The sequence below is a fragment of the Leopardus geoffroyi genome, chromosome A3 (genome assembly GCF_018350155.1).
Source record: "Leopardus geoffroyi isolate Oge1 chromosome A3, O.geoffroyi_Oge1_pat1.0, whole genome shotgun sequence".
In the NCBI taxonomy this organism is placed as follows: domain Eukaryota; kingdom Metazoa; phylum Chordata; class Mammalia; order Carnivora; family Felidae; genus Leopardus; species Leopardus geoffroyi.
The window spans coordinates 128379299-128450521 of record NC_059336.1 but is presented as its reverse complement, the minus strand read 5'-3'; the positions used below and the strand labels follow the sequence as shown (position 1 = coordinate 128450521).

At 48.4% G+C, this 71223-nt stretch overlaps 1 protein-coding gene and 1 long non-coding RNA gene across 2 annotated transcripts; one reads left to right on the top strand and one right to left on the bottom strand.

Moving 5' to 3' along the window:
- Positions 1–20250: 20250 nt before the first annotated feature.
- Positions 20251–44136, bottom strand: LOC123581547. The gene is made up of 2 exons (XR_006703810.1): positions 43896–44136; positions 20251–20590 (listed from the first exon to the last, which is right to left on the bottom strand). It is a non-coding gene; the product is annotated as an uncharacterized LOC123581547 (long non-coding RNA).
- A 13492-nt stretch (positions 44137–57628) lies between these two features.
- Positions 57629–62290, top strand: MYCN (MYCN proto-oncogene, bHLH transcription factor). Its single transcript, XM_045447675.1, has 2 exons — positions 57629–58532; positions 60766–62290. Exons 1-2 carry the CDS (start codon positions 57740–57742, stop codon positions 61368–61370), a joined length of 1398 nt encoding a protein of 465 aa, XP_045303631.1. The 5' UTR covers positions 57629–57739; the 3' UTR covers positions 61371–62290.
- The last annotated feature ends 8933 nt before the right edge of the window (positions 62291–71223 follow it).

Sequence of the window (71223 nt, the reverse complement as noted above, 5' to 3'; positions counted from 1 at the left end):
AGACACACAGACAAACTGGGTGTCGCCCTGTCCTTAAAGAGCTCAAAGACAGGTAAACAGAAGATTACTGTAGAATGTGATAAGTGCCATGATAGAGGGATGGAAGGAGGTGGAAATCCATTCCGCCTAGAGCGGTCTAGAGACACTTCAGAGAGATGACCTTGCATTGGTTGGGTAATAGTTGGGGTGGGCTTGACAGGCATGGAGAGAGAAGTCGGAGGACTTTTAAGAAGGGGAAACAAACTGAGGAGGGCTGGAAAGCAAGAAAATGCTTGGAAAAAGCAGCACACTTGGAAAAAGTGCAAGTGGTTCAGTCCAAGACGTGCCAAGTGTATTTGTGCAGAGGCCAGGCTCAGAAGCTTGGGCTTAATTCTGAGTTCAATAGGGAACCACGAGAGGGTTTAAATAGCGCCATGAGGTGATTAGATTTGCATTCTAAAGAGATCACTTTGGCTGCCAACAATAGATTGGACTTAAGAGGAACAAAATCAAAAGTAGGAAGCAGGGTACGGGAGGTTGTTATAAAAGTCCAAGCCTCAGGGCGCCTGGGTGGCTCAGTCGGTTAAGAGTCTGACTTCAGTTCAGGTCATGATCTCATGGTTCGTGAGTTTGAACCCCGTGTCAGGTTCTGTGCTGACAGCTCGGAGCCCTGAGCCTGTTTGGATTTTGTTGTGTCTCCCTCTCTCTCTGACCCTCCGCCTCTCGTGCTCTGTCTCACTGTCTCTCAAAAATAAATAAATGTTAAAAAAACAAATTGAAAAAAAAAAGTCCAGGCATCAACTAAAGAAATGGGAATGGTGGGTTCAGCAGAGGGGTGTGGATGGAGAGAGAGAAGATGTGGGATTGGAACTTCTCTTAAACGTTGTTCCACCTGCAGGATTTCTAGCATTCAAGGACCCCTTGGATGTTACCCCAGGGTGGAGTCACTTTCCCCTCTTGCATCACTCAATCTGTCATGCTTGCCTGGAAGGTAAGATACGACGCGAGGCTCACCAAAGCTGTGTCTGGGATGCTTTAAAAATGGGACTAAACCAACATTTACCGAACCTTGGCCTAGGAACCTACATTTTCTTAACCTTTAAAACAATTCTGTAAAGCTTATAAACTTGTTGCCAATTTGCAGATAAAGAAAATTGATCTAGAGAGTCTAGAAAGATGCCCAAGTATATAGAAATATAACGCATCTTTATATATTGATCTTGTATCTTGCAACCTGCAAAACTCACTTCCTAATCCTAGGAGCTTTTCGTGTGTGTTTATTTCTTTGGCTTTTCTACATAGGTAATCATGTCATCTGCAAATACGTTTTTGCTTCTTTCTTTCCAATTGGATCCCTTTTTCTTTTCCTGTCTCATCACACAAGCTATAAACTACAATGTAGGGTGTTGAGTAGATGTGGTGAGAGGGGACATCCTTGTCTTATTTCTGAGGAAAAGCATCCAGTCTTCCACCAGTAAGTATGATATGAGCTGTGGGTGTCTTATAGATTCACTTTGTCAGGTTGGGGAAGTTGCCTTCTATTCCTGGTTTACAGTTAAAAAAGGGCAAATGTGGGGCGCCTGGGTGGCGCAGTCGGTTAAGCGTCCGACTTCAGCCAGGTCACGATCTCGCCGTCCGTGAGTTCGAGCCCCGCGTCGGGCTCTGGGCTGATGGCTCAGAGCCTGGAGCCTGTTTCCGATTCTGTGTCTCCCTCTCTCTCTGTCCCTCCCCCGTTCATGCTCTGTCTCTCTCTGTCCCAAAAATAAATAAACGAAAAAAAAATTTTTTTTAAATAAATAAATAAATAAAAAATAAAAAATAAAAAAGGGCAAATGTAGGATTTGAACCCAGTCTCTTAGACACTGGAGCCTCTGTGCTCAGCTCTTACAGCAGCAAGAATATTTTTTTTCCATGTGCTGCCAGTTCATTTTACAAAAAGCTATTCCCCCACCTCCTGAATTTTTTTTTTTTTTTTTACTAGGCAGTGGGGAGGAACAGATTTCTCAAAGGCTGTTTCATCAGAAACTTCATGAACGTTCTGTGTTGCTCTAATGTACAGGTTCTTATTTCTCATCAGCTAGACTCTTCATTAATTTCATCTAAGTGGTGTAATTAAAGAAACTGTTAATTGGTGTATTACTGAGGTGCCATTATGGTATGTGACAAGCCTTAATTAGCATGTGGTCTGGCACTCGATGTTCTCGACGAATCACTCGGAAACAGAGATCATTCTCTCGAGAGCAGCACTTAATATGAACAGAAAGGTAGTGCAATTTTAAAGCAATGGGGACAGAAGGGAGAAAAAAATAATTTCCAGTGTTTTTTTTCTCGTGAAAATGGACTCTTCCTCGCCCCGCTTAACAACACCCTCCGTGGTGAAATGCACAGAGCTAGAGACCGTGTGTTGAACTCCACTAGCTGCAGAATGTTGTACAATGAAATCACAGACGTCTCTTCAGCCAATGTGGCTGCTCTATAAAATGGGTGACCTCTAGAAGCACGGGGACCCCACTACTTCCTCTACCTAGAATGTCCTGGAAAATTTCTACCCACACTGGAATATAAGAGTCACCTAACTTATTCTTTATTTTATCAATTCAGCTATTCTCCATCCAGTAAATATTTCCTGAGGACCCACTGTGTGCCTAAGGCTCCAAAGAGATCAAAAGAGGAATGTGACAGGGCCCTGCCCTTGAGAAGATTCCGGATGCTGTCTGCACACAGCATTGGCAGCAACTTCCATGGGTACTTGTCACATGGCACAGTTATTGGCTTTCTACCATCAGCATACCTCAGGCATACTGTAGTGCTCCAGAGAGCTCTTCCTTTTTTGTATCCTTGGCCCTCAAACACCTAGTACAACACCTGAAATGTGAATTAACAAGCTGTTAATACGAATCATTCTGTTTTCCTTCATGGAGTTGAAATGAATGGTGGGATGCAGTGGAAAGAATATTGCTTTAGAATTTGAACCCTTGCCAGCTGGATTAATCTAGACCCATCACTTTATCTTTTTGAGCTTCAGTTTTGTTTTCAAAATGGAAATGAAAATAAGTCACATAATATCAAGACTGATGTGTGGCTCAGATGATATACTTTATACAATGACATACGTTAAACTGAAAAGCACCACTCAAGTCAATTATTATTAAATTGTTAGTTATCGATGAGAAATTTCACACTGATTATTTTAAGATAATGCCCCAATCAATTAAAAAAAAAAAAAAAGCTTCCTCTGTTCTGAAAAATTTCGAAAGTAGTTGATTTCCACAATTCAAGGAATTTTCCACCATCTAAGAGCCTTACAGATCAGAAAGAAAATCTTTGAGACAAGACTTCAGCCAATTTAGTAGAGATCTCTATTAAATACAAACTCATCGATTGTGTTCGTTTGTTTGTTTGTATTTTTATAAATCCCGTTCTCCATCATTTCGATTCAAAGTTCATCAGTCTATTATTTCTACTACACAACCAGTACAAATAACTCACAGCCAATTTAATTACCTCGTTACAAAATTTCAGTTTTAATTCAGATCAAACAATATTAACTGAGCTTGTGCCAAGCGCTGAGCCAGGCGCTAAGTGTATAACCGTAACAGAATCATGTCTGGGTTTATAAATTGGTTTGATTTCTAAATATACTCACCTATTAAATTGCTATCATAACTAAAAATGATAGCCAGTGACCAGAAGCCTCGCTTCCATAGTAAAATACTGAACAACCAGTAAGTAATGGTAACTAAAAACTTAAAAGATACCGTCCAGGTAGGATGCATTCTGGAAAATTCTTTTTCCCACTTGGAACCACAGGTAACCATATAACAGCTTGTGTGGTAGCAAGGATTGAAGGTTCAACTGGACTTTTATAGTCTTCGCAGATCTTGAGGTACTTACAATGTCCACAGCCAAAAGAATGGTGAAAAAAAGGAGTTGCTACAGTCCTGTGGGTAGAACACATCTGTTCTTTAAAGACTGATCTTTGAACGTTTGCAAATGGAGAGTCTGAGAGGACTCCGCAGGGAGCTTAAAAGTAGTGACACTGGAAAGCCTTTGGTTACAAAATGATGAAACAGTTGTGTCCAAAGAGAGAGAGAGAGATGAACCCCAGAGCTGCCAAGTCAGACAACTTGATTGAGCACCGTTCACATCACAGACCCCGGGGGTGTCATTCATGGAGAGGGCACCTTGCGCAGGCCATGACTGGGATTCTGAGTAAGAACTTTACCCAGGTCCTACTTTTTGGGATTAGTACTTAATTACCACTAGAACCGTTTCACAATTACACATATATGTTATTTTACTTAAACGTTAGCATCTTTGTGTGTGTGTGTGTGTGTGTGTGTGTGTAAATATACAGATGTATTAATAAAATTTGGTTCATCTGTACATAACTCCATCTGAAGACTAAATCAAGTTCTTGAGAACCAAGTCCTTGAGTGCCAAGTTAAACAGACCTACAGATATCATCAAGGACAGAAACCTGAACTGGGTAGACGTAAGTAGATTTCCTGGCTGGGTAGGTCAATTACCAAGGTATCAATGAGTTGGTAAAACCATCTCTGGGTCAGCCAAGGTCTACCCTGTAAAAGTGTTGGGGGGAAAAACTGCAATCTCGTGAAATGTAATTTATAGACACTGCTGAATTTATAAATTAAGAGCTTGTGTATTAGAATACTTGACACTTTGTCCAATAGCTTCAAAAAAGCATGTAATTACGATCAAAGGGTTAATGCCTAACAGTCTTATTCTGATATCAAATTATTCAAAGTCAAGACAAGAGAACTCTATAAATATATTTTGTTATGTCAGCCTCTCTCTGATTCTCAGAAACTTCTCTCGACGAATGCCATTATCCAAGGCTGCAATTGTCAGACTGTGCATGCACAGATAATGGCTATTTGTTCATTGTATAACTCCCGGTGAGGAAACAGTCTCGACTCCTCTTTTAAAAATCTCAACAGGCGAAAAAAAAAAAAAAAAAAGATTGAAAACAATAGCTTTTAAGGGCTTTCTAAAAGGGCATAATTTTCCAGAGGCATCTCCTTTAACCCTGTAAGAATCCAATGTTGCTTCCACGCAGGTAATCTTTTTGAATCCTTGTAAAGTAGGCAGCAGGCAGGTACTCCAACCTTTTATTTTGGATATCAATTGACAAAGTAAATGTCCATACACTCAAAATAAATGTTCAGTGGAGCCTCTGTTATTCCATTGAGAGAGGCAGCATTGGACCTTATCCATTCTTTTAAAGAAATAGTTAATCATGCTTATCAGGTGCCAGACAGTGTTCTAGGTGCTGAGGGTCCAGCACTGAGCCAGGAGACAAAGACCCTGCCCTCATGAAATTTACATTCTAGTAGGGAAGCCAGGACAAATAAATAAATATATAAACAAACAAACAAATATATTGTGACATGATCTCGTGGTCCGTGAGTTCGAGCCCCGCGTGGGGCTCTGTGCTGACAGCTCGGAGCCGGGAGCCTGCTTTGGATTCTGTGTCTCCCTCTCTCTTTGCCCCTCCCCCACTCGTGCTCTGTCTCTCTCTCTCTCTCTCTCTCTCTCTCTCTCTCTTTCTCTCTCTCTCTGTCAAAAATAAATAAACATTAAAAAAATAAAAATTAAAAAATTAGAAAAAGCATGGTAGTTGTTTTTCTTTTTTAAATGAAAGGCCACGGAGAAAGTATTTGCAGTAGGCACAGCTAACAAAGGGTCTACATCTAGAACCTGTCAAGAAATTTGGAACCTAGTAAGAAGGCAAACAGTCCAATTTAAAAACAAGCAAAAGACTCAATAGACATTGCAGAAAGAAGAGATACACATGGCCACCGAGCACATAAAAAGATGTGCAACCTCTTTCCGTCTTCAGGGAGATGTAAACCCAAGTTACAGTGAGATCCTACTACGATCCAAGTAACACGGGGAAACCTATCTGGAAGACTTACAGCACCAAGCGTTGGCAAGGGTGCGGAGCGACAACATTTCTGTATCGCCGGTGAGAGTGTGAATCGGGACAAACGCTTTGCAGACCAGTTTGACTTTTTCACGTAAAAAAATGAAACATAAACTTACCCTATGACCCAGCAATTCCACTTTTAGGTAATTACCCGAGAGGAATGAAAACATCTGTTCCCCGAAAAGACTTGTAGAGTGATGTTTATAATAGCTTTATTCGCTATAATAAAAAAACTGGAAAAAGAACCCACCAATGTCCTTGAATAGGTACATGGATAAATGAACTGTGGCATACTCATACAACGCTAAAGAACAACACAGATACTTGCAACAACATGGATGAATCTTAAAATCATTCTGCTGAGGAGGAAGGAAGCCTGTTGTCAGAGAATTCATATTGACACAGCTTCTATGAGATTCCAGAGGAGGCAGAAGTAACGTAGTGGTAGGAACGCGATCAGAGTGGTCTGGGAAGAGAGTGATGGGGCGTGGCGGCTGGGAGTGACTAAGGAAATAAAGGAACCTTCGGTGGGGGGTGAAGGATATAATCTATGTTTTCGTTGCGGTGATAGCTACCCGGGTGCCTACGTTTGTTAAAACTCACCAAACTGTCCACTTAAAACGCATGTGTTTTGCCATTTGCAAATCATACTTTAATAAAACAGAGGCATGTTTTTATAGGAAGGGAGGTCACACTGAAATGAGAAACTTACTAAATGGGTTTAAAAGGAGACCAGAACCAATAGGGAAAATTGGTAGATTGGAACATAGCACAGAGACAAAGAAAGAAAAGGCCAGAAGGACTAACACATTCAGATTGGTGTTCTCCTAGGAAGGCAGTGAGCAGCGAGTGCCCCAGCTGAGGCCACAAGGAGCAGAGAGGAGCCGCCCTCCCCTGGCTAGAGTCGTGGGCAAAAGAAGCCACTGTCGTTTTTAGCCGCCTAGAATGAGCTGGTTTCTCACGCAGCTGTGGAAACCTGGAAGGGATTTGATACCAGAAGTCTGGTGTTATAACAACACCTAAATGGTGTGCTGGCTTTGAGGCCCAATGGTGGCAGAAGCTGAAGGATCTGGAGGAGGCCGTTGGTGTAGACACGAAGGGATGCGAAAAAGGTGTTACCAGAAGCTGGAAGAAAGAAGACGCTTGCGTGCAGGAACATATTAAACAATATTATCACCTGTGGTAACATGTAAATTAGAAAACGTGCCTAATGAACCAAAAATCTAGCCAGAGGAATTTCCAGGCAGAATGGGGCTGCCTGGCATCTCCAAGTTGCTTATAATAAAATGAAGAGAGCAGAGAGGTAAAGCGATGGATGGCTCTGTAAATATAAAAATGACACCCACACGGGTGGAAAGCTTATGTCCCCACAGAAACCGACAGAAAATGTTGATAGCAGCTTGATTGACAGTTGCCGAAACTTGGGACAACTAAGAGGTCCTTCAATAGGTAAAGGGATAGGGGCCCCTGGGGGGCTCAGGTCATGGTCTCACTGTTTGTGAGTTCAAGCCCTGCATCAGGCTCGTTGCTAACAGTGAAGAACCCACTTCAGATCTTCTGTCCGTCTCTCTCTCTGCCCCTCCCCTACTCATGCTCTCCTGTGTGTGTGTGTGTGTGTGTGTGCGCGCGCGCGCACGCTCTCCCTCTCTCTCCCTCTCTCTCTCTCTCTCTCCCAAATGAATAAGCATTTTTAAAAAGTAGGTAAATGGGGGCACCTAGGTATCTCAGTCAGTTAAGCAGCCAGCTCTTGACTACAGCTCAGGTCATGATCTCACAGTTCATGAGTTTGAGCCCCACATCAGGCTCTCTGCTGACCTCGCCTGCTTTGGATGCTCTGTCTCCCTCTCTCTGCCCCTCCCCCATTTGCACTCTCTCTCAAAAATAGATAACCATTAAAAAAAAATAAGTAAATGGCAAAATAAACTGTGGTGCAAATATGCAATGGAATATTAGTGATAAAAAGTAAGTCCGTTATCAAGCCACAGAAAGACGTAAACTCAGATGCATATTTGGAAGTAAAATAAGCCAATCTGAAAAGGCTACATATTACGTGACTTCAGCTATATGACAGTCTGGAAAAGGTAAAGCTATGGAGACAGTAAAAAGACCGGTGGTTCCGAGGGTGTGGGAGCAGGGGGAGTAATGAGAGGAAGACAGGATGAATACATAAAGTACCAGAGGCTCTGTAAGAATGTTCGTAGCCGCACCGTTTGTCATAGAAAACTGGGAGCAATGAAAATCTCCGTGGACAGTAGGAAGGATAAATAACGTATAGAACGTCCATATAATGCACTACTCTGCACCGTGAAAGTTAATGAAACTGAGCTGAATGCAACAGCACGGATGAATCTTAAGAGCACATTGAGTGAAAGAAGAAAGCGCATCTGTAGTATGAGTCCATCAATATAACGCTTAAAACTGGCAAAACTAAACCCCGTTGTTTAGGGTTACATACATACGTGGCAAAACTAGGAACTGTTTACCATAAAATTTGGAATGGTGGTTACTTTTGAGAGACGGGGAAGGGAGTGTGCACAGGGAGGGAACACTCTGGGGTGTCCTGGGGTGATGCCAGTGGTCTGGTTCTCGACCCGGCCGACGGGTGCACAGGTGTTCGCTCTAAATGTATTTATTTTGCTAGACGTTGATAGGCTTTCTTTTTTCCTCCTTTCGCGTTTGTTGTCTTCCACAATTTAAACGAAATTGAGAAAGAGTTTAAGTAGTTTTCTCAGGTTCAAAGGGCTAGTTTCTCACAGGTTCACGTAGAGCAGTCTTTTATGAAAACCTCTTAACATCTATGCCACAGAGGTGTCTCTTTTAGTTAATACTAATTACTTAATTCAGAGAACGCTCAGTTAACGCTATGTTGTTTTGCCTGTTACTCTTTCTACCTGCCTGCCCCATGACTTTCATCCAGGTGTCAGGCTCTCCTTTGTTATCTTTCCAAATTTGTTTACAATAATAAAAGGGATTTCCCTCGTGATTTGCAAGAGCCTGGTTTGGAAGTAATAATGAATGGAATGGATATGGCTTCTTTCTCTTTGCATTATTGCTGGGACAAACCTAACTTCCCAAAGAGTTGGATGCCCGTGTCCTAGGAGGAGCCCGGGCAACGGAGGAGACTGCAAAAAAGAAAAACCCAGAGGCTACTATTTTAAGATTTTATCTCACCACATATATTTTTGCCCAGTGAAGGAATCTGTTTCAGTTTGAGTGCTAATCTGGAAGTAACCTATCCAGCCAATGGGAACTGGGTTTTAGCAACGCGACCCCTCTCATCAGAACAGGAGCTGTCCAGGGAGACAGTCAGGTGGATCCCTCCATCTTCAGACTGGACGGAGATAGGATTAAAGAGAGAACTCGTACAAAAAACTGAAAGACAAGCCATTCTCTGTTGATTCAAACAAACAAACAAACACTAGCTCCAGATACAGTAGAGACAGCAGAGCCTTCTCAGCAATAGGATGATGGAGTTGTAGATTTAAAGATACTTGTGAAAAAATACGTAAGAAGAGAGGTCCTTATGTCAAAAGACACATGCTACCTAGAACAAGAACAGCATGGAACTCTCAGGAGAGGAAGTGCAGGGGTTAGAAATCATATGGCCCTGTCACAGAGCCCAGAAGCGCCTTGAATCCAGAACCTTCAAAATCCCAAGCCGGCATTCTTCCTCCAGCCTGGCTGCCGCCGGGACTGGCTGGGGTACATGGGAGACTGCAACATCTCAATGGGTTCTGCCGACAAAGAGCAAAGGTGAGGCTGCTGCCCAAGCAGGGGCGACGGTCCAAATGCTGGGCAAGCACCTTGTGCTGAGTGAGATCAGCTGAGGGATCTCAGGCTGCTGGTAAAGCTTGGAAGCCCCTTAAAGAGAGCCGAGAGTTGGGGAGTGAAGGGATTCGCACACGCCAACCCACAATATGCTACTTTGGCATATGATTATCTGGACCTGAAAACACTCGCAAAACAGCCGAATTAAGGAAGGCTCTCTGACCTCCCCCTTCCCACCTAACTGCAGGTCCGAAGATTTCCCATGAGAAAAGTGCCCTCCCTGTACTAGGGAAAGAAGAACATTCTTATCACTGGAGACTGGCGTCAATGCCAAAATGGACATGTAAAACAAACCTACTGAAATGGCCCATATCTTCTATTAGTTTCCTGTATACATTTCCCAGTCACTGTCACAAAATTTACTGTCCCCAGCCCAAGCCCTTTTGTCTTGTTCCAGCTCCACAATTTATTGTCCTTTGTGGAAAAAGTATATGTCTTTGGGCTGAACGCCTCTTAAGGTCTTCATTTTCTTCTTGAAGACTCCCATGTAATCATACAAATATTAAATAACGTGTACATTTTCTCCCGTTAATCTGTCTTATCTGCATTTCATTCTTTGGTCCAGTCACGGAACCTAAGAAGGTGGAAGGAAGAGTTTTCCTCCCCTACAAGAGCAAAGTTAACTGTACCATGACAGCCAATTTTTTGACCCAAGTTTTCTTCCCTCGCAGCTTCATGTCCAGGAATAACCTCTGATGCCATTTCAGTGAGCTAAGTGTGTGTGCGCAATCAAAATTAAAAAAAGAAAAAAAGGAAAAGAAAACAAGTGCATGGAAAGGTCTTCAAGCAATAGAAAATGCTTCTTAGGGGCACCTGACTGGCTTACTTGGTAGAGCGTGCGACTCGTAATCTCAGGGTCGTGAGTTCAAGTCTGACTCCTGTAAAGAAAGAAAGAAGGAAGGAAGGAAAGGAAGAAAGGAGGGAAGGAAGAAAGAAAAAAAAGGAAAGAGAAAATGCTTCTTAAAGACAACAGGACTGTTCACTTTCTCTAAGTTTGCATAGTATTTGGTGAGCCCTTCAGGGTCAATTATCACTCATCTGAGGGCTGTGCAATCACATCAATGACCGCTCGATAATCCCCGTGGGATGAATACAAACTGTCATACGACTTGCAGTTTGCAGTGTTCCCACATCTCTTCCCTTGCTCCCATGACTCCGTGGTTTGCTGGGAAGAACGAGACCGTCATACCACACATGATGGAAGCAGACCCAGACGGCAAGAGCGGCCTCCTCAAGGCGACTCCGCAGCTGGTTCCCCAATCACTTACCAAGTACCTGTTCATTATGGTAGACACTTCACACATATCATTTGATTGAATCCTCAAACATCCTGAGAAGTAGAAACCACCCTCACTTTAGAATTATACTTCATGTTAATGTAGAGAGAAAAGCGTAGCCAAGAATATCCCAAACAGTTCTGAAGATGATGAACAAAGTGAGGGGGGTGGCAAATCTTATTGAATATCAAGGACTATTATACTGATAGAGACATATATCAGCCATGCTAACAGAGACGATGTAGTGTCAGTTCAAGGATAGCCAGGTTGACTGTCGAGCAGACAGGCAAGGGTAGACTGGTGAGCCAGGACCAGACCTGCACATACATGGATCTTCACGAATGACAGAGCAGGCATGGCAAACCAAGGAGAAAGGATGGAATTTTAATAAATGGTGTTGGGACGACTGGTTACCCATCTGACAAATAGGATATCAGACTCCTTACCTCACACCGTACATAAAAATCAATCCCAGGTGAATTAACGATGTAAATAGGAATGATAAAACTATAAAATATTTAGAAGGGAAGCACAAGAGAATATGTTTTTGATCTAAAAATAGGAAAGAATGGGGTGCCTGGCTGATTCAGTAGGTAGAGGGTGCGACTCTTGGTCTCGGGGGTATGAGTTTGAGTCCCACATTGTGGTAAAGATTACTTAAAAACAAAATATTTTTTTAAAAAAGTGAACAAATAAAAATTTAGAAAAGGAAAGAATTTCGTGAACATGCCAAAAGATATACCAATAACAAAATGTACAACTCACAAAGAAAAAGGTAAATAAATCTGACTACACAAAATGTAAAATTCCTGCTCGAAGGACACCACAAAGGGAAAACAACTTTCACAAACTGGGAAATGCCCACAAACTTGGAGAGTTCATTTCTAATACATGTAACAGACAAAATGTTAATTATTATCTACACCTTAAAATAAACCCCATAGAAAACTTGGCAGAAGGCTCGAAGAGGCACCTTACCTACCAAGAATCTTCTATAATCAATGGACATATCAAAAGGCGCTCAATGTAGTTACCAATTAGGAAAACACAATTTTAAATCGTAATGAAATACATTTCACACCTGCCAGAGCAGCAAAAATTCAACACTCTGAACGTATCAATTGTTGGCGAAGTTGAAACCGCCTGGATATTTATGTGCTGCTGGTGGAGGAATGAATTGGCATCATCACTTTGGAAAGTAATTTGGCTTGACATGATAAACGGCTGCATAGACCGCAATGGTTCGTCTCAGCGATCGCCCTGCAAAAAGTTTTCCACTTGTGCATGTGGGGATACTGAGGTGAGTGATCAGGGCAGCACTGTTTGTAACAGCAACACCGGAAGCCATCCAAAGTCTGTCGATAATGGCTAATTAAATGTATGATGTATTAGTATAACCCAGTAGCACCCAGAAAGGAAAATGAATGAATTGTAACTGCGTGGAACCCCGTGGCTAAATCCCAAGAACTGGATATTGAAGAAAAGGAGCAAATCACCGAGGAATACACAGCGTGTCTGTGTCTGTTTCTGTGAAGTGCCAGATCAGGCACATCTAAGCAAGGCATTGCGTAAGGATACAGACATACGAGGCAAAACACTAAGGAAAATCAAGAGAACACTGAAACCCAAATTCAGAGAGGAAGGAAACTCGGGGGGGGGGGCGGTGGGAAGAGATAGGACAAGGTTGTGGATCGGCACCCAGGGGACTTCAAAAATACCAATATAGGTGTGATGGGAGCAAGGCTGTATCCGGGGACGGGGTCCGTAAGGGCAAGAGACAAACGACCTAAGAGGAATGAATTAAATTAATTATAATAGATTCCTGCAATGAAATAACATGCAGTCATAAAAAAAAAGTATTAAGGGCCTTCTTTATGAACAAATATGGAGAAATCTCTGCCATGTTATCTGGTGGGGAAAAAAAAATTGAGGACGGTGCTTACGATATGCTGCCATTTGGGTCACAAAGGAGGAAAATACATCGAGCGTCCTGGGTGGGATGGACAAGAGCACATCTGACAAGAGTCAGACAACCCTGGCTTTGTCTGGGAAGGAACTAGGTAGGTGAAAAGTTTCCACGTTAGGCCAAGTGAATCAAATATCTAATTCTAAGATGTAAAAATGGTAAGGGCTACATGATTCATGTAGCATTATATGGTGTTCAGAACTTCCTTGAAAACACTCCAGCAAGTTTAAAAATAAATGTCTAAACAGATGAGAGAAGATGAGCATAATATTGATAATGCTGAAGTGCGGATATGATGAAGGGATGTCCGCCTTTGAAATCTTCTCTGACGGGAAGTTATATAAAGAAACCTGCAGAGTTCTGGGTCAGAACTCAGACTGAGCACGTGTGCTGAAATCCTCTCCATCTCCAGACCCCACCAAAATAACATAAAATGCATTTTGAAGCCATATTCACAGCACAGCTTGTCATTTAAAATTCTGAAATCCAAACCAGAATCAACCTATAGAGATGATCCCATAAATTATCGTGTAGCCACCTGAAGGGAAATTATGCATCAGGAGCCCAGAGTCCAAAGCTAAATAACCTGACTTAGGAGGAATTTGTTACATTTGGGGGACCAAGGGTGGAAAACACGTCCCTTTAGTCTCCTCCACTTGCAAATGGAGGTGGTGGGGGCGGGGAGGATGTGAGGGTCCCACCTGTCCTGGGATGAGAGCAGGGTCTCTTTCCTCAGGTGTGACTTGACTGAATTCTGAGGGCTGAGAGAGCATACATATTCTGGAAAAGACGCTGCGTATCCAAATTGAGACAGATCACATTTTTGACACCAGAAGACTTGAAATGATCTGCATTTCCATCAGGAGGGGACTAATTGAATAAGCTATGCTAGATCCATGCAGTGGAGTATTACGCATCCAGAAGATGAAGAACTAACTAACCACAGTGAAATGGAGACATCTCCAGAATATGCTGTTAAGTGAAAAGGACAATGGAGACAAGTGTATGATGCTATCACTTGTCAGGGGACACAGTGGTGTGGAGGGTTACACTCGTGCTCACCTGTGGTTCTTTTCAGTGGAAGGAATAATACAAAACAAATAAAAAGGATGACCTATAGGGGGAGGAGGAAACCGGGAGGGGACACGGAAGGATGGTGACACTGAGGGATGATAGACTTGTCTGGACAGACGCCGTTTTGCCCTCGTCTCCTGCAGCTTCTCCATGCCTGTCTTCACTGCCTTCCTCGGCCTGCTCTGCCCAGCGCCGGCCCCCAGATTCTGTTCCGGCTTCTTGGAGCTCTGCTTTTCTGAAAGGAATTTGGCTTTGCTGACGTTCTAGGTCCTGTGGACCTGATTACCTCCACGGTGCATCCTGGTCCCCTAAGCTGCTACCCTGGATCTCCGGGTGGATGCTGGTCTTGCGTCCCAACCCGTCTCCCATGTTGAGCCACAGATGAAGCAAACCCAGATCCTTGACCATCCCAACTCCTGTTACCTGGGCACAACGGATGGGCACATAACAATTTCATGGGTTAAAAACATGGGCCTGATCACCGGATGCTGTGACTCCAAGGTCCTCCCAAGACCCCTAGCCAGGCCTTTTACAAATGAATTTGTCCCTTGCTTCTAGAAAGAGTGTATCGGCAGGTTCATGGCCAGCTCTACTCATTAGGGAGCAAGGGGTAGGTGGTTCAGGCTCAGAGGGAGGAGGCCAGGAAGGTCAGAGTGCACTGGGTCACTGGGCCGGGGGTTAGACAATTAGAGCGCAGGAAGTGCGTGCATGCGTGTGAGTGCATGGGTGTGTGTGCGTGTATGTGTGAGACAGAGTCAGAGACAGAGAGAAATTATTCAAAGCCTTTCTTTTCCTCTTTCCCGTCATAAAGAGAAAGAGAGACACTTGGAATTGCAATTGTGGCAGAGACTGCGTTTCTCAGGCCCCTTGACTCCAGATGGGGTCACGTGACAGGGCTCACCAATGGAACTTGGGCCACCCCTGGGCCGAGGAGGCTACGAGCCGGTATCTATCTCTCGTCTTAACCTTCTGCGGGCTGGTGCACACAAGCATACCGGAAGCCATGTATTAAAGATGGCGGAGGATGAGCCTGGCTGTCGAATTGGCACTTGGAAGAAAGTCACCAGGGACGCTCATTTTAGACTTTACGTGACCGAGAAACAAAACAAAATGCTTCTCCTTGGTTGGACCCAGTGTACGTTTTCCGGCTGATTTGCTAAAGCAGCTGGCTCTACCCAAAGTAATACATGCAGATTTCCCAACAGAGACACTTTCAAAATTTGCACCGCAAAAGAAGAGTGTGGGTTTCCCCCCTATGGGTTCCTCTCTTGGCCAGCAGCAGACGATGGGCACGGGGCTTGGTGGTTCAGGCGTCACCCAGCCTTCCACCTGTGGATTTTACTGTCCCGAGAACATGGCGGGCAAGGCCATGTTCCTGTTTTTACGGAGCACAACACTGAAGCTCGCGTGGGTGAAGTGACTTGTCCTCCCTCTTTTCACTGGACCGGACGGCCCCGGCCACAGAGTTGTGCAAACTCCAAAGGGCTCACGAGAGCCCCTGATATCAGTGTGTGCTTTCTCGAAACCACACTTCGTGAGAAAGTGGAGCTGGCTCTCCGGACGGGACCGGACTTGGTGATTTGGCTTGGAGATTGAGCTGGTGTGGCCTCATTATCCACAGGCACAGGAGGAGCCACTTGGGGGACAGCAGGGTGTCTGCGGGAGGAAATCGCAGAAACCTCCCAGAGCCAAACGTCTGCTTTCACACCAGCTGCAAAGTGCAAAATGATATTAAACTGTCAACATCTTTCCCCCGGTCTAAAGAATCTGAAATCCTATCTGTGTCTGTCTGTCATCAGATCTGCGGTACGGCTGGGTGGCCGTAACACCGAATCTCGTGTGCCTGGGGCCGACTCCCATGTTTCCAGGCTTTGGGAATCGGGGCAGAGCCCCCTCACTTGTCCTGGACCTCAGCTGTCTCCTGGGTAACGCTGACACTTCAGGCCTAGGAGGTTTGTAACGAGGATTTTAAAATATGCGTAACAATGCTTAGTAAGCTGTGAAAGACAGAACTAACGTTATCTCATTGAGTGAGATACTGTGTGTGAGACATCTACCCGGGGCCCGCCGTGTAAGTAGATGGTCAGGTGAGCGCATTTTCATTTATTTCCAGTGTTATTCCTACCAGGATTTTTGTTTTGTCCCAAGACCACGCCCACAACGTGAAGTCTCAGAGGATATTAGTGCCTCTTTTCATCCTATATTATCGCTTATCGTCTCCTGTTGGCCAGTTGTTGCCAAAAATGGCCGCAGCGACATTTTCAATCCAACATAGGCTCCTAGAACCTTGCCACTTCCTGGCAGGAGGTAACATTCATTTGTCCTTGAACGCGGGTGGGGTGCCGTGACTGCTGTGTCGAGTAGAATGTGGCAGAAGCGATGCGGCCTGATTTTGGAGGCTCGTTCGTAACTACTAGGTACCTTTTGGGATGCCTGCCTTTGAAATCAGCCAACGTGCTGTGAGGAAGCGCAAACCAGCCCTCGCGAGAGTCCACGTGGAGAAGCCCACAGGAAGGGACTGGGACTCCCACCAATAGCCAGCATCAACCACCAGACAGGTAAGGAGCAGACCTTTAGGTGATCCCAGGGCCCAGACTTTGAGTCTCCCAGCTGAGACATCGTGGACCAGAGACGGGCCGTCCTTGTCTAAACTCCGAACCCACAGAATCGGTGAACGCTTTGTGCTGCTAAGTTTTGGAGCAATATTTGGGGGAGCCGTCGCACCTGGGACCTTCCCCCAGTGGACCAGAGACCTGTTGAGGAGGGAAACTGTCTCATCTACCTCTTCCTTAACAAGCTGAGCAGGGGACTCAGCAAATGGTGGCAGCCTGGTCCTTCCGGAAAGACGCTTGACACCCCTTCCAGTCCTTCTGGAAAGCCTCTGTGCTCAACGAGGCCAGGACTTCCAAGATGTGCAAAGGCGTTTGCTCATTCACCGACCATTCACTGAATGTGTAATGGACCAGGGGGCTGTGCCGGAGACAAGACAGCGAGCAAATCAGAGGCGTCCGAGGCCCACGCGAGTCTTCCAGTTTGGTTGGGGGTGGAGGGGGCAAGTTACAAGCAAAAATAGGACGCACAGTTATTCTCAGTTGTGATGAACGCTGCCGAAGGAGATACACGGGGAAGGCGGTGAAGGGCCGACGAGGAGGGACCTGCTCGGTGGGATGGCGAGCAAGGGCCTCTCTGAGGAGGTGATGCATGGGGGTTGGGGAGAGAACATTCTAGGTGGACAAAACAATTACACGCAAAGGCCCGGAAAGAGCCGGGGATGTTTGGGGAAATACAAAACCAGTGTGGTGGGGTGTGGTGAGCCAGTGCAGGGCTGGAAGACGTGGGACAGGCAGGCGTCGGGAGAGCTGCTTGGATTTTCCTCTGAAGGGTGTGGGTCCCGTCCCCAGGGAGGACACGAACTCCAACATCAGGCTGGGGGGCCTGTGTACGCATGTTTTCTGCCCTCAGTTTCTGGGGAGTGGCCAGTTTGTGACTCCTCTCTCTCTCTCTCTCTCTCTCTCTCACACACACACACACACACACACACACACAGCACACACACACAATATCAGCCTAAAGTAGGTAAATAAGAAATAAGGAGCTTCTGGGGTGCCTGGGTGGCGCAGTCGGTTAAGCGTCCGACTTCAGCCAGGTCACGATCTCGCGGTCTGTGAGTTCGAGCCCCGCGTCGGGCTCTGGGCTGATGGCTCAGAGCCTGGAGCCTGTTTCCGATTCTGTGTCTCCCTCTCTCTCTGCCCCTCCCCCGTTCATGCTCTGTCTCTCTCTGTCCCAAAAATAAATAAATGTCGAAAAAAAAAAAAAAAAAAAGAAATAAGGAGCTTCTGAACAACCGAGTCATGGCCACTGAGTAGACACCCAATTGCCCTACCCTGAACCTGGCACCGTTCCAAAAGCCTCCAGGCCTCACTGAGCACCGTCCACTCTTAGCACCCGGCTCTGACAATCCTTGTTATCTGCTTGCAGAGCTGTGAGAAGAAGCAAACTAGAAGGGATTCCTGGGGGAAGCCGCCGGCAGCTCGTTCCTTCTCCCGTGCGGCCCCATGCTCGGTGCCCTTCGAGGCCAGCCTCGCGCGCGAGGTCTCCTTGGGTTGACCCAGAAGATGGGGCCCCCCCTCCCTTCTCCCCCACGAACCGGAGCCCTGAGTCAGGGAGGAGGCTACCGGTAGAGGAAGAAGCCAAGAACTTCAGGGCAGGGCGGTGCGAGCGCGCGGGCCGACCCCTGTGTGCCCTGTCTCCTCCCCCAGCAGGACATGCTCTTCGTTGAACAGTCCCAGATTCAGAAAGCAAGGCCGTGTGTAGCATTTTAATGTTTTCTAACAAACGTTTTGTATTTAAGTGTGTATAACTGACATAGAATGTCTACAGGTCTTAGAATCATTTCTACTCAAAACGCTAGAATAGGGACGCCCGGGTGACTCAGTCAGTGGAGAGTCCGGCTCCTGATTTTGGCTCAGCTCACGTACCTCGCGGTTTCTGAGTTCGGGCCCCACGTCGGGCTCTGTGCTGACAGCATGTGGCCTGCTTGGGATTCTCTCTCTTCTACTCTCTCTGCCCCTCCCTCTCTCACACAGAAGTAAATAAACTTTAAAAGGAAAACACGCTGGAATAAAAGTTTAGTGTCTAAAACGACAGTAATAACGACGGCAATGACTGGCATTTGTGTTTTCTGCTTAGCTGCTGTTTACGGGGCACTCTCTATACCCATTTAATCTTCACAGTGGGCGTTAGCTTTCTAGAAATGTCACCTGTTTGGCACCACGCCCCCTTCCTCAGCACGTGCCCCTCAGAGCGTGCTCGCTCACACACGCACACACCCAGAATTTTCGAGTATGTGCCTCATGGGTAGACAGGGAGGGCCGCTTCTTACCCTCCCCACACCCAGCGAAGAAAATCCACATTCTGCTGGAGCAGGAGCAGGGAACAGCTGCATGAGACCCGAGAGGGAACAGCCCACTCTGAGCGGGGACTTCGGGGAGCGTCGGGAGAGGGAAAGACTGAGGATAGTCCTGGGGCCCGGCCGGCGGGAGCCGACGCCCGGGCCCTGCCCTGTGCACGCTGTGTGGCGGTCTGTCGGCTGTCTTCCTAGGGTGTCCCCTTCCCATCTGTTGCTGCCTGAATTGTGTTTTCCCACGCCCAGGCCTGCCCAAGCTGTCACCAGCTGTGACCAGCTGTCAGCCAGTTGTTAGCACTCTGCCCCTTTCCCTGCCACGTGACAGCCCCCCTCGTCAGCCAGAGCCCAGAAGAACTTTCCAACAGGCGGTCTAGGGGACAGACGGCGTTTAAGACCCGAGCACCCTGTAGTTAGGTTGGAGACCCAGGTGAGAGACACAGAGACCCGGCCAAACAGACGGACGCCCAGACAAACAGGAGTGGAGGCAGAGAGCGGGAATCAGAGAAAAAGAGAGAGCAACAGGAGAGAGGCACAGACACAGACGTTTAAAAAGCAGGGACGCACGTGCACACACGCACGCACGCACGCACGACGGGCAGGTAACAAAGAACCGTTTCCACCCACCCACCATGGGTCCCGGGGACCAGAAGCCCCGGGAGTGTTGCTAAGGGCCTCCTCAACCAGCTACTCCAAGTGTGGTCCACAAACCCACGCCAGCAGCCACGACCTCCCTGGGCGTGTTTAGACTCTCAGAGCCGGGCCTACAGAGGGCGGGTTACTAGTCCCAGGAGATTCGTGTGCACGCGAAGCATGAGGAGCGCCGCCCTCTCCGCAGCCGGAGGTTTGAGGCTGACGGGCTGAGTGTGCCCTTCCACTCCCGCTGTGACCCGAGCTTGGGAGGCAGGAGGGGCAGGGGGGGCAGCTGTCCGCTCGGCTCTGAGCACAGAGCCAGGAAGAGGGCCTGGGAGCCAGCACGCAGCCTGCTCTGCTGTCCACCCTTCCACCTGGCCCCTCTCTCTGCGCTGCCTTGGCCCTTGTGGGTCCCTTTACCTGGTAGGCCCTCGTTCCTTCTCCCGTGCGGCCCCGCGCTCGGTGCCCTTCGAGGCCAGCCTCGCGCGGGAGGTCTGCTGGGGTTAACGCAGAAGATGGGGCCCCCCTCCCTTCTCCCCCACGAACCGGAGCCGAAGTAGCGACCGCTGCCGACCCACTGGACATTCTGACATTGCCGGGCTGTTTTGCTGATGGCGCTCGCTCAGTACACACAGCAGGATTGCGTTGAGTGCTTTTATTATCCCCATTTCACAGATGGGAACAGTGAGGCTTAGAGGGCTACCTGTCTTTATCCAACATGTCTAGGGGATACCAAATACCCTATGTGCCAAGTTGGGTGGCCAGCTAGTCTGTGGACCCTCCCCCCCATCAGGCTTCTGGGCCCAGATGGTGGCCCCTGGACGACGGCGCAAGCCAAGCCCCGAGGGAGCAGGAGCCCACAGAATCTCAGCTGCCTCTCCAGAGATAAGGGTGCTTTGTTCTCCAGGCTATTTCCAAAACCAAGGAATTCCACCGAGGCTAGGTGGCCGGCTGCCTCCCCAGGCGCTGTACAATTGCCTCTGAAACATCAAGAATGACAGTTATTTTTTATTAATGAACTCAGGACCTGCTTGGTTCCATAAACAAGGTTCTTCCCCGGAACAACCCCTCTCTCCAGCTCTCAGCCTCCGGCCCCCTGAGGGGCCCCTCTGCCCACAGCCTGTCCCTGACTGAAGTTGGATAGCGGGTCCCCCACTGGAGGCTGCTAGGGTGGTCCTGGACCGGACAGGAAAGAGGGCCCACCCGAGGACACCCCCAGCTCTGGGGCCCACAGAGCTGGTGTGGAGAGAGAAGACACCACCTTATCCACCGATCGGCCCGGTCTCCTGGGGCAACTGACCTCACCTCTCTGGAAGTCGGTTTTCAGACTGTAAATGCGGACAGTGGTCCCTGGGCTGCCTATCTAGAGGGCCGAGGGAATCTGAAGAATGCGAAGTTTCCATAAAGTGCAAAAAGATGGCCTGACCTGTGTCCTTCCAACTGATTGAGGCAGGAACAGCCGCTGCTATAGAAAACCACTTCTAGCTTTTACCTTGAGATTATACATTAAGCCATTGCTCAGGGAACACAATTTGCATTAGACTGAATACCGTTTCCATCTTAAAAAAAAAATCTTGCTGCCTGTAGTAGTCTGTACTTTCTTGTTACAAAGAGCAGGTAACAAAGGCGGAAGGGGAAAAGCGGTAATAGGAAAACGAAGTCAGCTCGCCAGAGCTGATAGAACACAGGGGGTTGCTTGAGAGCCATCCATGGATGGTAGTGGAAGGCCTTTTTTCACAGACGTTTCTGCAGGAAAAAATAACTTCCCTTTTGCTGGTCTGACACCCTCACAAAAACAATTACTTTTAGCACACGGGTTCTGAGATTTCATATGAATATTGACTATAATGCTCATTCTGGAGCAGGACAGCCTGCTTGGACTCCCTACCTTGTGCCGAGCCCTTCTAGCCTATTTCCTCTTTGCAACTATTGCACGAGGTAGTGACCATCTCCATTTTCCAGGTAAGAAAACTGAGGCCCAGGAAGGAGAAGTAACTTAGTTAAGGTTGCATCGTTGGTCACAGGGAAGGACGATGAAGGCAGGGTTTTGGGTCTCCAAAGTCGTATTTTCTGCCGCAACAGTCAACCCAACTTCCTTGGTGTCAAAGATTCCCTCCGTGGCTCCCGCCCATAAACACCAGATGACTCAGACTAGCACAGGCGAGAGCCTCCTGTAAACTGTGAAGTCCCACACGGAGGTCAGAACTTCTCACATCAAAGCTCTAATTTATTACAAGTCATTTAGAGTTTGTTATTTCCTCCAACGAAGGCTTGCTTTTACAGAAGGAACCACCACAGGGTTCCTTGAATAATGAGCGTTTAAAATATTACTAAAGAAAACTTTCCAGGGGTGCAATCTGCTGAAGGGAAGTGAGGGCTGGGAGGTGGAAATCTCTGGAACTGTGGGATTTTGCGAGGGCAAGAGGAGCTCAGCTGAGGCCTCCTGACGAGGACAAGTGCTTTTTGGTCACCTCCACCTGTTCACAGCCCTGGAGCAACCAACTAATTTTTTTTTTAACCAACATGATTATTTACCATCATGACACATACAGTAGGTTACGTTCATGGGAGAGCCTGAGACAGTTATGATTTCCAACGAGGCTCAGAAAGGTTTAGTGACCTGTCCGAGGTCATAAAAAAAGCATGGCGTAATAGGAATACACACCCATAGGGACCAGCAACTCCACTCCCGGGTATATACACAAAAGAATTGAAAGCAGGGACTTGAACAGCTCCTTGCATATCCAGGTTCATAACCCAAATAAATACTCCTAAATACAGAGAACAATCGGAGGGTTGCTGGAGGGGTTGGAGGTGGAGGGATGGGCTAAACGGGGAAGGGGCATTAAGGAAAACACTCGTCAGGGGGAGCACTGGGTGTTACACATCGGGGATGAATCATGGGAATCTACTCCTGAAATCATCATTACACTATATGCTAACTAACTGGGAAAGAAAGAAAGAAAGAAAGAAAGAAAGAAAGAAAGAAAGAAAAGAAAAGAAAAAACCAAATATCATCGAGGGGCGAATAGATAAACATAATATGGTATGCACGTACAAGGGAATATCATTCAGCCTTAAAAAGTTAAGAAATTCTCACATCTCTACAACACGAACGAACCTTGAAGACATTATGCTAAGTGAAGTGAATCGGACACAAAGGAACAAGTGTTTGATTCTACTTAGATGAGGTCCCTAGAATGGTCAAATTCACAGCGACTGAAGGTAGAATGTTGGTTGCCGGTGGTGGGGGGGGGGGTTGCGGGGGGAGGGCTGGAAGGAGGGGCTGGAAATGTGGCGTGGATGTTGAATGGATATGGGGTTTTCATTTGCAATAATGAAAAGTTTGGGGGATGGATGGTGGCGATGGTCACCCAACAATGTAAATGTACTTAATGCCACTGAACTATACACACAAAAATAGTTAAAATGGCAAATGACATTCACATTTTATGTTTTATGTATTTTTTTTACCCCAATTAAAAATCAATGTCAGGGGCGCCTGGGTGACTCATTCGGTTGAGCGTCCCACTTCAGCTCAGGTCATGATCTCACTGCTCCTGAGTTAGAGCCCCACCTTGGGCTCTGTGTTGACAGCTTAGAGCCTGGAGCCTGTTTTGGATTCTCTCTCTCTCTCTCTCTCTCTGCCTCTCCCCCACTCATGTTCTGTTTCTCTCTCTCAAAAATAAATAAACATTAAAAAAACAAAGCAACGTCAATGTACAAACTGAGTAATAAAAATGGTTACCACTTATAGAGTACCCAATACGTAGCAATACAACCTTGTGAGGTCTCGTTACCCTTCCAGTTTTAAGATGAAGAAATGGAGGTTCAGAGTGGTTAGTGACTACCCCCAAAAGTCATAAAGCCAGAGAAATAAAGTTGGGATTTAAAGCCAGATCTTTCTTTCTCTTTCTTTCTTCTTTCTTTCTTTCTTTCTTTCTTTCTTTCTTTCTTTCTTTCTTTCTTTCTTTCTTTCTTTCTTTCTTTCTTTCTTTCTCTTTTTCTTTCTCTCTTTCTTTCTCTTTTTCTTTTTAATATTTATTTATACTTGAGAGAGAGAGAGAGAGAGAGCGCATGCACAAGCACAAGTGGGGGAGGGGCAGAGAGAGAGGAAACCAAGGATCCGAAGCAGGCTCCAGGCTCCCAGTTGTCGGCACAGAACCCGCTGTGGGGCTCGAACTGAGGAACAGCGAGATCGTGACCTGAGCTGAAGTAGGACCCTCAACCCACTGAGCCACCCAGGTGCCCCTAAAGCCAGGTCTTTCTGGCGATCTCTTTCTGGCTTCTCTGTGTTGCCTCCTCTCCTCTGAAAGCCTTAGCGCCCGTCTGCATGGCCTTTGGTAAAAGGATTTTGTTTCTTTCACAGAAAACTATGAACAAAAGGCATTCAGCCTTGGATTACTATTAGGGGCTGCCTCTGGCCCCATTTCAGGGTGGCCTGGAGTTAATTCCTCCCCACCCTGTGCCTCAGCTTCCCCATCAGGCAAACCGGTGGCTGTCCTCCCAGGGCATTCATTCCAGCACTCTCTCAACAGCGCGTCGCCTCTCAGAAATGTCTGTAAAAAGAAGGCAAATTCATAGGTCGACCATAAGTCCCATTTTGTTCCAGGCAGTTCTGATTTCTGACTGTTGCCTTTCAAGAGTATCCTGGTTTGTGTGATATGCTCACCCCACAAATTCACTAACTAGGTTTTGTTTGAGCAACATTTGGCTTCAGACCTCAGAGAGTTGCCTCTTGTAAATTCTTATTTCTCTTTGGTTTGAAACCTACGAGGTGAAACCAGCCAAAGTTTGTCAAGATTGATATTGCAGGCTTTGTTTCGAAGTCGCTCAATGCGGACAGTTGTATGTATCTTTGTTGAAAATTGCAGGCCAAGGGGCGCCTGGGTGGCTCATTTGGTTGAGCATCTGACTTCGGCTCAGGTCATGATCTCACGGTTCGTGAGTTCGAGCCCCACATCGGGCTCTGGGCTGACAACTCGCAGCCTGGATCCTGCTTCGGATTCTGCGTCTCCCTCTCTCTGCCCCTCCTCTACTCATGCTCTCTTTCTCTCAAAATAAGTAAACATTTTTTAAAAATTAAAATAAAATTGGAAGCCAAGATGTCTCATGATTTGCTTTTGTTTCAGAGCTTAAAACATTTTTCATCTAAGATAGGGATTATTCTGTGATTTTAAAAAACACAACAGTTCAGTACAATGATTTTTTAAAAAATCGAGTGTAGGGCCAGCACAAAATGGCTGATCTAGCAGGATTTGTAGGAAGAATTACTATTATGAGGGTGTTAATGAGTTGATACATAGAAGATCCACACTTCTATAGAAGTAGAGTGAGTCAAAATTTTTCCTGTTATATTCTTTGGCAGTTTATTGTCACTCTGAGAAGGATTTAAACTTTTTTATTTCATGGAAAGGCAACATACATTCCTTTTGATAATGTGAAAAATATAGAAAAATACAAAGAGACAACAATCCCATTACCCAAGACTCCTACTATAAACACTTTGGCATATACTTCTGGTTATTTTTGTATTCATGTATGTATCATTTATCCAAAAATAGCACACACATTGTATTCTCTTCTATAACATCCGTTCTTCATTTATATTTATATGTCAGACGCTTTTCTATTTTGTTAAACATGGTCTATAAAATCCCTTTAATAGTTATGGCGTTGTCAATTATATGGATATGTCAAAATTTACTCAACTCTGCCCCTAATGTTGGATGTTTCTTTCTAATTTTTTGGCTTTGAACAACCAAAAAGAACTGAGAATCATTCTTTTGGCGAGAGTTTTGGAGAACAAATTTTTGGAAGTGCATCTGCTAGGTTAAAGGATATGTTTCTCTAAGGTTCTTAATGCATACTCCTATCAGAGTCACTGTGGAAGTTCTAAAACTTCTGAAAGAAATGCGAAATGACACATCGAAGGCACAGATATTCTAGACCTCTTCCCCATAATTCATGTCCTCTGTGCCTCATCATAACAGGTTCCAAAGCCAAACGGGCCAGCTTGTTCTAATGCCCGTAGTGTCCCAGGATGGTTGAGTTGCAGAGGGAAGAATCCAGGACGAAGAGATTGGACACTTGGTTTCTAATCCTGGCTCAGTGGCCCAAGTGTGGGCCATAAACAAGATATCTGGCTTTCTGGACTTAAGTTCCTCCATTTGTGAAACAAGGGGTCCAACCAGAAAATGATGAAAGTTCCTTCCTGCTCTTTCTTACATTGGAAAGGAAAGGAAATTGATGGAAACGCAGTAAAATATTAACATGAACTTCTAAATGATCTTAGCTCCGCCTGCTTTCTCTCCCCCTCATTCCAACCTCCCCATGTCTCACGTCGTCCCCGTGCTTGGCTGCCTTTTACCTTTCCTTATTTCACCTTCTCTGATTTCACCCTAAAACTCACCCTTGGACAGGCTTCCGCTGGGTGGCCAACGGTGACCAAGCCCTTTTGAGTCCTCAGGAATTAGAAGTAATCTTTCTCCAATGTGCTTTTTTTGTTTTTTTTTGTTTTTTTTTTGGCTGTTGTTTAGAACCTTTGAAATGCAAATCACTCCAACCTGCAGCTAAGGAAACTGGCCTCTATAGGGCCTCCAACTGACCTCAACAGCCTGGTCTAAGCCCCAAGTAGGCAGGACTCTGCAGCCTGCTTCCGAAGATCAAAGGGGCATTGTTCAGCTAAAGTTCACCACCAGAAAACCTAGATTAGCGAGTAGTTCCTCCCCCCTCATCGGTTTTAATATCAAACCTCTGTTAACATAGGCAGGACGCAAGGGCTCTGGCCACTGGGCTCCGAGCTGCTCGAGGAGAGAAGCTAGTATGAGATCTCAAAAGAGGGACAAGGTAACAGCTAAAGTTGCTTCTCTGATCTCGCTTGATATAGAACAAATCAAAGTGGTCAGGAGTGGGGATTCTGGAGTCGGCTGGCCCGCCAATACCTAGACGTGGAATAAACTAAATGAATTCCTACAGCCGCGTCTAGGGGACAGAGGATTCAAGTATTTCGTGATTCATCGGCAGTCTCTGCCTCGCTCCTCCTCGAGCTAGTCCCGACTGGTCAGTGGAAGTCAGCAAGCTCTGGCCAGCGGGATGGATTCTGATCTGCCCGACCACTGCAGGTTCCCACACTTCCCAGACTGGTTGTCTGGACCCCTGCCTTCTCTTTCCTGTGCATGCCCCGTGGACACACGCATTATCTCCACTCCCTCCTGGAATCCCACTAAAATGATAGTAAAGGAATGTAAAAGGCACAGGCCACAAGGACAGAGAGAACAGAAGAAGAGACTTACAGCAAACAAGAGATACCCATGACATTTTAGAAGCTGGAAAATAGGGCTTAGTGGTAACAGGCTTAGGAGATAGAAGAAGAATCTAACTTTCTTCAGTAGGCTGAGTCTACTGGAGAAGAGACAATAGCAGCCAAGAGATGGCAACAAATCTTTAAAAGCACAAAGCAGATGGATTAATTGGATCTGACTGAGAGGAGAAACGTGAGTTCTAACTGACTTCAGTAGGCCAACTAGAAATAAGCTGATATGAACCCTACAACTATGGAAAAGCTCCAAATTGGAAACCCCAGATCTCCCAGGAGGTGAGGGGTCGGAATGAGGCTAAAAACTTGAGAATTGGTGAAAAGACTTCTTAAGGGGCAGTTAGACTCCCCCCCCCCGCCCCTTAGTTGCCCACCCAGCCCTCATGTGCCCATTTTGGCACGATGCTGAAAGTCTGCTCCCTAAAGAAGTTGAGTTGCAGAGGGCAGAGGACATGGCACAGCAGAGGGCAGTGGAGATGCCAGGCACGGCTGAAAACAGGATGCCGTTTGCTCTTGAAAGCAAGGGGACAACATGAAAAATTTATACAGCTGCAGGCTGATTCCACCGCCTACCCCTGGGCTCCCGTCTCTGCTTGACTCCACAAACAGTAGCACGTCGCTTACACCACGTCTCCGCCTGCACGTTTTGGCAAGAGAATGGAACAACCATCGTTGCAGAATGAACTGATGAAAACAAGACCAAAAAAAAATCTATAAATATTAACATCTGCACGTTTACCCAAAGACCCAGTCAGGTCCCTGCGTGATCATGTTATAATAAAGCCTACCAGTCAGCAAGGTTCATATATTTGCACAAAGCTGCTTAGGGCCTCAGACTTAAATAGGGATGTGCAGCCAAAGATCGGACCATTTGTGTGGAAAGTCTTTAATATGACACGGGAGCCAAAACAATTTGACAAAGGGAAAACCAGACCAATCAGAAGATGTTTGTTTGAAGTTTAGGAAGTCCAGAGTCCATTTTCGGAGACATCACAAAAGAAAATTTCTCAGAGCTAAAGGATTTGATGTTTTGTTCTGTTTTTTAAATAGAAAGGGTCCTTCAAGGGCCCAACACAATGTATGAAAAAAGAGGCATTGTTATAAAACTCAATAATAGTAAGAATAAAGAGGGGCGCCTGGGTGGCTCGATCGGTTAAGCGTCCGACTTCGGCTCAGGTCATGATCTCACGGTCCATGAGTTCGAGCCCCGCGTCGGGCTCTGTGCTGACAGCTCGGAGCCCGGAGCTTGTTTCGGATTCTGTGTCTCCCTCTCTCTCTGCCCCTCCCCTGTTCATGCTCTGTGTCTCTCTGTCTCAAAAATAAATAAATGTTAAAAAAAAAAAATAGTAAGAATAAAGAGAATACCAAGGAACAAAGATAACCAGAAAGCTAGAAACTAAAGCACATGAAAGCAGTGTGTTAAAAATTCTGAGGGACAATATTTTCCAAATAGACAGTGTAATACTCTTCTAAATTATCAATTAGATGTAAGTTTAGAAAAAAATTTAGACTTGAAGATCTCAAAAACTCATCTCTCACGAACCCTCCATTGGAAAGTTTCTGGGGAACGTCCTCGGCCAAAATGAGAGAGTTAAGGATGTGACAGACATGGACAATGGCGAAGATGGGGGAGTGGGGACCAGATATACGGTCCCATCTGAAACAAAGAATGAGACAAAATATAGGAAACAATGGCTCTCAGGATATTAGACATCCAGATAACGAAGGCCATTGATCCCCGGGAGATGGAAGATGGGGTGCTGTGCAGGGATGCTGAAGCAGGTGACACCCAGAGATGGAGCTGGAAGTCTGGGGAAACCAAGGCAGCTGGCATTCACAGGGTAGAACACTTGAGCAGAAAGCATTTTGCAGAAAGGGGAATCTTAGAGATCTGAAGAAGGTCTCCTCCAGCGTTGAGCTGAGCACCTTCTCATGAAAACCAGCCAGGGTCAGGGGAAGAGCCATTGTAGGGTTAGAGAGAAGAGGGCTGGCACCCTGTCTGTGCCCACCTGTCAGACTGCACAGTCCCATGGTTCCGGACGCATCCGCCAGCAGACTAAGCAGTGTTTTGTCCCAGTGTTGGGGAAAAATGAACCCTAGACTTAACTATTGCTCTGTTCCAGTCTAACAAAGATTAGAAGCAAAAACCAAAGGGATTGTTTCCATGTAATTTAACCTCAACCCAGAACAGAATTCAAGAATGCTTTTAAGAATGTAAAAATATCCAGTACCCAGCTAAATAAAATTTACAAATAAATATACAGACTTATTATTATGGAAATGTCTTTAAAAGATAAAACTACAGTAAAAATATTAAGAATGTATTATAAAGTTGATAACATATATAGAAGTAAAATGTGAGAATATCATCACCAAGTCCTAGAGGGAAGACATGGAAACATATTGTTGTAAAGTTCTTGCACACAAAGTAGTGTAATATCCCTTGAAGGTAGCTGTAGAAAGTTAAAGATGCATACTGGGGACTACAAGGCAACAACCAAAATAACAAAACAAAGAATTATAGCTAATAAACCAACAAAGGGATTGGAATGGAGTAACAAGAAATACACAGTGAAATTCAAAAGAGTTCGGAAAAAGGGGAAAGTGGAACGAAGAGCACGTGAGGGAAATAGAAAACAAATAGTTATATGATACGCTTGAACCCCAGCAGCTCAATAATCACATTAAATGTAAATGCCGGGAACGCTCTGTCACAGCCAGCCTCCAAGATGGCCGCCATCGAGACCTGCCTTCTGGTGTTCACACCACCATATAAGCCGCTCCCATTAAGCGTGGACTGGGCTTAGTGAGTTACTCAAGATGAGGCAGGTGTGATGGTGTGATCGCAGACTAGGTTGTAAAAGGCAGGGTGGCATTTCTTTCTTTCTCTCTGTCCCTGGGATCAACGGCTCTGGGGAAAACCACACTGTGAGCCATCCAAGGGAGAGGCCCTCATGGTGAGGCCCTCGTGGTGAAGGAACTGCAGCCTCTGGCAAACAGCTTTTTGGTGGGCTCAGAAGCGGATTCTCTAGTTTCAGTCAAAGCTTCCAAGACTGTAGCCCTAGCAGACAGCTGGGTTGCAACCTCATCAGAGATCCTGAGCCAGAACTGCCCAGCTAAGCTGCTTCAGCATTTCTGACCTTCAGAAACGGGTGATAAAAAGTCTCAGCAAACTAGGAATAGGGGGGAATTTCTCCAATCAGATTAGAGGCATCTACAAGACCCCCAAAATTACCCTCACACGGAGACTGAATGCTTTTCTCCTAAGATTAGGTTCAAGGTAATCATGTCCCCTCTCGGCATTTCTACGAAGCATTTATACTGGAGGTTTTAGCCCCTGCATGGAAAAGAATTAAAGGGCATCTAGATTGCAAAGAAAGAAAGAAAACTGTTTTTATTTATAGGTGACATAATCATTTATTCAGAACATTCTTTAAAAAAAAAAAAAGTCTTATTTATTTAAGTAATCTCTACACCCAATGTGGAGCTCAAACTCACGACCCTGAGATCAAGAGTCGGATAATCAACCAACTGAGCCAGCCAGGCACCCCCACAGAGCATCCTTTTGAATCTGTAATAAAGCCGCTAGAACTACTGAGTTTCACAGGCTTGCAGGATACAAGATCAACGTACAAAAATCAATGTATTGGTATAGACTAGCAATAAAGAATCAAATTAAAATTTAAAAATCAATATAATTTACAATGACATCAAAAATATTAACTGCCTAGGGATAAACCTGACAAAAGGTGTGCATGATCTATGCACTGAAAACTACAAAATATCACTAAAAGAAATCCAAGAAGACCAGAATACATGGAGAGAGATATGAGTTCTTGCATCCAATGACTCAATATTCTTAATAGTCTAGTTTGTACTGAGTCTCAGTTCGTACTGAGTCTCTACAGATTCAACATACTTTCAATCAAAATCCCAGCAAAGTTTTTTTTTTTTTTGTAGGAATTGACATGCCAGTTCTAGCATTCATACGGCAATGTAAAAGATGAAAACTCAGGTCTACATGAAAGAGCATCACATTGTAGAAGGAATAAGAGGGGATAAAATTAAAATGCTTATTTTTCTTGGGGCGCCTGGGTGACTTAGTCAGTTGAGCATCTGCCTTCGGCCCAGGTCATGATCTCAAGGTTCATGAGTTCGAGCCCTGCATCAGGCTCTGTGCTGATGGCTCAGAGCCTGGAGCCTGCTTCAGATTCTGTGTCTCCCTCTCTCTCTCTGCCCTTCCTCCACTTGCTCTCTCAAAAATAAATAAATAAATAAATAAACTTTAATATGTTTATTTTTCTTATTCTTGATTGATCTAACAGATAAGTTTATTCAAAATAATAATACCAGGAATATATTTGATTATGTATGCATATATATACATATATATATATACTTATATATAAATTAAATGCTTATATATAAATTATATATATATATAATGCTTATATATAAATTAAATGAGTGATAGCAATTATTCAAGAGATAGGAGGGAGACATTCCAATTATTTTGTTATTATAAGGTACACTACCTGGGAAGTGGTGTAGAGTTATTTGAAAGTAGACTTGGATTAGGTATAAATGTATATTGCAAATTCTAAAGGCATTGGCTAAAAGTAGTAAAAAAAAAAAAAAAAAGGGAGGGCACCTGGGTGGCTCAGTCGGTTAAGTGCCCGACTTCAGCTCACGTCATAATCTCACAGTTTGTGAGTTCGAGCCCTGTGTGGGGCTCTGTGCTAACAGCTCAGAGCCTGGAACCTGTTTCAGATTCTGTGTCTCCCTCTCTCTCTCTGCCCCTTTCCTGTCTCTCTCTCTGTCTCTCAAAAATAAATAAATAAGCATTAAGTAAAAAAGAAAGGAGGGAAAATGAATCACATAAACAGTTAAAACCACAAAAGGCAGAAAAATAGCGGAGTCGAAGAAAGAGAGAAACAAAGAACCAGGGTAACAAATAGAGAACAGTACCAAACATGGTAAATATTAATCCCCAACTCTATCAATGATCACTTTGAAAGTCATGGTTTAAATGCACCAATTAATGGGGTGCCTGGGTGGCTCAGTTGGTTAAGCGTCCAACTCTTGATTTCGGCTCAGGTCATGATCTCATGGTTCGTGGGATCGAGCCCTGTGTGGGGCTCTGTGTTGACAGCCTGGAGCCTCCTTGGGATTTTCTCTCCCTCTCTTTCTGCCCCCACCCTGCTCATGTGCACTTTCTCTCTCCCTCTCAAAATAAATAAACGTTTTTAAAATGCCCCAATTACAGACAGTAGATTAAAAAACAAGACCGCACCTATATGTTGTCTACAAGAAATTAAAACCACAGTGAGATACCACTAAACATCTGAGAGAATGTCTAAAATTAAAAATGACTGACTGTACCAAATAGTGGCAAGAATGTAGAACAATAGAGCCTTTATAACATTGCTAGTGGGAAGGTAATGTGCTACAAACCATTTGGAAAACAATTTGGCAGTTTCTTAAAAAAAAAAAAAAAAAAAAACAGCAAAAAACAAAACAAAGCAACAATTAAAAAAACCCTATAGGACCCAATCCTTCCCCTCCTGGCTATTTACCCGTGAGAAAGGAAAGCATATGTTCATACAATAATTTTCACATGAATGTTGCTAGAAGCTTTATTTTTTGATAATCAAAGACTAGAAACAACACAAATGTCCTCCATCTATATGATGGGATACTATTCCGCAAAAACAAACAGAACAAAAACAAAAACAAAAAAAACAAGCTGTTGATACAGACAACACCATGAATAAACCTCCAAATAATTATGCCGAGCAAATAAAATGAGTTACAAACAAATACACACTCTGTGACTCTGTTTATGATAAATCCTAGAAAATTCCAGGTACCCTTCAGTGACGGGACGCAGATCAGTGGTTGTGTAGGCATAGGAAAGAAGCAGAAGAAAGGGATTACAAAGAGACACAAGGAAATTTGAGGTGATGGATATATTCAGGACCTTGATCACGGCCATGTAAAACTTACGTATGTCAAAGTTTATCAAGTTGTACATTTTAATGCGCTAAATTTGTTGTTTGTTAATTACACCTCAATAAAGCTGTTAAAAAGAAAAGGGGCATAAAGCCCTGTTTTAAAAGACCTGGAATATAGGATTTGGGGGATCCAACACAAGAGATAGGAAATGGAGGTGCCAGGCAAGGGGTAGACCGAAGGCCTAGGACCCAGCCCTGCACCGTCAGCCAGATCAGAACAAGAGGGTGGAATGCTCCAGAAACAAATGAAAGACATACTTCCTTTGTGTATTTGAATGCACTAATTGAAACCCTAAGGAAATACAGTTCCATCGGAGAGTTTGGGCATGAATTAGATACATAGAGCAAGGTAGACAAAATTCACTGAGCTAAGTAAACAAAAGGAGGCAATTATTAATTGCAAGGGGGCCAAAAAGTTGCATCAGGTAGGTAATCTAATGGGAGTGTAAAAAGTGGCTGTATTCTAAACGTACTTGCATACACGTAAAGATATAACATGATTGGGGCGCCTGGGTGGCTCAGTCGGGTGAGCGTCCGACTTCGGCTCAGGCGGTGCTCTCGCGGTTCCTGAGTTCGAGCCCCGCGTCGGGCTCTGCACTGACAGCTCGGAGCCCGGAGCCTGCTTCAGATTCTGTGTCTCCCTCTCTCTCTGCCCCTAACCCAGTCGCATTCTGTCTCTGTCTCTCTCAGAACTAAATAAACATAAAAAAAAAAATTTTTTTAAAGAAAAAGATGTAACATTAGTTTGCCAAATTCAAATGCTGGGAGGAATGGAAAGAAAGAGGTGGGAACTGATGTGCCGTCTAGTAGCTGGGGAGAGAGCCCACGAGAGGCCCCAAATCTCGACTCCCAGACCAAGGAGTCAAAAGACAAAAATCTCAGAGTGATATATTAAGAGAGAGGATAGTTAGGTGAGGCCACAGGTGTGTTAACTAATCTTCCTGTGGTCCTGATTCCGCAGTGTATACGGGGGTCAAATCAGAATCTGTGCACCTCACACACACAGTGGTCGGTGTCAGTTACGTCTCAGTAAAGCTGGGGGAAACGGCGATGTGCGCATATCACGGAGGCAGATGCAGGGAGGCCGGCAGAGATGCGGCCCAGGGAAGGAAAAGCAGTCGCTTCTAGGAAGGAGGACCCGGGGCAGCGAAGAAACTGAGGCAGGAGACTGCCGGTTGTGGTCAGAGCCAATAATCTATGGCTTTTGAAACTACGTGTAAATATCCCTTCGACAAAACAAAATTAAATTTAAGGAAATGTATGGAAAGAATCCCGGGAGAACACCGGTACCGATGAAAATGGCAGGCTTGCCTACTTTCCCGTCCTTATTTGTACCCATCCAGAGCTTCCCCAAGTCTATTTATTACTTTCGTTTAAAAAAAAAAAAGAAAAGAAAAAGTGAGTCAATAAATGCAAGTGAACAAAACCCATCCTGTTTACAATTCTCAGGAAGGCAGAGGAAAAGACTTTGAAAAGAAAGTCGCAACCGGGATGGAAAATCCCTGAGTAGCAGGCAGCTGGCCGGGCTCCTGGTCTGCAGCGCCCAGGCCAGCCTTCCCTGGGGAACCGCCACGGCCGCTCCAGGGTGCGGCCGGCTGCCCGAGGGCCTGGGGCCGCTGCTGCGGTGAGGGTTCGAGCCCTATGGCACCACCCCATGTGCATGCGCGTGTGCACCCACACCCCACCGCCAACACACACACACGCACGCACACACACACACACACACACATATCAAAGGTGGGTATAAGATAGCCTGACCTCTCCCATTTGGAAACTTCAATTTTCTGGATATTTCTCCTTCAGAAGGAAGCGAGGGGTAAGAGGGGGACAAAGTGAGTGAGAAGGGAAAGAAGGAGTTGAGTGCTATTCTGAAGAGAACATTCCAGAAGTTTCTAGGGGAAAGGCTGGAAAATGGGTCCTTCCCACATATTACCTCACTGAATTCCAAAAATAATTCGTATCCCCTTTTGACAGAAAAGGAATCAAAAGCCAAGAGAGGTCAAGGAATCGTTTTAAGCTTACCAAAGTCAGAATTTGAACGCACAACTGTTTCATCTTTCCCTTCTCTTCTTTCTATCCTTCCCTCATTATTATCATTATTATTATTATTTTTTTTTATGTTTGAGAGAAGCACAAGCGGGGGAGAGATAGAGAATCCCAAGGAGGCTCTGCACTGACAGCAGCGAGCCCAAGGCGGGGCTCGAACCCACGAACCGAGATCATGACCTGAGTTGAAGTCAGATGCTCAACCGACTGAGTCACCCATTTCTTTTTTCCCTTTTGAACATACTTCCATGGCACCCAGACAGGACACTGAACCCTAGTTTGGGTCTCCGTAAACTTACACTTGAGAGAGAGAGATCTGAAAAATGAAATAAATGAGTGAGTAGTTTCAGGTGCTTGTTAGGGCTGTGTGCACCCAGGGAAACAGGGCGACGTGATGGACAACCGGGCATGGGCAGAGCAGAGGTGGTCAGGGAGGGCCTCTGAGGAGGCAATGTTTGAGCCGAACCCTGAATGACAAGCTGGGGAAAGACAGAGGAGCAGAGCGTCTGGCCTCGGGATGGCCGTGAGGGCCTGTCTGATGCGGGGCTCCCTGGGAAGGTGACCCTGAAAGTGTTAGAGGATGATGGGCGAGTGTTCTTGGGAACAGCACGTGTGAGGCACGATGGCCGCAGACCCTCAGGAGAGGGTACTTGAGCCATGCTGGCCCCCTGCACAAGGACCCTGACCTTGCCACAGCAGACTCCCTGGAGTTGAGAACTTAATCATCTCTGGAGCCCCCACTACCTTAGAATTAAGTCCTGAACCTGATACTCGGCCTTTTGTGCCTTCAGGTTACAGGAGATCATTGTCTCTTTATGTGCTACCAGGAGAACACTAGGGCTGTCACACTTGACCTTATTGATTAGTCACCTCCAGCCTTCCGCGGTCTTTCTCAAATGCATCAGTGGTTCTCAGCAACAGCCTGTCCTGCTCTGTGGCTCCTCCCCACTGCCAGCTTCTTAAAGGCCTGAGACACTGCACTCCCAGGGCATTCCTGTCCATGGGTATCCCATCCAAGTTCATCATGGGGCTTGGAGCTATGGCACAGCACCCTTGGGCAATCGGGGCTCCACCACAGTGCCGGGGTCCTCGTGGCCGCTGGCTGGCGAGTGAAAATCCCCAGCAGGGTGGGCTTCCTCAAAGCATGCGTAGGCAGTGAGTTTATTCGTGAACGTTCTCTCGATCAACCCCTGGGGGGGAGCGGGCAGTAAAGGAAGTTAGCCAGAGAAGTTGAACCCTAGTGTCTTTGCAACAAGGGCCCAGCTAATATCCCGGGGGAAATCTGGAGCTTCCCAGACCAAAGCAGGGGCCCTGGTCTTTGGTACCTATGCATCAGCCAAATATTGGGTTGAGCTGCCTCCTGGGAAGGGCCGTAACTTTGAACGTGGCAATGACCTTCAGCCAAGGGTGGTGTGTGTGAGGGGGCTGCTCAGCTGGAGACATTGCTGGTAGCTGGGGGAAGGAGCACTTTGGTCCCAAAGGGGTTTTGGGGGGTGCACGGGGACATCTACCATAGCCCCACTTTGGACCCTTGTAATGCAAAAAACAATTAGCTTCCTTTCCTCATGAGGCATCCATAGAATCAACATCTGGAGGCCGAGAGCCCGAGGCCCATTACAAGTAGCAAAAGAATTTGGACAGGATGCGTTTAATCTTGAGTTAATGGTACAGTCCTCCGCCAAGATAAACTTCTCAACCTCGACGTATTTTATTTTGAAAAGATGTCATTGTCAGGTACAAGGGAAATGTGTCCTCACTTAGGCTGCTGTGCCAGATGGCATAATCACTGGATGGGGCCACTTGTTCGGTCTGTTATCTTCTTCATCTGAGGAGCTCTCTCCCCCACAGACCCATCTCCCGAAAAGCTGGCCACAGTTACTAAGTACTTCCCGCCTCTGACAGCTGCAGGAAAGCGACGCAAGGCGACTTGAAAGCAGACATTTTTGGATGTGACGTTTCTAAACATCAGATACGTTGGATTCCCCCTCCCGTCCCCGGCGCTGGGTGGAAGTCAGATGGGACTGACAGGGAGCATTTTGCCCTTATTTTCCATTCCTTACGTTTTTATCGAGCACCTACTATGTGGCCCCTATGGTGGTAGTTATTATTTCATAATGACTGCCCTTCGCTGCCAGTCATGGGCCAGGCACTGTGCAGGTCTCATTGACAATACTTGTAAGGACTTCAGGAGGTAGACGGGTGCCCAAATTATCCCAGGTGTCTCTGGAAAGGGACATGGAGGTTCGACTAGATTAAGCAACCTGGTCAAGTCAGCGGTGGGACCCAGCCTATGATACGGGCCTTACTTGTAAAGCTCAAGGGCTTGCCATCCGTCAAGGAGTCCAGTACAGTGAACAGGAAATGAGTGCCTGCTTCCGCAGGGGGTACGGTCTACAGTGCCACGCGCAGACCTGCTTCCCCCCGGGGCGTCCTGGCACTCTCGGCCAATCCGAGAGTTCTAGAACTCTCAGGACTGCCACCGGCCATCCAGAACGTCTACCGCCAGGCCAGGCAGTTGATGACCAAGGATGGATTGCCTCTCGGCGCTGAGCTCCCAGCTCTGTGCCCCAGGAGAGCTCTGTGTGGCTGGTGTGCTTACCATCCGCACAGAAGCAGGAGGTTCTGGCGTCCCTTCTAGGGGCTTGGTCCTTCCCGCTCCACCCTCAGGACTTTCCTCTAGGGCTAGAGCAGAGCTGGGGGATAGGATAGGATGGGGGACAGAAGTCCTACAGTCCACCTCCATTCCAGAATTTCAGAGCACACAGTGAAGGGCCAGAAAGAAATACCCTCTTTTTGGGGCGTGGTTCCGTGTCAAATCCCGGAGGTACGGTCGCGTTGTCTACCAAACTTCTTCAGAGACATTCTTCTACCCAGTGAAACTGGTAGGACTGGAATCACCGGTCCCATTTTGAATAAAGAAGATGAGACTCGGGAAAGCTGCTACCTGACTTGCCCAGGAGCACCTTCAAACACCAGGGCAAAGACCTCTGAAGGACACAGCTCTTCTTGTCCCCCACCCCGCTAGAGTCCGAGCCAGAAATCTAGGAGGGGACAGTGTAATCCAGGAGAGAGAAGGCAGCCTTCGGAGTCAGAAGAGCTAAGTTTGAATCCTGGGTCACTACCTGGGTGACGGTGGGTAAGTTACTTAGGTCCTCCCCGCCTCAGTTTTCCCACCTGTGAAATGGAGTGAGTAGTCCTTGCATCAGGCTGTTCTGGGGTTCAACGGATGTCACAGCTGGAAAGAAGCTAGCCGAGGCTGTTTGAGAGAAGCCCTATATCTCTCTTCCCCTCCTCAGAGATGTACAATTATTCTTACCCAGACATGTGGTTAATATGAAAGTTATATTTACCTGTCGACTAATAATAATTTGAGGCAACTGACTTAATGATGAGCCCAATATGATAACCCTAGAATATAATGGGAAGGAGACACTTGTCCTTGTCCACTTTAGTCCTTGTCCACAGGTGTCAGTGGCATTGGACTGGCACTGGGTCAGGCTGAGAACACCCTGAGCTGAGCACCACACCCAGGACGCTGCTTCCTCTCCGGGGTCCTTTCTCACTCTGCCCTCTTTCCCCGCCCCCACCAACGCTGAACTTCTGTCCTGACCGTGCCCGTCTGACCTCTGAGCACCTTCAGTGCTCTTCCCTCTGCCAGGAACACACTTCCCTCTTCCCTCTGCCAGGAACACACTCCACCAAGCCGAAAAAGCTCAGCTCACTTTACTCCTTCACTCCTTGGTTCATTCATTTATTCATTCATTCACTCAGTGCTTACTGGGTACTCATTAGATTCTAAACAGTGTGCTGTTCCTTTCCAGAAATCCTTAGTGAAAATAAACTTGGAGTGTGTGCAGAAGGAAGGGAATAGGGTCCAGGTGCCCCCCACCCCTTCCTGGGCCTGGGTTGCCAATAAGGGGGTGAACTTGGTTACCTTTGTGAACTTGCTCAAGCGGTGACATTCTGGGAGTCAAAGAGCTCCCAACCCATGGCCAGCTGGACAGAGAAGGGGGTCTTAGGACACTGGCATTGCACTTGGCTTTGGTGAGCCTGTGCTCTGCTCCCTGGTGCAGGCCACCTGTCCAGAGCTAGATGGACACTCGGTGGGACTGTGCAGTGTATCAGGCAAACCCATCACTCCAGTCAGGCTCAGAGATGGATGAAAGTCCAGCCAATCCACTGTGACAGAGACCCCTGGGATTGTTACCCTCACCTACCCTCCCAAGGCATATTCTTTCTGAGTGTTTCAGGGCGGCCATCACAAAGTACCCAAAACGGAGTGGCTTAAAACAATGGTAACGTATGTTCCAGCTTCCGGTGGTTTGCTGGCAACATTTGGGATTTCTTGGGCTTACAGCTACGTGATTCCAATCTTTGCCTTTCTTGCCACACGGTTCTCCCCGTGCGTCTCTGTCTGGGCGCGGCTGTCTTCTTATAAGGACATCAGTCATATTGGATTAGGGCTTCGTCCTACTCCAGTATGGCCTCATCTTAACTACTTACACCTGCAACAGCCCTATCTCCAAAGAAAGTTGCATTTTGGGGTACTGGAGGTTAGGACCTCAACGTGTCTCTTTTTGGAAGGCAGCCCACAACGCCTCCCTACCACCTCCCGCGAGGAGCCTCTCAGCCTCTCCGGTGGGCATTGGCGTTGACCGCAGCACTTGGCCTTCAAATGTGTTGAGCTCAGTTGCTGGAGATTTTCCTCTCCTGCTTTCCTCCCCCAGATATTTATCAGAAGATTAATGTATTCCAGGAATGGTGCCAAGTCCTGGTACCCAAAACAGTAAACAAAACAGATGGCGGAAAGGCTGTCGTTACGTCATCCTGGCCCATGGGTCCTAGGTCCCCTCTGAGGCCACACAGAACACCCTGGCCACACCTTGCCTGTGACCCTGTAGATATCTGAAGATAGGCATGGGTTCCCCCCAAACTCCTTTGGTTTGAACAACTTTGATTCCTTTACTTCTCCCTCTTAATAGGGTGACTGTATATGTTATGGACCAAACTGAGACATTTTGGAGAGTGAGAGTGAGTGCTATTAATAATGATACCGAGACAACATGCGTAAACCAGCAACGTCCCGGGCCGACCACAACATATGGTCACCTCATGGGGCATGGGTTTCCAGGTCCTTCCTCACCCCTGGTTGCTCTCTTCTGGGTGTTTTGTAGTCTGTCGCCTTTTAAATCATTGCTCCCAGAAGTAACTGCCATATGCGTCTGGCATCGTGGAAAAAAACCAGATAGGCGGGGGGATCATTTTAATAAATGTGCCGAACACCGTGACACAGGCAGGAGAGAGGTATTTGGAGAATCCAGAGGAAGAAACAATTACCTCTTTCTGACAAAGCTCGGGACGGCTTCCCAGAGGAGCTGATATCTGAAATGGTTCTTCGAGGGTGAGTAGATTTTCCCATCAGGAAAGTGGTAGGAGTCCTTGGGAAGGGCATCTTTGTCATGCCTCAAGGTCGAGGAAGAGCGGGGTTCCCGGCTTACCTGTTGCTGATAGAGGATCATGTTACCCTTCCTGGAGCCTTGTGAGGTCTTAGCAGATGCTAGCTCTACTCTGGGCTAACGCTAGAATATAATGGGAAAGACGCACTTGTCCCGGCTGCCGGGAGTGGAATCCTACTTCTTTCTGATTGTCTGGTTTGCTCCAAGGAAGAACAGGCAAACTACAGGCAGAATTTGGCAAACGAAGCATGAGCAACTTGCTCCAGGATCCCCTGCCCTTCTAGGCCCCCATAGGAGTGAGTCATTTATAAGCATTTGCTGAGAATAAGCTTCCTTGATGGGTCGGCCTGGTCTCTGGGGAGGCAAAGATCACACATGGTCCCTGCTCTCAAAGTGGTCCTTCTAGGGAGCAAGGCGCATGCATGCAATGAGACACAGGCCATTGCAAAATATTTAAGAACCGTCACATACCTTTATAAATTCGTTGTGCGTTTTGTGAACACACGGAAAGTTTTGAGTAATTCAGTCGGGATACAGTTGGCTTTCACTGAAGAACTTTGAAGGCTTTGATGGCCAAGTCAACCTTCAGAACTAGAGAAGGGGTAGCCCAGAGGTGTGAACACACAGGAATCGTGTAAGGTCAGGACAGCTTTTGTGGCTCTTGTGGAGTGGGGGTGAGGAGAGGGGGGCGGGGCGGGGGTCCTCAGAGCTGCCGGAATACAGGCCACCGTCATGCCTGGCCACCCATCCACACACCTGCCTTCCCTCTGGCCAAGGTCTAAACACCAGTCCGCTGACTGTCCTGGGCAGACGGGAGGGCAGCGAGGAGCAAGGTGGATCACAGAAGCCCCACGGTCAAACACATCCCAGAACTTCTGGCTAAGCTGCTCCCACGCCCTCAGGAGGCTGGCTTTTTCGCAGCTGCCGTGGGCTCCATCCCCCAAGGTGCGGAGTGGCGGTTCTCTGGGGTGATGACTCACCCTGGAGCCAGCCTCCGTCCAGGTCCAGACACTCTCCACAGCCCAGGCGTTTCAAAGGGGCTCATCTTGGATAGACACCGCGACCAGAGGGGTGGGCATCCGCAGTCGCTGGGGGAGAAGGTCAACCGCAGAAACCATCCCCGGGCTGTGCCTTCCTGCTGCGGTGAGAGGGAAGTTCACCTGGGAAGCCACAGTGTGAACCGCTTGGAGCTCAAGCGTCACCTCTTTGGGGAGGCTTTTCCCCAATTCCCTCCTGCAGAGCGAGCCTCTCCTGGGCGCTCCCGGGCTTCTGCTGGGCCGCCTACCGCACGGGACTGTTGGTGACATGTGTCTTCACCCCCTCGGGACTGAGAACACGCCTGAGGCCAGGGGTACCTTCCTCATTTCTGAACCCCCACCCCTGGTACCCACGGGGGGTCAGCAAATGTGGGTGGCAGGAAAGTGAGGGAAAGAGGAAGGAAGTGCACAAAGAAAGGCATGATAAAATAAAATCCCGCATTCACAGAGAGGAGACATGGGTGGGGAGAGCGAGAAGGGGCTGCATTCTGAGTTGACCTTTGTTCTTGTAGGCTCCGCCCACTCAAAATACTTAATTATTATATTTTATGGCTATGTCGGTATAAGGAAAAATGTAAGCCAGGCACAATTCATTTTTATATATTATTCAGTATTATTATATTCAAGTTTCTTCCCTTCTGATTCTATTTTTAATTATTATTATTTTTTTTTTCAACGTTTATTTATTTTTGGGACAGAGAGAGACAGAGCATGAACGGGGGAGGGGCAGAGAGAGAGGGAGACACAGAATTGGAAACAGGCTCCAGGCTCTGAGCCATCAGCCCAGAGCCCGACGCGGGGCTCGAACTCACGGACCGCGAGATCGTGACCTGGCTGAAGTCGGACGCTTAACCGACTGCGCCACCCAGGCACCCCTATTTTTAATTATTTTTTTAACGTTTATTGATTTCTGAGAGAGAGACAGACAGAGCATGAGTGGGGGAGGGACAGAGAGAGAGGAAGACACAGAATTTGAAGCAGGTTCCAGGCTCTGAGTTGTCAGCACAGAGCCTGACAGGGGGCTCGAACGCATGAACGGTGAGATCATGACCTGAGCCGTAGTTGGATGCTCAACTGACTGAGCCACCCAGGCGCCCCTCCTTTTGATTTTAAAAGACACTATTGTGGGCCCCTTAAAATATAGTGGGTCTCAGGCATAGGGCTTACTTGGTCCTAGCAGGTAAGCCATCCATGAGCCATAAACATGGTGGCCAAATACTGATAAGTGGTCTCACCTAGGCACCAGCCAATCAAACCCCACCTTTTGCAGCCTCAAGTCGCTGAAGGCCCCTGGCGTTCTGGAGGAAGGGGGCCGCGCTTGGGGGGGGGGGCACTGTCACTCCTTACCAACTAGTACAGAAAGACTGAGAGCCACCAGCATCCAGGACAAGTGTGCCCTTCCCATTAAGTCCTAGGGTTAGCCCAAAGTAGAGCTAGCATCAGATAAGGCACGGACATTCTGGTGCCTTCTGTAAGCCCTGGGTGGAAGTAGAAATAATAAAAATGGTCACTGCAAAGATACAAGATAAAGAAAGAGGAGGAGGTGAGCCTAACTGCCAGGTTTCTGATCTGGGTCACAAGCGGTACCCTCAGTGAAAGACGGAATTCAGCAGAAGAAGCCGGCTTGAGGGGAAAGATAAGGAGTTCTGTCTGGAACACGTTGAATGTGGTGTATCTCTGAGATTCCAGGAGGCAATGCCTGTGAGCGTCAAATAGGTGGGGGTAGCGGGTTTTTTTTGTTTTTGTTTTTGTTTTTTTTTTTGTTTTTTCTTTTAGGAAATAAGGTCTGGAGCGATCTGGAAGTTTCAGTGGGTGCAGACTAAGCCCTCAATAAATCTGTCCTGGGCTGAATCAGAACCTCCCCGCCACCCCAATATTTCAGCCCCGGGCTCAGAAGATGATCTGGAGGACCCCACGCAGACTGACATAAAGGGAAAACACAGAACATCCTTTGTCTGATTATGATCGAGGCAGACAACTGCAGGGTATACTTCAGCTCTAAGTACCCAAGGTGTGGGGCCTCTGGCTGTCAGAAGTCAGCACGAAGTGCCAGCAAGAGCTTGTCTTATTGTCTTGTGCCTTGAAGATCTGGGAGGCATAAGAAGAAATTGCGTTTTCCAGCCCCTGAAGCAATATTTGTTTTCCCTTCACGTCTATTTCCCTGGGTGTATTTTTTTTTTTTTTTACTCTGTTGATAGATATTATATAATCACATTGTTTAAATATTTGAGATGGTGATTACACCACCATTCAATTTTAATTGCTACTTTTGTGAACGTGTCAGATGTTTTCAAGCAAAATTAATTAGGACCAACCACTTGATGGATGGTCTTTCCAATCCAAACCTTCAGAAACTAACCCGTTTCAAACCCAAACACTACAATTGCAGAGTGAATTTGAACCGTAGAACTTACCTTCTAAGGGATGTCCTCCCCTAAGGCCACATCACGGGTTGGTCTTACCAATGATGAGTAAAAATGCAAAGCATACGGTGGAGAATCACAGAATTTATTTTTATGCAAAAATCCCTTCTCTAGCAGGTCTGATGCGTCACTCATTTCTTTTTGAATCCTGTAGGTGACAGGCATCTCAGTACCGATCAAGACAGCCGCATCCGCTGTTGGCCTGTTGTGATGGTTACGAAATCCTTCCTTACGCTGTTTTCTGAAACAACACAGAAAACTTCACTTCTGATTCTGCTCCCTGTGAGGACATTAGGGTGGAGCTCTCGGGAGTTCTGTAGCTGACTTCTCTTCTCATTGAGGGGCTAGGTCCACAGACTTAAAGGATTTGAGAAATCTCTGAGAAGGAGTTCTGAACAGATTAGTCAGCTGCCATGCCTCCCCTTAGACGTCATTTTCGTAAAAGACAGCATACCCTACAATCTACCTCTGCCCTCGCTCATGTAGGGGGACGGGTGTCAGCGTTTGGAGAAGAGAGTTGACGTGCTGTATTGGTGACTCACTTGGAAATCAGGTTGCATGTACAAATATGTATTTATTTGAAAATTTTAATTATATTCACGAGGTTTAATGCAGTCTTTAAGGTGGCGTCTGGGAACCTGCGGAGAGGTACTTTTAGAAACAAGTGTGCACTTTGGTCAGACTGAGTCAGACTGTGCTGCTTTAGAAGTTCAGCTCTGCCACTTATTAACAGTGTGACCTTAGGCCTTGGCTTCTTCAGATGGAAAATGGGTATGAAAATCATTAACCTTGCAAAGTTAGAGTGTGGAATAAGTGAGAAAAATCTGTCAAGTGCCTGGCATTCAGCTTGGGTTGTATCCGGTGCTCAATAAATGGAACGATTAGGAGTGTAGATTCCAGTTTTATTTATTTTTTAAGTGTATTTATTTTTGAGAGAACGAGAGAGAAGGAGAGAGAGAGAATCCAAGCAGGTTCCACACTGTCAGCGCAGAGCCCCACAGCAGGACTCAAACTCATGAACCGTGAGATCATGACCTTAGCCGAAATCAAGAATCGGAAGCTTAACCGACTGAGTCACCCAGGTGCCCCTAGATTCCAATTTTAAATATGAGGAAGAATGTTCGGGGGTGCCTGGGTGGCTCAGTTGGCTAAGCATCCTCAGGGTTCTGAGTTCAAGCCCCTCATTGGACCCCACAGCAGGCATGGAGCCTACTTTAAAAAACAAATGAGAAGACCAACTGGGTGGCTCAGCCAGTTACGTGTCTGACCTTGATTTCAGCTCAGGTCATAATCTCACTGTTTGTGAGATCGAGCCTTGCATTGGGCTTTGCACTGACAGCACGGAGCCTGCTTGGGATTCCCTCTCTCTCCCTCTCTCTCTGCCTCAATCCAACTCGTGCATGCACACCCTCTCTCTCTCTCTCAAAATAAATAAATGAAACGTAAAAAAAGGATTATTTAAACACTTCTTGATTAAAAATGTGTTTAAATAAGCAATAACCAATCATGATCTTAAAAATCCAGTTTTAATCTCAGCCCCCAACAATTCCACCAGGCAGCCTGGTGTGTGACCTTACATATACGCGGATATAAGCACGTTTATCAGTATGATGTGATTACTTCACGAATGAGCTCATGTTATACACTGTTCTTCTTTCCTGTCACCCTGCATGATGGACAATTAACTCCAGCTCAGTCCTTTTCACAGCCACGTATCGTTATGATAGATTTTTAAAGGGAGGTTTCAGAAGAAATGATGCCCATGAACTGCGGTGTTTTCTTGGAGTCCATGATCCCAAACAGTTGGATGAAAACGGAAAGATTCAGGTTAACGTCTGATAAATATTTCATCTCTTAAATAGGGCGAAGATCTAGATAGCAGTAAGGAAATACTCCAGAGAAGACAAGTAGGTAATTCTGGATGAGTGGGGATTATTTCGGTAATATTGAGAATCATGCCGCGATTATATGGCTCTTTGTCATTTATCTTACAGTTGGCACTGATAGCGACCCTCCAAGGACAGAGGGACCCACTGTCCCTACCTTAAGCCCAGAGAAGACTGAGGCTCAAGGAGCCCCACGCTGGGAAACCAGGCCTTGGGAGAAGGCGGAGGACAGGGGGTGTTGGTCTGTCTAACAAACGTGATTTTTCTTGACCCCTCAAAGCCCTCATCAGCAGGAAGACCATTAAAAAAATGCCAAGTGCCCCCTGGGCATCTGACCTTATGTGCTGTGCTGACCTGAAGCTACTCCCTCATTTTGAAAGAAATGCGGATCTAGGACATCAGGCTGGGGGCTGGGACTCCTTTTGATCCAAACACAGCGGTAAGTGGTCCAGGGTTTGGTGAGCACCTCCGAGGTGCCAGCCCCATTATTAGACGTCACCAAATGTGGGACAGTGGAACCTGCACTGGGCTGGCGACCGGGCTTCTGTCCCAACCTGGGCTCATGTACCCCCACCTCCGTCCCTGTGTGGGGGATGCCGTCGCCCCAGCTGCCTGGAGAGTGGCTGGAGCCCGAGTACTATTCCCTGGCCTGACGCTGGGGCCGCCGGGGCCTCCGTGAGTGCAGAGAAGGGCAGGGGACCTTACTCGCCCCCTAAGCTTACAGAATGAAAATCTCGGCACTCATCCACATAGTTTCAGGGGTGAGTGGAGAGCCTGGCATCATCTCAGGCTGACCCGGGGTTTTAACGGAGCAGAATGAGGAAAAGGAGACGAGACACCCCATCTGGAACGGATGGCAGTGTTTGGGAAGTTCATTGAGGCGTCCAGCTCCGCCCAGCGAGCAGAAGTCTGGTGAGGTGTCGCGGGTAGGAGACGAGGAGACTTTGCCCCTCTGACAGCAGGATGAGGGCCCTGCGGGTCTGGCTGTCCTTGGCTCAGTCCTTGGCCCTGCGGGTGTGGCTGACCTTGGCAGTGCCGGGAGCAGGGACTGGAAGACCACCCACAGAGGGGGCAGACCCTGTTGTCAGCTAATACGGTGGGCCAGGGAGGGGAGTCGATTGGCAATCACCTTCCCTTCCCTGCAGCCCGGACTGTGAGAAATGAGTATCACATGGAGAGAAAGACGGTCTTCCTCGGGATCCGAAGCAAACTCTGCAGAAAAGGTGACAGCTACCAGGACTCCTGACCTCAGGAGGCACTGGGGACCTCGCTTAGCTAATCTGTCCTCTGGAGGCGGTCCTGAACCTGCAGGCATGCCATTGTGAGGATGTCATAGCCAGTGGCTTCTCTCAGTGATCTCCTCATGAAAAAGTCCACGTCGGGGCACCTGGGTGCCTCAGTCGGTTATGTGTCTGACTCTCGATTTCCGTTCAGGTCATGATCTCCTGGTTCCTGAGATCAAGCCCTGCGTTGGGTTCTGTGCTGAGGGCACAGAGCCCGCTTGGGATTCTCTCTCTCTGGCCTGCCCCTACTCACACGTGCTTTCTCTGTCAAAATAAGTAAATAAACTTTAAAAAAGAAAAGAAAACGCATACATTCCTCTGTTGTGGAACTAAATGCACCACAGCCCCAAACCCCTCAAAGGAGAGTGGAGACAACGGCAGCTTTTAACAGGAAGAAAGATGGCGTCCAGAAACTTCTGCTGGTTTCAGGAGAGAGTGCTGGGCTTTTATTTGTGTGATTTGATTTCTCTAAAGGAGTGGCATTCAGTCTGGGCTTGAAAATCCTAAAGATGCCCAGAAGTACCTCTAGCGGGCGACAGAAGGAGGCTGAGAAGTTGGGGTTCAGGGTCCCCGATTCCCAATCCACCCCGGCCATTCCACTTCTATGTCATTTTTTTTTTCAACGTTTTTTATTTATTTTTGGGACAGAGAGAGACAGAGCATGAACGGGGGAGGGGCAGAGAGAGAGGGAGACACAGAATCGGAAACAGGCTCCAGGCTCCGAGCCATCAGCCCAGAGCCTGACACGGGGCTCGAACTCACGGACCGCGAGATCGTGACTTGGCTGAAGTCGGACGCTTAACCGACTGCGCCACCCAGGCGCCCCATCTATGTCATTTTTTAAAAACACTGGACTTCCCTGTAAAAGTTATTTATTATTATTGCTTTCGTAAAACTACTAAACCAACTGCTACAACCAAATTTGAAAACCGCAGGTCTGTTGCCTCACTTTTCCCAAGGACTCTGGCCTTGACCTTCCATGCATGCGTAGCAGAGATCAGTCAGTCTTGCTTTGGGAGAAGAGAGAGAGATTCGTCCACTCGTTCCACAAATATTTTTCGAGCACTTTGTGGCAAGTACGGCCACGCGTCGCGAAAATCGAAAAGGTCTAATAAGTGCCACCGTCGTCTTTGAGTCGATTCCTAGGAGTTCCTAGGAACAGTAGGAGTGTGGGCTCAGCGACAGGCCTGGGCTTCTCCCCGTGAATGGTTGGAGTCCTCGCAGATCTAGACACACAGATCCAGTCCTCTTTCTCTCCAGCTTGTTTTCGGTACCTTCAGTTTGTGAGGACTCTTTGGTCCAGCCGTGCTTTTCGGGTTTTCTCCCCCCACACTGTATTGCCCAACTGGTGGCCGTCTTAATCCAATGGGAAGTTTTAACGAGAAATTTTGCAGCTTTGGTCTTGATATATTTTTTTGCCCTGTTCTTTTTTCATAAGTGGCTTCTTGTCTAATAAGAATGCTGTAATATGTAACGAGAGCAACTACAACAAATAATAAGCCTTTGCTATATTAAGGCACTGAGATTTGTGGGTTGTTACTGCAGCACAGCCTCACCCATGCTGATTAATACAACTGCCATCCACACTTATCCCTCGGGCCAAGTCCTGTTTCTCATCCCATGGCTTAAATGTCTCCCAGTTTGTGAAGCCATCTTCCCCTCCCCAGGGTAGGGGCAAAAGCTGGCTCCCCTGTGCGCACAATATGTTACAGCACAAAATAAGTTTTCCTGAAAATTTGCCTATGTCTTTGTCTATCACCCCCACCGGCTTGAGAGCAGAAGTTACAAATCATATATAAATGTTTGTTGATAGACTAAATGAATGTAAGTACAGTGTTCAGAGATTTGCTTCTTCAAGTCTAGCACTTTAGTGCTCATTTCTGAGCTGCAAAGAAACAATCTGTCACTGTATAAGTGACGAGGTGCAATGGTCAAGCATCTGCCTGACAACTTGGGTTGGGTATGAAAGTTTGAAATCAAGGGGATTAGAAGAGAGAGTTTGCGCGATGTCTTTAGACACTAACAGCCAGTGCCCCGTGAGCGTTGCCGAACCAGACGGAAACCTTCCTTAGCAAGTGTCAGGGAAAATAGCACAGTCCTCCACACTGAAACAATTTGTTAGCGTTTACAAGTTCCCGTTTTTCTGTATTTTAACTTCTAATTGGTTTCCTCTTTTGTGCTAAGAATGCCATCTGTCCCTTTGACAGGTTTTTGGATGTGATGCCACTTACCAGGAAATATGACCATCATAAATATTGTAAGATGATTCTAGCGTCCATCCCCAACAGCCCTGTCTTAGTAACTTCACACAGAATCCCACACTGTTCCTGGGTAGAGATTTTACCACTTTTCAAGCACTTGCTATGTTAAAAGAAAGCTTTTCACCCCCACAGTTCCTTGGAGTTCATAATACAATGCAAGGTAGCCAACTTGGTCTTAGTTTGATTGGGGATCTCACATCTGCTCTGTTGCAATAAAAAGGGTATTATTACCCCTATTAGTGGGTTAGAAAACTAGGCCGCTGAAAGGAGACTTGCCTAAGTTATAGAAACAATACGGTATCAGGATGTTAAACTTAATTTCGGAATCTAAACCCACTGCTCTATGGATATCATCTCTCCCTTAAGGAAGAGCAGGAATAGGACTCATTATTCCCATCTAATGAACCCGGAAAGGGAAGCCAAGAGATGCTGAATGGCCAATGTAAGATTCTTCAGCAAACAATTCACAACTCTAGACTTGAACCACTCATTTCCTGTGGTCTTGTGCTCCATTACTACCTTAGGCTACCTGGCTACCTTGGCTTTGCAGTATTTTCTTCCAAGTGCAAAGTCACCTAGGTCAAGGACAAGCTAAGGAGAGAGAGGGGGGTGGTTCTCGTTGGAGAAAGGATCAGTAAGTCCCAGCACGTGAGAGGAGCAGCTCAACTGGGAACCCAAGTGCTGTGCTCTGTTGACGTAGGGCTAACCAAACTCTCCCATGCAGACTGGGGCAAGAATATGGATGCTACCCCGCTTAATCCTCATGAAAGGCCAATTGATTTTTTTAAATTTTTTTTTAACGTTTATTTATTTTTGAGACAGAGAGAGACAGAGCATGAACGGGGGAGGGTCAGAGAGAGAGAGAGGGAGACACAGAATCCGAAACAGGCTCCAGGCTCTGAGCTGTCAGCACAGAGCCCGACGCGGGGCTTGAACTCACGAACCGCGAGATCATGACCTGAGCCGAAGTCGGACGCTCAACCGACTGAGCCACCCAGGCGCCCCATGAAAGGCCAATTTAAAGATGAAGACATTAAGGCTCAGAGTGGCTGTCTCGGTTACCTGATCTGGCAGAGCTCTCTGGCCTGTCTGGCTTCAGAGCTCGGTGCTTTCCACCATTCAAGGCAGCCAGCAGATACTATGCAAGGTGCAGGGATAATGTGGGCAAAGTTTCTTCCACTCAGGGACTGTTACCCTCGTGAGGGGAGTTACACATAACAGGACCCCCGATAAAGAAAGCAAGTGGATTATGCAAGCTGGCGGCAGGCTGCATGCAATCAGCGGAGACTTGCAGGGGAAAGGCAGGATTGGGGAAAGATCAGCATTCCTTTCTGGAGTCTCTAGCTGATCTTTGAGGAGAGGATTTGAAGCAGAAAAGAAAGACTTTCTAGGCCAGAGGCAGCAGTTTCTGGAAATGGACAGATAGGGGCTTATCGTCGATCACTATTTACACACAAGGAAACCGAAAGGGCCCCCCCTCCCCCGGGGCAGATATTAAGGTGGACCTGGGTGGTCCTTGGAGCTATAGAGAGTGTCATCAGCATTGAAGGAAATTGAAATTAGCAAGAATCAGTGGGCAAATCAACCATTTATTATGTAATCACTTGAAGAGGAGGTCTGAAAAACGTAGTGGATGGGGGACACACCCAAATGAAGTCCCGGGAGACTGGCAAGTAATTCCAGAGAAAGACGACCCGGGTGTGAAAGTCTGCTCCATCTGAGGGGCAATGCCAAATGGATGCGCAGAGGGGGTGTGCAGTCAGGATTCCCTGCAGCCCTCCCAGGCTCCTGGAAAGACCGGGTTCCCCTCCGTGCAAACCCTTGAGTTTCCAGAGTGCCAGCCTACGGGCCTCACCCATCCCCAGGGTGCCTGGCCCTGAGCAACCTACCTGCCTCCCAGACAGCATTCCTGTCTTGCCTTTTTACACGGAGAAAACAGGTAAATGGGGATTTCAGTTCTACAGCAGCAATAGCACCTTCCTTCCACAAAGTTCTTTGCAGCTTGCGGAGCATTTTCATGCACCCAAGTTTTGCTCTTTCCCCAAGGCTCTGTAATATACGAAGCTTGAGAAAAGGCTTCCTGGGGGAGGGGGCTGTCTGAGCTGCCTCAAAACCAGGGAGAATGACAGTCTGTGAGGGGAGCGCAGGGCCTGTTGGATACTTCTCATTTTCTAAATCTGTCATTCAATTACTGGCATTCAATGAGGATCATTCTTGTTCTAAACACAGTTATGCCAATAACACTCTCCACCCCAAAACCCTCTCATTGCTGGATCTCCAACTTTCCTCCAGCCTCAGATGTAAAAAAAAAAAATCTGTCTTGCCTTGGGCGCACGCAACATCGTGTACTTTAAATGGCTTTGGCTTGTTTGAGTTTAGTCCTAATTAAGCCACTGCCCATTTTGTCTCCTCTTGGTCTCCTTGAACCCCCTCTCAGTGGACTCAGTGTGGTACCAGTTTGGCCTGAAAGACTGCCAGCAAGCCTGGGAAACAAAAGAGAATTTCGGGACCGACTTCAGGCTTCAGGAGAGGATCCTTTACTCCTCCCCCCGCCCCCCCCTCCCCCACCACCAAATGATTAGCTTCATGATTAGCTGTCCTGGGAGTAACAACATTTTTTTTTTTTTTTTGAAAAAACAAAAACAAAAACAAAAAATTAAACTGGCTCTTCATCCCACCGGTTTAAATACCAAACAAAACATAAAAGTAGGAGGAAAGTTTCTCCCTCTACCTGTCTGATTCCATTCTTCAAAATAAACCACTCTTCGCCACGTGCTGCACATTCCGCCCAATAACCGGTTGCGGGTTTGTGTTGACCTATCTAAGTGCCCGAATATTCAAGCTGCCAGGCACATTGACCCATCCTTTGCTCATTTTCCTTCCTACACACGGATATTTCCTTAGCCGTTACCTATAGATCTGATGCATTACTTTTAGTGACTGCCTATTATGCGACCATTCCCCTGTTGATGGGCATTGAGATTGTTTTCAGTGTTTTTGTTACGGGCAAAAAATCCTGCAACACGCATCCTCGTGTACCTATTTTTGTTTTATTATGTCTTGTAAGATGGAAGAGTGGGATTGCTTTTACTCTCGGGGCTGGAACATCAGCCCTGGAGGAGAGGCCCCCACCCCCTCCTCAGCCTTGCCAACACTTGGGCCAATCTGCTAGACCAAAAAATGTTAATCTCCTTGAGATTTCATTTGCATTTCCCTGACTACTAGTGAAGCTGAGCATCTTTTCATATGTTTATGAACAATTTGCATTTCCTATTCAGTGAATTACCTACTCTTATCCTGGACTCCTACTACTATCTGGCTGTTTTTCCTATTCAATGTGTAGGAGCTCTTTGAATACATGGGATATACTTTTTTCTCTTATAGACGAGGCAAGTATTTTCTGTCACACTGTAGTCTTTTGGACTTCGTTCAGGGTGCACTTTAACTATCAATTTTAATTTTTATTGGTAGTCAAATATAGTCAATTTTTCCTTCCTTGTTTCTGGGCTGTCTCAGAAAATACCCCAATCTTTATTTTCTTCTTATACTTTTATAGTCTTTTTTCTATTTAAATCTTCAATGCAGGCTTTTCTTTCTTGCTTGTTTGTTTGTTTGTTTTTCTTCCCCCTTTGGTTTGGTTTTGTTGTTGTTGTTGTTGTTGTTTGTTTGTTTGCTTTCTGTTTTGCGATTGGGTAAGGCAGAGATCTGGATTTCCTATATTCCAGATGAAGGGTCAGGGATTTAAGAGGATTTAACCAGCAATAAAATGACGCAATTTTTTGTTTCGGAGCGGGGAGAGACCCAGTGAAGTTATTAGGAGAAACTGTGGTCCCTGAAGCTGGACCCAGAGGAGACCCTTAACTTGTGATCAGGAAAAAAATATCTCGACATTGCGGAGCTCCTAGTCAGTCGTGAGGCTGGACCCTTGTGAATGTATGTGGGGTTTGTTTTGTTTTTAATGAAGGGATTTACAGGCCAAAACATTGTCCTCCCTCAAAAATCTCCTTATTTGTAAACCCAATCCTGTGTATCACTCTGTGCAATCCGTTGGTCCACTTTAGAAGTGTGTCTGGCTGAGTCCACGGTGAGGTTTGTGACTCATCTGTGCCCTGACTTGGGACAGAGTAGATGCGTGCTGAAGCAAACCCTGTCTTCGAGGCCATCTGAAGATTTTATTTAATGTGCGTCCACACAGCCTGAGAGCATCGCAACATTTGAAAAATTCTCTACAAGCAGGCTAGGAAGCAGCAGCGGCAAGGTTTCTGGGCGGACAAAGTCTTTTATCTTTCCACTTGCAAATGAAGGCACCAATAAATACTTGTTGAATTTTATCATTCTGTTAACCTTCAAATTCAGACTTGTCAGTAATTACTGGTTTGCATTAAAAGGAGGAGATAGAGATTGAGGTCCTGGAAGGATACCTGATTTGCTGGGTCTCTTGTCTCCTTGTCCCCTCTTTTTCTGTTTGTTTGGTTTTGTTTTTTTTTTTTTTTTTTCCATTCTTTTTTAAGTCAAGGGAGAAAGACAAATGGCCTGCTGAAGGGCACACGTCTGGTGAGAGAGGACAAAGGTAGGACTTTTAAACGTAGTAAAGGGGGGCCATCTTGGCCTATTTTAACTGTCCTCTCATTTTGGTAAAATGGTAGGGCAGGCAATTCTGAGTGCTTTTTCTGGGCATTGTGGCTGCTGGGGGCCCGAAGAAAGTTCTCGAGTGACACTCATTTTTCTCTCCTACTGTTGCCAATAAACGGAAACTATATTGGAAGAGGTGGCCACCTTAGGACTCATTCTGGGATCTCTGCCTTTGAACGGATCATCAAGGACTTACTGTAGTCAGGTATTACCGTAGACAGGTAATTTGCTTTGCCTCTGACAAGGCCTGTCCTTCAAGGAGCTCACAGGTCTAGTGGTCTAGTGAGGGAGGCACAGCCCGTCGCCCCCACCTGCAGCCCCCCGAGGGAAGTGGGCATTAAACAAACATTCCCAGGCATATATAATTACAAATGGCAGTAAGTGCTCTGGAGGAAAATCCAGAATGCTGGCAGAGAATACAGCAGGGGGGCTTGGTTTAGATTAGGGGGTTAGGGAAAAGCAGAAGTGGGGGTGGGAAAGGCTTTTGCAAAGGTGAGGTGTTTTACACACGTGAAGGAAATAATAACAGAGGTGCCTGGAAGGGGCAGCCCATCCTCATCCATGGGCCACTTCCTAGAACTCTGGGAATTCGCCTCTCTCCCCAGAATTATGTAGGCATCCGGGGTAAGGGTGGGAAGGGCCTTCACAAATGCTAATATGTGTGCATTTTAGGGGCTGTCCCCTGACCCCCGCATCCTCAGCCGTGATTAGTTTGAACGCTGAGGTGAATGGCCGGGATGAGTCGCATCTCCAGTTTGGGAAAAGGGAGACCGAGAAGGTTTGCCACTCCAATCAGGGGGCCGGGTTCCCCCACCCCAAAACCACCCAGGGAAAGCTTTCCAAGGGAAAATTCCACCTCATGAGGTATTTGGTTGTGAAGAGGGCTGCCCAGGGGATCCGGGTTTTTCCTGGGGAGTTTGGGGATAGTGGCAATGATCTCTGATTCCCCGTCTCCCCCAAACACCTGTACGATAGCTTGACCAGAATGAAGTGAGGATTTGACCCTGGCGGTGGGATGAGAGGGTAATGCTGCCGGATGGGGGGGGGGGGGGTCTCCATTTCCCTGGAAACCTCATCTGGTACTACGTGTACCTGCAGACGCTCACTAGGTGCTGGGCACTGTTCTAAGCTCCTTTATAACGCTCATTCTCAAAACAACCCTGTGACATAAGCGCCCTTACCAACTCCCAATTTCACAAATGAGGGAACCGAGGCACAAAGGAGCCAAGTAGGACAGCAGCCTTTCTTTTTGTCTCCAACAATTTGCAGTCAAGGGTTTTGAGCCAGGAGGTTTGGTCTCCAGGAGGTGGGGACCAGTACTTCCATGTGAACCTCATCAGCCTCCCCATAATTCGGGAAAATACTAGCTTTGCAAAAGCTAATTTGGGAGCCCGTGGGGGCAGGTCTTAACGCTCTTTTCCCTCGGAAGCCGCCCCGCGCCGCCACCCCCTGCGCAGTGGGGAGGGCTGGTGACAGTGCCGCGGGGGGGGGGGGGGGGGAGGAGGGGACGGCGGGGTGGCCCTACTCCAGCCCCGAAGACCAGACCCAGCAACTCCGCTTTCTTCTCGGTCTCCGCGAGGTGTCGCCTTCGGCCGAAGAAACCACGGCGGCGCCACCCTCGTAGCCTGAAGTTATTTATTTATTTTCAAACAAGGGGGGCGCCCCTCTCCTTTCAATTCAAAACTAGAAACATCCTGCGGTCTCGTTCCTAAATGGGCGCGTCCTCCTCCTCCCATTTTGCACCCTGGGTCTAGCCTCCCTTCGAGATTATACGAGCAACCCCACCGCCAGGCCTTGCTCGACGTTGGCGTCGCGCTCAGCCGAACACAAACGCAGTCAGGGCGGGGGCTGGGATCGGAGCCTCGGCTCCCCCACCCCCGCCCCCCCCATCCCCCAGTACACACCCCCAGAGCCCTCCGGAAAGAAATATTTTAATGCCAAGCAACTGCCAGGCCCGCAGGGTGGGTGCTGCATTGCACCGCTCGGCGCGCAGCTGGTTCGCAGAGTGCACCGGGTGCAAGCCCGGGGGTCTAAAAGCGAGGGAGGAGCACACCCCGGGCTTTCCCAGCTTTGCAGCCTCCTCTCTGCAAAGAAGAAAAGCGAGTGGCTTTTGGCGCGAAAGCCTTGGCGCCTCCCCTGATTTTTATGGAAATCAAGAGGGCGGGGTAAAGCCGCTTTCCTCTGCCTTTCTCCCTCCCCCTTGTCTGTGCCGCAGCCCCCTTCTCTCCCCGCCCCCCGGGTGTGTCAGATTTTTCAGTTAATAATATCCCCCGAGCTTCAAAGCGCAGCCAGTGACAGTCATCTGTCTGGACGCGCTGGGTGGATGCGGGGGGCTCCTGGGAACTGGGTTGGAGCCGAGCTAGCGCTAGCCAGGCGCAAGCGCGCACAGACTGCAACCACCCGAGGACCACCACCCCCAGGCCACCCGGAGACCCCCGCGCAGAATCGCCTCTGGATCCCCGGCAGCCGGCGGGAGGTAAGGAGCTGGGGTTGCAAACTGCCCGGCGGCCCCCGGGTGGCGAGCGCGGCGGGAAGGCAAGCCCCGGACGGGATCGCGGCTCGCGCACAGGGCGCTCGAGTATCCTCGGGGGACTGTTGCTGCTTCCGAAACAAAACCATCTCGGGGTTTTCCCTGAAAAGCCAGTTCCAGCCCCGAAGGCACCCCGGGTGGAAGAGACCCGCCCTAATCCTTTTTACAGCCTTTGCCAGGAGGGGTGTAATGGCTTCATCGAAAAGAATTTCGCCCTTCTCTAGAACATTTATCCGTGTTTGAGCTGACGGAGAGCGGGTGCGTCTCGACCCCGAAGCTGGGGTTCTCCAAAGGGTGCCCCTGGAGGAAGAAGAGAGGGGGGGTTAGGGCGAGGCCGCCGCGGTGGTAATCTGGGTCACGACTGCTCCAGCCCCGAGGAGACGCGGCTCTCCCGGGGACCCTGCACCATTCCCGGGAACTGGGGTTCAGGCTCTCCCCTCTCCCAGGAAGAGGACGTTGTGGGGGGTTTGTAAGAGTGGGGGTGGGGTTAGAGAGGTTCAAAATAAGCTATTGGCAGGACTCTGCTTGCAGCGGAGGGATTGCTGAGGGGCGTCTGTTCTAATGGGGGGGGGGAGGGGGCTTGGGTGCCCGTGGTTGGGTCTCAGTCGAGAGAAAGGCGTTTTCCCTTTGCAAAGTTTCCTAAATCCCCCGCTACCTTTTGCACTCCCGAGGTTGCAATTTTACAAAGGAGGGACTGAGGGTACTCCAGATCATCTGGCCGGTAGCTGGGTTGGAGCCTCCGGCTTCCTTTGAGCAGCTGGACCTACATGGTGCAACTGGGTTGTCGGGGAGCTGGAGAGAGCTAGGATTCTGCAGCCTTGAGCGGCCCCCTCCCCCAGGCACTGCCGAGTGTGAATGAAATGGCAGTTTCCAAAGTTGCAGAGCCACACCACCACCCCCCGCATCTGCATGCCCCCTCCCACCCCCTGTCGTAGACAGCTTGTACACAAAAGGAGGGAGGGAGAGAGCGAGAGCCAGAACTTCCTCCACCTTCGGGAGCACCAGGCGGAGTGGGGGGCTTGCAGGGGAGACTGACGAGCCGGGTGAGAGGGGGCGCCCACTGCCCCCCCCCCCCCACATTAGGCTTCGCTTGCCAACTCTCTCCTGGTGTGTCTGTCGGTTGCAGTGTCGGAGATTGGCGCGGGCCCCCGCCCTCCGCGCCCCCCACGGGAAGGAAGCACCCCCCTAACTAAAAGGAGCGGAGCGGAAAGAAGCCCTCATTCGCCGGCCAGGAGGCGAGCCGATGCCGAGCTGCACCGCGTCCACCATGCCGGGGATGATCTGCAAGAACCCAGACCTTGAGTTTGACTCGCTGCAGCCCTGCTTCTACCCGGACGAAGATGACTTCTACTTCGGCGGCCCCGACTCGACGCCCCCGGGGGAGGACATCTGGAAGAAGTTCGAGCTGCTGCCCACGCCCCCGCTGTCGCCCAGCCGTGCCTTCCCGGAGCACAGCCCCGAGCCCCCGAACTGGGCCACCGAGATGCTGCTGCCCGAGGCCGACCTGTGGGGTAACCCGGCCGAAGAGGACGCGTTCGGCCTGGGGGGCCTGAGCGGCCTCACCCCCAACCCGGTCATCCTCCAGGACTGCATGTGGAGCGGCTTCTCGGCCCGCGAAAAGCTGGAGCGCGCCGTGAGCGAGAAGCTGCAGCACGGCCGCGGGCCGCCCGCCGCCGGGCCCGCAGCCCCGGCCCCGGGAGCGGGCGCCACCAGCCCTGCCGGCCGCGGGCACTGCGCGGCGGCGGGGGCGGGTCGCGCCGGGGCCGCCCTGCCCGCCGAGCTCGCCCACCCGGCCGCCGAGTGCGTGGATCCCGCCGTCGTCTTCCCCTTCCCGGTGAACAAGCGCGAGCCCGCGCCAGCCGCCCCGGCCGGTGCCCCGGCGGCGGCGGCGGGCGCCGCGGTCGCGTCGGGGGCGAGTGCCGCAGCCTCGGCCGGAGCCCCGGTTGCCGTCCCCCCGCGCCCCGGAGGCCGCCCGGCCAGTGGCGGTGACCACAAGGCCCTCAGCACCTCCGGAGAAGACACCCTGAGCGACTCAGGTAAAGACCGTGCCGGGGGCCGGCCGCCTCCCTGGGGTCCCGGAGCGGGAGTCGCGATCCCTTTGTTACTGTCCGTGGGGTTTGACTGGGGGTGGGGGGGGGGGGGTGGGGAGCGTATTTTGGAAGTAGTGCTGGTGGCAGAGGGCCGGTTTCCTCCAAGCCGAGCCCCCCCAGGATAAGGAGAAGAGGGGGAGCGAAAGCTGCCAAGAGGGTGTTCCCCAAAGTCTCACCTTCACCGAAGTGCCCTCCACCCTCTGCGGGAGCCTGACTCTATCACTGGACCCCACCCGTCCCCCACTTCTCCGGTGCGGCCGGTCCAAGGGATAAAATTAGGAAAAGTTGGGTGGCTAAAGCTGGGTGGGAGTGGAGAGGCGCGCTGGGTGCGTTTTCTGGGCAGAAACCTGTTAGCACCAGGGTGGAAAGGGACTGCCTCCCAGGTCGGGAGGGCAGGCGCGGGGAGAAGACACAAAGGCGGTGCAAAAATCCTATGTAGGGCGCAGGAAAGGTAGAGGGAGGTTGCACAGATGGCTACTACCAGTTTTATTTATTTATTTTTTTCAAGCCTCGGTAGTCTTCCCCGCCCTCCGTGGGTGGTGGGCTATTGGCTCCTGGTCCGTGGCCAGCAGGCGGCGATATGCTGGCGGGCGGGCCAAGGATCTGAAAGGCTGGGGGGGAAGGGGGGGGGTGGGACCGCCTCCCCCCTCCATTCAGCAGCTGGTGGCAAGTAAAGCCACGGTTGTGTACATTCTCAAGGGGCTGCCTCTGCATGGCGTGCAGTGAGCACCGGGTCCAGTTTTGTCTCTGGCCAGAATGCCAGATCTTTGAGTTATTTTGTGACCCAGTGCCCTTCAAGGTGAGGGCGGGCACTTAGGCCCTCCAGAATGTACACACCCTGGGAGCACCCACCGATTGGTTCCATGGTGTGCCTCTGTCTGCCTTAAACTGAAGGGTTGGGCTAAAACCCAGACTTTGCCTGGAACTCTGGAGGTAAAAAGAACTCTGTCCAAACACTTGAATAGCCCTTGTCCCGGCAGCAGGGAGCTGGGGGCCCCTTGGATCTTGAAAACCCAAGTGTTTTCAGAATGCAGGTGGATAAAAAAGCCCAAATTTCCTTGAGGGCCGAGGACGGATTCATCTAAGGCTCCTGGAAGGAAACTTGGTGATAAGCCTCCAGTTTGAATCGGGTCTGTCCCTTTAATGTCTGTGCCTTGACAGCTCTCGGTGAGGGAGCACTTCCTTCCAACAGCTGTCTTCTTGGCAGAAAACCAAAACATTGGCTTAAAGGGACCCACAGACTGGAACAGCCTCACATTTCGGCTTTAGAACAAATCCCACAATTGTTCAGCTTTCCGGCCCCCTTCAGATCAAGCAGAAGATGTGTTTTGATTTTCATGCTTGCATTTTAAACAATAATTTTCGATCCCGGTGAGGGAGTAAAGGAGGAGAGAGGGGGAAGTGTAGACACGATGCTACATGTTTTTGTTGCTGTTATTGCCCGGGACTTTGCGAAGCGGCGCCCCGCCCCCACTTGGGGCTTTAGAGTTCCTGTGGATTCTGACTTTGTAGTTAAGATTCGGTCTTTGTTAGATGAACACCTGCTTACCGATACAGAACTCAGGTTCATGGCAGGCGGGTTATTTTTCGGCCTTCGTTAGTAAAAGTGCCCCTTCAAGCTTAAGGACTTGAAATCAAACCCAACTGTGTGTCACTTGCTAGACGATGCTCCTAAAATGGGGATCCTCAATTCTTAAGCGTGGAGAGAGAAATACGAGTGAGTCTGTGGGACAAACTAATAATGACGATCAAAGCTTACCATTTGCGGAGCATCCGTCTGCTAGGCTCTGTTCTCCACGTAGTACCTGTCCAACTCCAGAACCCTGTGGTGTTCTCCCCATTTCAAAGCTGAAGAGATAGAGGCTCCGGAAGGTTAAGTAACTTGCCCGGGGTCCCACAACTGGTGTGCGATGGGAGTCCCCAAAGCCCAGGTTTATATTTCGGCCACCGGCTAAAGTCTGAGTGTGGAGGCTGAAAAAAAGTCCAGCGGTGTGGGGGAGGGGGGAACTCCCGGATGTATCTAATTTCGAGAACCACCGTGCAGTGCCGTCCACATCCGTGTGGATGGATCCACGATGATTGCGCACTGGGCCGGCGCCTGACGTGAGAGCCTCTCCGTGGACCTCAGGGTAGCCCCTCTTGTGTCTCCCCAAGAGAATGACTCCCCTCTCGTTCTTAGATGATGAAGATGACGAAGAGGAAGACGAGGAGGAGGAAATTGACGTGGTGACCGTGGAGAAGCGAAGGTCCTCCTCCAACAGCAAGGCCGTCACGACCTTCACCATCACCGTGCGGCCCAAGAACGCAGCCCCGGGCCCGGGGAGGGCCCAGTCCGGGGAGCTGATTCTCAAGCGCTGCGTCCCCATCCACCAGCAGCACAACTACGCCGCCCCCTCCCCCTACGTGGAGAGCGAGGATGTGCCGCCCCAGAAGAAGATCAAGAGCGAAGCATCGCCCCGCCCCCTCAAGAGCGTCATCCCCCCGAAGGCTAAGAGCTTGAGTCCCCGCAACTCTGACTCGGAGGACAGCGAGCGCCGCCGGAACCACAACATTCTGGAACGCCAGCGCCGCAATGACCTGCGGTCCAGCTTCCTGACGCTCAGGGACCACGTGCCAGAGCTGGTGAAGAACGAGAAGGCCGCCAAGGTGGTCATTTTGAAAAAAGCCACCGAGTACGTCCACTCCCTCCAGGCCGAGGAGCATCAGCTTTTGCTGGAGAAGGAGAAGTTGCAGGCAAGACAGCAGCAGTTGCTAAAGAAAATTGAACACGCTCGGACTTGCTAAACGTTTCTCGAAACTGGACAGTCACTCTGCCACTTTGCACATTTTGATTTTTTTTTTTTTTTTTTAAACAAACATTGTGTTGACATTAAGAATGTGGGTTTACTTTCAAATCGGTCCCCCTCCCCGTCGAGTTTGGATCTGGGTGGGGAGCAGGACATGTGGGGTTCTGCCGGGACCTCGGGAGAGGGCCCGCATGATGGGATGCTGGGTGGCCCTTGCAGTTTTCCTCCATGTCACCTCCGAGACCGCGGTCGAAGTTCGTGACAGTTGGGAGCCTCTGGGCTGTTGAAGTCACCTTGTTTGTTCCAAGTTTCCAAACAACGGAAAGTCATTCCTTCTTTTTTAAAATGGTGCTTAAGTTCCAGCAGATGGTCACGTAAGGGGTTTGCCATTTGATAACCCCTGGGGAACATTTCTGTAAATACCATTGACACACCCGCCTTTTGTATACGTCCTGGGTAATGAGAGGTGGCTTTTGCGGCCAGTATTAGACTGGAAGTTCATACCTAAGTACTGTAATACCTCAATGTTTGAGGAGCATGTTTTGTATACAAATATATTGTTAATCTCTGTTATGTACTGTACTAATTCTTACACTGCCTGTATACTTTAGTATGATGCTGATACATAACTAAATTTGATACTTATATTTTCGTATGAAAATGAGTTGTGAAAGTTTTGAGTAGATATTACTTTATCACTTTTTGAACTAAGAAACTTTTGTAAAGAAATTTACTATATATATATGCCTTTTTCCTAGCCTGTTTCTTCCTGTTAATGTATTTGTTCATGTTTGGTTCATAGAACTGGGTAAATGCAAAGTTCTGTGTTTAAGTTCTTCAAAATGTATATATTTAGTGCTGCATCTTATAGCACTTTGAAATACCTCATGTTTATGAAAATAAATAGCAATTAAATGATGCAGCTTTTTTTTTTTTCCCCCTTAATAGCACTAGTTAAGCTCTGTCCCTTAAACACAAATAGTCCATGCGTTGTAGAGGGAACTGGAGTTCTACAGGTAGTCCTTTTACATCCGTGCAGGTGGGGACGGGCCACTGTCCTCACTTAGGGTAGAGAGAACTGAGGTTAGGGACGTAAAGGCATTTGTTCCAGTTTACGCAGAATGGAGACGTCATTTGTGACCATGTGTTATAACTCATAGCATTCAATAATTTACTACACACTTTCATTTATGTTTCGTAGAATTAAGTGGGGACACCAGACTTGCTCAACCGTTTAGAGCGAGAAGTATAATTAACACGCAGGATTGTGAAACTTGGCTATGTCGGTACTATTTGTTTCATTGGCGGATGGCTTTATAAGCTCATGTAGTTTGTCTCCAGGACTGTGTTCTTCAAAATTCACTAGGATTTGAGGTTGTACGTTAGGCGTTGTAGCAGAATAAAAGAGGAAGTTGGTTCCTTCCCTGAAGGAACATTCGATCTGATGCACAAAAGGAACTCCTGGGGCAGAAGTTGTGTGGTCCAGATCAAGTGCCCATGTTCCTTCTGGAGAGACACCGGGGCATGTGTAGCTCTGTTGGCTTCACACAGGTATGAAGGAGGACAAGCCAGGTTAATGAATTGGAGGGAGGCACAGTTGGGCTAGGAAGGAATTTCTGAGTTTCCCTGTTGGGAGGTGATGATACCTTTGCTTAAGAGGCATTCAGCCTCTCAGAACTGAAAGCTTACAAATAAGCTGTCTCTCTTTGGGGTGAAAAGCTGTGCTCGGTCATTTCTCTAAGGTTTCATTCATCAGAAGTTTAGCTCTGAACTGACAAAAGCCTTTGCTAAGAAGACAGGTCCAGCCATGATAATGCTTGCCTTGGTCACACAGCTTGGGGGGAGTGGTGATGGTAGAATCCAGGCCATGTGGGTCCCCGTCTGTTCTGGCTACTTTATAAAGGCCAGTGGGGGTTTAAAACTTGAGGTCCTCCTTCTCCCGGTTTACGGCCACATGTCCTAAGGCTCTGAGGTAGGCAGTACGGCCGTGGACATTTTCTGATGGTCAGAGCATGTTGAAAGTCATGAGAATCTCTTGTTTAATCTCTCCACTCGCCCCCTTCCCCCACTAGAGAATAATGAAACTTCTTTGAAAGACCTTTTTGAATTGTCACTCCAGAAGACTTCCTGTCCATTTGCCCCAATCCTCTGCAGCCTCTGCAAACTTGTTTGTGTACCCATGAGCCAAAAGAAAGTTGAGTGGCCTCCAAGTCCTTGAGATTCTTGAAGCTCTGTCCAATCATCCCGATTTTTCTATTTTTGAGTCGATAAGGGGCCTACTTAGGTGTTTTGGATGAGACGGAACTCTGGCCATGGAAAAGGAAAAACCATTGCGATGAATAAGGCTCTAAGCTCATTCCTACCAGGTTCTCTTTTTGCTCTGGCTGCTGGGAAGCTCAGAGCCAAATCCCGTGCTCTCATTCTACATGTCTGGTGCCCATCCATCCTTTTCTTCTAAAGCCTATGATCTCGTGATTTTCACTGTCGGCTTAGCCATGCCTTTTGCTTTATTTTGTTATACTGAAGAGACCTTTTTGCATTAGGCGGGTCATAAATAATGTATTATAATATATACGCTAAGGTGAAACGCCATTTATTTGCCTTTCCTGGACCAGCTGAGGGAGAGTGTCACCCAATTTAGCTCTGCAATTATCTATAAAGTAATTGCTGTGGTCACAGAAGAATTGGAGAACTCATTTCAATCACGTGAGAAGCCATCTCTGTTCCAAGAGCGGTTTTGAGCCTGAGGAGCTGCTCTACACGAGTTAGATCAATAAACGGTAGGACTTAGACGGAGCATAGAGATGATCTCATTGAATTGCTCTATTTGAGAGAATGGGGTCATGGGATCCCGTATCGAATTAGCGGCCCAACCCAGGACTGGAGCCCCCTCTCCAGATCAGCTCGAAGCTCTTTCCACAGTGTTGGCTTTCCTCCTGTTTACCCTATTGCCTCCCGACCCCTGGCCCACCCATCCACCTACAGCGTGCTTGCTTCTCTCTTAATTCTCGATGGCCGACCCTGCATAAGAACTTCCAATAGCCCTCCCTGTGTGGAAGACGCAGTTCAAATCCTTCAGTCTGGCCCATGAGGCTGCTACCCCCACCCCACCCCCACCCGCACCCCTACGTGGGCTCAGCAGCTCCGTCACCACCTGCCCCTCCACAGTCATTCTTGTTCTAGCCCCGCCAGGTGGAGCAGGGCTTTCTTACTTCACACATTCTCTCCTCTTGGGTCATCCAGTTTCCGTTTCTTGAAACGCTTTCAACGTTGAATGGCAGACCCAGTGCTATCTTGGTCAGGTGGTCATCCCCATACCCCCAGGTGGGCCTGCTCTTGACCTGATGTGGCTGCTGGAGATAGAAAAGCTCTCCGCATCACCCTGAGACCTGGACGGGAGGTCCCCAAAGGCAGGTAGTGTCCCCTTCACCTCTAGTCTTCGGCCCCGCTTGCCTGATGACTGACAAATGACAGGACCTTGGCAGATGCCAGCAGAATGGCTGCTGAGTAGGCAGCAGAGGAAGGCGTGAGGGGAGGACCAGCCAGGGCAGAAATCGTTTATGTGTGTGCCTCCTGCCGGCTCCGATCTGCAAGCTCTCAGGCTAATACAAATGGGGAACCACACCCCTTAAGGCATCACTGAATGTCTAGCGCTGACGGCTGGAAGTGAAGGCAAATGCACGTGGAGGTCTGTCTTCAGGAAGCCCACAGTCTGGAAGGGAGTTAAGTCCCCGGGCCTAGTGCAGAAGCAAGGGAGACAGGAGGGACCGATGGAGGGTGGAGGAGTGTTGAGCCAAAGCACGAGAGAGGGTCCTATGGCTGAATCGGGCTCTGTACCTCCGGGCTCTGGTGGAACCCTCTCTCGGTTGGAGGAAGCTGGCTTGCTGGTCTACCACAGTCCCGAGGAGGCTCGTAGATTTATCTGAGGTCAGTGACTATTTGTGCGGGGACGATGGTGCAAGACCCCCCGCCCCTGTGGAGCCCTGTAGCAATCACTGAGGTTTTCTAACACTCGAGTCTCACCACCCTTCAGGAGTGTTGGCCAGCTCATCAGACACCCATTTTTGGGAGCTGGGTCTTCTGGGTCTGACTTTCATTAATGTCTGTGGTGGCTGTCTTGAAAATCCTGTGATTTTTTTTTTAAGTGTGTTTGTTTGTTTGTTTGTTTTTGAGGGGTGGAAGGACAGAGAGAGGGAGAGAGAGAATCCCAAGCAGGCTCTGCACTGTCAGCACAGAGCCCGACGTAGGGCCTGAACTCAGACCTTGAGATCGTGACCCGAGCTGAAATCAAGAGTCGCACGCTTAACCGTCTGAGCCACCCGGGTGCTCCTTCGGGCTGTGTTTAGAATCAGAGGTTATTAGATTTGGAACAGGCTCAGAAGCCCTCGAGCTCAATGTACCGCCTCAGAAGTAGGGCTGCAGAGAGGAAACAGATGAGTATAGAGTCTGCTCATGGGCAATGTTTCTTCTTTCTTCCTTCCCTCCCTCCTTCTCTCCTTCCCCTCCTCTCTTTCTGTCTTCTCACAGTGAATGTTTCTTTAGCACCTATCTTGTGCCAAGCACTGTTTTAGGCACTTGGGAAACATCGGGAAAAGAGGCAGAACTGCCCCCAGATCCCTGCTTTCGTGGACTTTATAAAGTCTGGGAGAGAGTGACCACAGTGAGAAGAAATGTAATATGCAGGTACAGTAAATAGCATTCAATGAGATGGTGGAGGCTTTGAAAGGGAAGGAGAGAAGGAGGGATCCGGGGGGGGGGGGGGCGCCGCAGGGGGGAGGCAGGTTGCCAGGCTGAGGAGATGGTGGGGAAGGTGTGCGGGACTGAAACCGGGGGCTGGGTCCCAGAGGGACGGCACCCAGCTCTGAGCACTGTGGTGGCTGCTCGGCTGCCGGGAGTCCGGCCTCAGTTTTCGGGGTTCTTCCTCCAGCATTTCCCTCTGGACGTTGGCAAATGTTCCCCCCCCACCGCTACCCCACTCCGGCCTCTCATTCACTCCCTCAAAGGGAAGCAAGAGAGTGGATCTGGGGCGAGACTCCCCGGTGTGAATGTGACTGCCCCACCCACGCACTCCAGGTAGGGCCGTTGCCCCACGGGGACAACTGGGGACAACGGCACCCCCCCGCTTCCCAGGGGTGTTCGGGGGGATCACAGACTGCACGTAGCACGTGCCGTGGCGCCCGGCACGTGATGGGTGCCATCTAAGTCTGGCCGACGATCTGATTTCTTGTCGACGGGAGCCTTCCTCCCTCCATTTCCCCCGTATGTCACCGGGGCAAAGAATCCCTGCGGAACATTTGCTGGTAGAACAAACCCACAAGCCTGAGCTCCGCAAGAAGTTTGCGGACTTTTGTTTCTCCAGAGAGGCCTTACAAAACCTAAAAACGGGTACCTTGGAAACAAATGAATGTGAGCTTTGAAGCCTATTTTAAGACGGAGCCTAGGAATTTGAGTGCCGCAGAACATCTACGCCTTCTACAATGGTTTATTAGTTTTCCCTACTTGTAAAGGAAATCTCTTCATAGACCACTGACCAGGGTTACCTGATCTCTTGTGATATTGACGTATCATGCTACAAGACATTCATCCTGAAACCTTTGACCAGGAGAAGTAACAGAGCCTTTTTATGGTGGAACTAGACGGACCTGTTGGTACGATGCACATTTGGAGAAACACCCACAGCACGTACTCCCATGATAAACGCGGATGGTCTGCTGCGAGATGTGCTCGGAAGTGACGACACAAAATTCTCCTTTCTTCGGCTTGCGAGCAGACCCGAGATTTTCGGCAGGCTTTCGGGAGGTGGCGCGGGGTGAGGACGCGAGCACATTCCTTCGTGAATCGGCGGCCTGTTAGAGGTGGTGTTTTGTGTTTAGGCTTTCCTCTGCCATTGCCCCGAGGGAGGGCCTGCGAGCCAACTCTCCGGTCTACAAAGTGAGGGGCCAAGTGGACGGGGAGGCAGCCCTGGATAATAGAAGGACTTAGTGCGGTCGGATCGTAGCTCAGTTATTTGCTGTTTTCAGCCTTGGCATGGGAAGGCGACCCCTGTTCTTCCATGGTCGCGTCTGTGAGTGGAATGAGTTGGTAATCTCCAGCGCCCCGTTTCAATTCCGGAGAAGCCTTCGTCCTCAGGGATGGCTTGAATCGCTACAAACGTCTGCCCTGTTTGTGAACATCCTCCAGTGGGAAGCCCCGGGCACGCATCTGGGCTCTGTCGTTCACCCAATGTGGGACTGAGGGCAAGGTGCTCCCCTCTGACCTTCCCTTTCTTCGTCTCCACAACATCACTAGTAATGACCACCTCGCAAGGTACTTAGAAGGATCGGGTGACATAAAGTACATGAGGGATGGGATAGCCATCTGGACACTGCCGTATGTAAGCCTTCTATGAGCTCCGATCTCCTAGTCGGTTCTTGTCCAGCATCTCCCTCCCGCTTCACCGCCTGCTTTCTGGAGTCGCTTCCGAGTGGGCTTCCTCCAGGTAGTAAATGCTGTGAGCGATGCCTTCACTTGATCGGCACACTTCTGGTTGCTACGCTGTACCGAGAATAGGGCTTTGCTCACAGCATCGAATTTAAATATTCGTGAAATAGTTACTACCAGCGAAAAGACTTGACTTATCGTTCAAAGCCAGCTAGACGGTCTCAATTTGCGCAGAAGAACTGGATACGAAGGCTCGTCTCACGTGGAACTGGAGAAAACTATGATACATCCAATTTTTAGTTGTGTTACCCAGGTGAAAACAGAATATGATAACCGACATCTAACATCTTGAGGTTTTGCTCGGGTTGATTTCGCCACTTTTCTTTGGCATAAAGCCAAGAAGAACAAGAAATTGATCCGAGAGACTAGAGATATGACCCCTGCTGGAGCTCTAGTTAGATGGTTTCGTTGGTGAAGAGAGCAGGGTTGAGACCAGAGTTTACTGACGGAAATGGTGTGATTGCATCTGGGTTTGAGAGTAAGTCTTTCCCAACCCGAGTCGATCCTCCTCCCGAATTTGCCAAACTAATATTTCGTAGCCTGTCTTGGGGGTCAGTCATCTTTCTACCTCTCCCCCAAACATCTCATTAAAATAATGAAGTTGGAGGCTTTCTTGGATGTCTTTAACTGTAAACGTCCTGGATGGCTGCGAATACATTTCGTTTGACACTTCTGGGAGATTGTTTCTCCTGGAGTGTTACCTCCCTCGGAAATTCCTCTGGGTAATAAATGCGCACACGTCAGCATGTGGCTGCGGTTCGAGCCTCTGTTATCTTTGGCTGACTGTGTGTGCAGGCTGCCATGTCAGGTGTGACCACAGGTTCCCCTGGCCAGGCAGCCACGGGAGGACGTTTTTGTTGCCCACAGTGATGAACCACAACGCGAAAGTGTCGGAGCAAAGAAACAACATCTAGCTCCGGTGCAAACGAAGCCCTGGCTTCACTGGAGGCATGGATGCTGAGGGCTGGATTATTGGGAGGGGAAACCGCCGTAAAATGCTTATTATGCTGTTTGCTGCCATTCAAGGACTCTCCCAAAAAGGAGAAGTCCTTTTTGCAGGGATGTGGTTTCTCTTTCCCTCTTTACCTGGGGTGACTGATTTGTCCGAGTTTGCCCGTGACTGTCCCAGTTTCAAAACTGAAAGTCTGTGTCCCGCTAAACGCTCGCTCTCTGGCAAGGAAGGGGCGGACGCTCCCCTCCTCTTCCTTCTCTTCGGGGGTCTGCTTGACAAGACTCCCCGTGGAAGGCAAGGAGACAGGGCTGGAACCCCCACAGCACACACCTCCCAGGCCACCTGCACCGCGGTGCTGAAGGGCCTGGCAAGCAAGGAGCGGCTGGAAAGAACATTGTCTTGGTATCAGAGCCGTGGATTTGAGTTCTAGAGACATGATTAAGTGACTTGGAGCGAGTCCCTCTGTGGCTGTAGCAGAGGAGAAATCTCTGTTTTCCTTTTGGGCTGCTGTCAGCCCTGCGGGGGAAAATGAGTGTGTGAGGTGACAGGTGCCATGCAGATGCCAGGGACCCACGTTCTGCTGGCCTGCCCACTCTACTGTCCCCAGGCTCTGGAGTTCCTTCTAGATGATGATGATGATGATGGTGATGATGGCGATGATGATGATGGGGATGATGATGATAGCAGTTGGAGGCCTGACCCTGACCCTAGTTCCAGTCTTCTAACTGGGCCTTCCCGAGCCTCCTTCATTCTTCAGATCTCCGCAAGGAGCCCAAAGGAGCAATTTTCAAGTTATCAGACAATCCCAGGGCCGAGAGGGAACGGCCTTCCTAAAGCTCTCCGGGTGTGCGCTTGTCCTAGAGACATCCTGGGAACACAGAGAATAAACTCTTTCCTGAGGTCTGTGGGTAGCCGGGCTCTGTTTCATCAGAGAAGCTGCAAGTTCAGGCACCTACAGACGAACTTGAGCTTCAGGCTCCGAGTCGAGGACCCTGTGATGATATTGCCACAAACACGTTCCATGAGATTAACTACTTCCTGTGGTGGGGTGTTCCTTTTATTGGCAGTTGTGAAACCATTTTGGCTATGTCTGTTGGGGGCGGTGGGACCACATTCCTCAGGATGTGTGTGTATTCTTTCGCAAAAGAAACAGGAGTGGCAAGTCTAGTCGACCTTTCAAGGGCCTTTCAAAGCAGTTTTTACCTCTATCTAGCTTTGGGGGGAAACCTGCAGTTAACTCACAGCAAATAACGGCTTATACATTCTGGAAATGTTGTTTGAGGGGCACAAGTGCCCAGCTGAAGATCCCCCCCCCCCCCAGTCCTGGGCCTCCTGAAGGGGAGACGGTCTGTCATGTTAATGACATGTGCATATTATTAAGGGAAGGGACAAAGGGCCTGGAGCTTGGGAACAAGAGCTGTTCTGGGGACTCTTCAGTATACAGATGGTACCCTTATTATAAATCCGACGGGGGGAGGGCCCTGGGAGAGTCTAACCGGAAAGCTATCTTGATGGAGAATGGCTCTCTCCACAGATGTGGAGCTCTGAGCTCCCCACCCACCCATAAAATGATCCCCCACTGTGTGATCACAGAATACATTCTGGAGCCGAAATGCCATTTTACTTTGATTTCTTTGAATTAAAAATGGCCGATTTAATGGAATGCCAGGCTCCCCGAGCCTTCCAAGCCATGTGACACTTGCCTTCTTTCGGCGGAGCTTACCAGCCAGATGTAAAACCGGACGCTCTCCACTAGTCCTTCCGGGGGTGGAGAGTGTGTGCCCGTGAATGAGGTGAAAGGAAGATGGGAGAAGAGTCAAGATGGCGGCTGACTCAGACCATCCCCTGGGCGGGGAGACGAGATGTCAACATGGGTAATTTCTGGAGAAGAGGCGGTGGGAAGTGAGCTGAGAGCACAGGGGGGCCTTCCCACCGCAGGAGGAGATACAAGATGGCCCTACTGCCTGTGTAAGTACTGCCCTGGTGCAGAAAGAAAGGAAGGGGCATTGCAGGTTGAGGGGGCAGCCTGAGTGGAGCTGCGTGGAACTGTGCGGGGCTGCGTGGAACTTCACGGAGCCGCATGCAGGCGTGTGAAGGTGCCTGGAACTGCATGGAGGTGCATGGGGTTGCGTGCAAATACATGCAAATGCAGCGCATGTTTAGGGCACAAGTGCATCCTGGAGCCACAGGTGAGTTGCACGGATTGGACCTAAGGACTGCCAGTAGGCAATGGGAAACCAACCAACGTGTCTGTGAAGGAGAAGGACATGACTAGGTCCCGTGGGACTTTGGGAGCAAACTATCTACGTAGATTTAACCCACGTAAAGTTGCCCCGACGATGCCTGTCAGTCTCAGTAACCAGTTACCTCGGGCCTGCTCCTGAGGGCGCCAACCAAACACTCCTGACATGGTGGGGAG

Bases quoted from the DNA above. Each gene is read 5' to 3' on its own strand.
- MYCN (XM_045447675.1), top strand. From the start codon at position 57,740: ATGCCGAGCTGCACCGCGTCCACCATGCCGGGGATGATCTGCAAGAAC. The intron at 58,533-60,765 runs GTAAAGACCGTG...TCTCGTTCTTAG, and splicing joins AGACACCCTGAGCGACTCAG to ATGATGAAGATGACGAAGAG.